The following is a 72089-nucleotide window of genomic DNA, read 5'->3' as shown; positions in this document are numbered from 1 at the left end:
CCTACAAAAACAAGAGCCTTCTATGGTGAAAGGTATTTCATAATTCTTGTTGATGTTTTTACTATGAGGATGTGGGTAGTATTTCTTAGAGAGAAATCTAAAGCATCTAAAAAGTTTTAGGTTTTTAAGAATAGATTTGAAAATGAATCTGGCTTGAGGATTAAATACTTGAGATCTAATGGAGGTGGATAGTCTACTTCAAATGAGTTTAACAATTTTTGTGAAGTGAATGTCATTGAAAGATAACTTTTAGCCCCTAAAATGCCTAAGCAGAATGGCATAGTAGAGCGGAGAAACAAACCAGTAATAGAGGAAACAAGAGCTATGATGTTTGAGAATAATTTTTCAAAGATATTATGGGGAGAATAAGTTAATACAATAGTGTACACCATAAACATAACACATATTAGATAAGGTACTAGTAAGACCCCTTACGAGCTTTGGTTTGGACATGCACTCCTAGTTAAGTATTTTAGAATCTATGGAAGTGTTACAATAAGTGAGAAGATGATATTGCTAAGTTTGATGCAAGAAGTGATGAAGGTATGTTTCTTGGTTATTCATTGAAAATAAAATCTTACAAATGTTTTAATCAGAGAACTAAGACTATTATTGAGAGTAAAAATGTTAAAGTTGATGAGAAGTTTGGACTTCAAGAAAGAATGCTTGATAATAATTATGATGAAGTGATTAATCCAAAGGCTAACCAGAGTTGTTTTTATGAGATTGACACATATTTGTAGAATGACATAAAAATTGTGGAACAGAGAGAAGAACCAAGGAGTGAACCTAGAGCTGAAGTTAGAGTTGAGATAGTGAGATCTAATAAGAATTTGATAAAGAATCATCTTGCTGATCAGATTAGTGGTAGCAAGGAAAAAGGAGTGATGACAAGGAATAAGGTACAACAAGAAGAAATATGTTTGATTTCACAAGTAGAACCTAAGAATTTTGATGAAGCTAGTAAAGATGACTTTTGTATTAAAGCTATGAGAGAAGAATTAGATCATATTGAGAAGAATGATACATGGGAATTGGTTCCTAGACCTAAGGACAAGAATGTTATTGGAACTAAGTGGGTTTTCAAAAATAAGATGAATGAACAAGGTGAGGTTGTGAAAAAAAAAAGCAAGATTGGTCTAGGAACCAATTCCTATACATGGGAATTGGTTCCTAGACCTAAGGACAATGAGTATGTCTAAGAATCTTGTGTTATATTTAGAGAAAAAACACATATCTATTAAGTATCATGTTTTGAGAGAAAAATTTATAGAGAAAGAGATTGAATTGGAGTATATCAATACAAAGGAGTGGATAGAAGACATATTTACCAAGCCTTTTCCAAATGATACATTTGAGTACTTGAGAGGTATGCTTAGGGTTATACCCCTACCTAGTTTTGAGTAGTTAATGCAGAGATTACATTAGTCTAGTGGTATAGAGCACTATTCTTTATCTAGACTAGATGCTTGATGCTTCCTCTATGGAGGAGTATCTTTGATTGAGCTAAGTCACAGAGGACTCTTGGTAAACTGGTATTTTATAGTGTCTTCAAACACTTGAGCTTATTAAAGATCTTATGTACTAGAATTGACATAATGATGTTTTTGGCATTGATGTCAATGGGGGAGAGTTGTACATGAAAAACATCGTATGGAGGAGATATTGGTACATGATGGGGAAGAGATTGTTCCTAAGATTTAGATTTGATTGATGAAGAGGATTTTAAAAGGAAGAAAATGGCTATAGTACAATGGAATAGTTGTAGCTAATATATACATTTGGTATTCATGGAACTTAGATGTTTTCATCTATGTTGCCATCAATGCCAAAGGGGGAGATTGTTAGCATGAATGTTGATGGTATTCCTATGGGGGAGTATCCTAACATTTATGGAGCATTAGATAGATTGTTAGCATGATTGTGTGTTGCATTCATGAATGTGTTTGTCATTGATGTCAACATACTAATGATTCTATGAAGATTGATAGAGCAACAGATAAATATTGAGGTCATGTAGTTTAAGGATTAATGATGAGGCTATGTGAAGTTGAGGATGTTCTCTATAGTACCTTGATTATGTGGTTAAGTGCATATACAAAAATATGAAGAAAATTAACAATTATTCGAGATTTATTGAAGACAATGTTTAGATAGAGTTCTTGAGAAGCAGTTACTTTTGTTTTGATTATATCTCCTAATAGAGTTAGAATATGGTAAAGCAAGGTTAGATATTGATAAAAGACATGCTAAAGTTGGCATGGTTGATCAATCTAAGTCAGAAGTTCGATGTGTTAAGGAATGTAAAGACTGCAAGCTGACACTATTATAAAATTATGAAATGATGTAAAGTTATAATTTCATGTATTGTATTATCTTAATGTGGTCCTATACCTTAATTGTAAATTGAGAAAGCCTCAAGGCCAACTCAATAATCAGTTTTAGGACTTGGTATAAAGGAAATTTATTTTTCCTTGTGGTAATGTGTAAGTTAGCAAAGTGTTAATTAAGTATATGATTATGTAATGCAAGTATATAAACTTGCATGTGAGATCTAGTGAATTTGATATTGAATATCTTGAGGTTAGAGAAGTGTTTGGTGTGGTTAAGGAGCGATGAGCTGACATAGAGACTGTATTTTGTAAAGAGGTTTTTATTAATATATTTTTATTGGTACTATTCTACGAAGAATATTACTAAGGCCAGTTGGACAGTGAGTTCAGTGATCTTGCCCTTGAAGTTGTTTTGATAGTGGGTCCTTTTGCCATCCACAACTCCTAATAGGGTTGGAATCTCCTCATAGAGAATCAAAGGCTTCTAACAGGGACTGATATGTACTAAATGTATTTCATTGACTCCTAATAGGGTCCATCCACTTACAAGGAACTTATATATTAGTACATCATTTTGTGGGTACCATCCCCATCAAGGTTTTCCATCTGATCAAGGGTTTCCCTAGTTAAAAAAATCTAGTGTTATTGTGTATGGTGATCTTGCTGTGGTTTTTGCATTTATTGATTATATGTTTTAGATTTAATAAGGTTGATAAAATTTGTTTTAATTGGATAATTGATTCAACCTTCACCCCTACCCCCACCCTCAGTTATGTTGGTGCACTTTACTTTCTAACAATAATGTATGAAACAAGAAACAAATACAACATATAAATGACACTAAACCTATAAAGAAATGGGATATAAATAAGGAGAGGGACGATGGGGGAGAGTGGAAGAAAGAGATCAAAGAAAATCAATAGAGGATAAAATACATACAATGAATTAAGGAGGTCAAAGAAGTAGAATAGTGTGGCATCTAATCAAGGAATAAGATTTTAGAAATGATTGTAATAAAGTAGACAATAGTTTAATCTTCATACCCCTAGCATAAAGCATACAAAAATGACATAAAACTATCTTATTTTAATTGAAGGGTGATCAGACAATGTGTAAATCATTTAAGGATTAATGATTGCAATAACAAAAATTAGACGATCCTCAAACATTATAAACAACGATTAGTGGAGGGAATAATAATAAAATAGTAGATACATATGCTATATATTTTAGAGAAGAAAACCATGTAATTTGCAAAGAATAGGTTGATTATAATTTAAACTAAAGTTAGATACCAAGGAAATTGAGATCACCATTATGTAATGAGAACATATAGCCACCTAACAAGTAAAATAATTAGGAATATCATGTTATGAAAAGAAGCATTGCCATTAATTGAGAAAAGAGAAAATGTACACTTGGGTGAGCTATTCATTGATTGGACCCCTCATAAATTGTCATGGTTGTAGAACATGCAAAGAAATGACAAAAGTGAGGAAGAGATGGATGTCAATAGTCAGTGGTTAGACATCATTGATCTCACCACCCATTTTGGGAAACTCCCACTTCTTTTGGCACACATCTCATTATCTACACTCTACATACATGCAAATATAGATGTCCAACTTAATTATACATAGTGATCAACACAAACAAGTTAAGTTTGAACAGATTAGGTTTTCTGATGAAGTAAACTACTATAAATTTTGAGTGCCATTTAGTATCTATCTCATAATGATTCCTTGACTTGTCAATCAAAATGATTTATAATCTTCCTATTTGGTAAACTTTTGTACATGATGCTGAGAGAAGGGATCAATAACAATAACTAGAATTGAAGTGAGTGAAGAGAAAATGCAAAACACTATAGGCTAGGGCAGGTATATATATATATATATATATATATATATATATATATATATATATATATATATATATATATATATATATATATATATATATATATATATATATATATATCTAGTGGAAGTACATGTTTACATGGCTACATGTGGGTACAAGTAGAGAATGAATATGGGTGTCCCTGTAGGGCCCGTTTGGTTGTAGGCATAGGAATTGGATATTAGAATTGACAATGGGAATGAGAATGGGGAATGGGAATGAGCAATGGAAATTCTAGTTGTGTTTGGTTCACTTGGAATTTGATGTGGAATATATTAATTCCTTGTTTGGTTTGGTTGTACAAAACTAGAATTGAAATAAGATTAAGTTTATATTTTTTTGAATTGGTCCCCTACTATCAATTTTCCTTAATTAATGGTTGCCTTCAACTTAACAAGTATCCATTACTTGTTCTTTAGAAGGCCCTCTTCTATCTCGAACCCATTCAGTGTGAGTGGCGTGAGTTTTTCTTGTCACTGGAGGTGAGCACTTGAATTGTGGGTATCTCTTCCCCGACTGGCAGTAATCTAAACCATGAGCATGATTGCAATCATGGGATTTTTTGCTCAAATTTGGGTTATAATAACACCTGCAGGTCCGTAGACCCAACAATTGTAATTCAAGACAATAACATTGCTTTATATTTAACAAATTTTAAGCTAAATCAATTGCTCTGTGGTTAGAAATAAGCACTGAAGGGAGTGTAAAGTCAAAATGCTAAAGACATACCATACAATCAACTCATACACTAATTTGAAACTCAAGAACACACTTTGTGTTATGAAAAAGATCCACTATAACAATGGGTGTTGATGGTATTAGAATACCAACCATCTTGTGTCCCTAATGCTAAAATCGAAAGAACATTTTCCAAATTCCATGAATAATAATCATGAGACTTATATGGTGGGCAATTTATTGATGATCCAAATAAAATCTTTGAAGGGCATGGGTCATGATTGCAATCCAAAACTTGAGCATGATTACAGGTTTAAATGATGCCAAGATTCCTGAAACATCACCGAGCCTACCACACTCCCCTATTGACGCACTCATCAACAATCTAAACCTTATGCGAGTTGTGAGCAGATGCCAAAACAATTTTTCCCTTACGTGAGTAACCATGAATCTTAAAAAATAGTATAATTTAGAAAAATGAAATTGGGAATAGGAATGGCCTATTCTAATAACAGGTATTTTTTGGCATGAACATATGGGAATATGTCTTCCTATTCTCAATTATGGTTTGGCACACCAAACAGAGAATATAAAACATATTCTAATTTTTTCTTCCTATTCCAGTTGTATACCAACAACCAAACTGACCCTTATTGCAGATGAATTAGGGAGGGGATTTCATACTTATTTTTTGGGTAATTTGAACATGGGCTCAAAGAATTTTGGTTTTAAAAGCTTCCCATCTTTCATTGATTCCTCTCCCAACCATAAGGGAGTCCAAACCAACTTCTATAGTGATACCCACCAAAATTTTATTCAAGCAACCATTGCCCATTGCAAGCAATATAATGGAATAATTGGTAATAACTCTAAATCTAATTATCTTTAAAAACTTGAAGTCATTGAATTTGATTCAAATATAATATTGTGTTAATTGGTCACTATAGCTCATTTGGCACGAGCATGAAAACTAATTCTTTTGAAACTATTATTCTAGACACAGGCTTTGAATGTTTCTTTTTATTTGTAAGCATTTGAAGGTCACAAAGTGAGTTTGAATAATATATGAAAAACTATCTATTGCAATCCTGATCAATCCCTTTTTCACCACCTATACATAATATGGGTTCTAAAGCATTTTGTGTACATTTAATATCATGGTCATGCCTTTTTGCTATTCATTATTGTCATATTAATTGGCTATCTACTCCTATCTCTATATATACATTTGTCATTTTGCATTATTTAGTCTTATTCATAGATGTTGCCCCATTTTTATCTTCTTAGAGATATAGAGTATTCCCGCATCTACAAGAGGTAGAATAGTGTAAGGTTGGGGTCCCATGAGCACTCGCTTCCTTAAAAGTAGAGCAGGTGATACTGATATTTTTTAGAAATATTTAGAGGGAAGTGGTCCCATGATTTGTTTCATTGAATCCTCTTTAAAAAATCATCTTGTAAAATAAATGAATCTAGTTGTCTCATCAATTTTTTAGTTAAAGAGATTAATTCATTTTGGTGGGAAGTTGAAGAGCTTTTTGACAAATGACAAAATCCTTCCCTAAGCTGGTGGGGCTAATTTCAACTCCACCCCATTTTCACCCCCTTAAACTGAGAGGGCTATAAAGTTGGGACTCCTATTTTATAGGAAAAGATTCTAAAAAAACATTTAGCCCCCCTTAAATGTTATCATAGGGTCACCCTCTCCACAAAAATAGGGCCCAAGCCCCTCCCATGGAACCCTTGCCTAAGTTAGAACTAAAATTTTGTCATAAGCTTTACTTTTTGTGTGTCATTTCCTGAAGCTTTTATATATCGCTATTTTATTACTAGTGGTGAGGATCCTTCCCACTTATTCCTTTACTAATTGGTTAATTTGGGATTCTTTCACAAGAGTGGAGTAATCTTTTCCACATCCTTCCTTTTTCTTTAATTATTTTAGTGGTGTGGGTGGGGAAGGAATGAGCAACAAAGCACAAATCATCATTATGATGATGCTCCACTTTTACAAGATAAATTCATTGATCACACTTCATTTTTCATCATTGTCATTCTAAATCAGAAGTCATATGAGTGAGTTTTTCCAGGACTACAACCTTGATGAGTTTCCCTTCTAGAAAGTTAGGTTGTGACTATGTCAATTCCTTAGGAGTTAAGACTGAGCCAAAACCTTGAGGCATCATAAAGCCAGTCTTAATTTCATACAAATTCTCAAAAAAAAATGCAATCTAGAATGCTCCATAGTTCAAATAAATTCATGTAAACGAAACCAAAATTGAAGACGAATGCAGACCACAATATTGTGAAGAAATATAAATCACAACCTTAAAAAATTTCTCGGCATGTGAAGGTGCCGAGTAGTAGTCTTGCTCAGCACCAGTGGATGTTGAGTGGCAGGAGGGTGTCGAGTGAACTCAGCACAAGAGGTAGCCAAGTGAACTCGACACAAGAGTTGTCGAGTGAGCTCAACAGTGCAAATGTCGAGTGAGCTCGATCACCACTGCAAGGGGGAGCTCAGCAATAGAAGATGTCGAGTGGAACTCAACTCAAACTAAAAAGTTATAACCAAAACAAAGACCAGACTAAGTGACCAGATTTACAACGTGAATGTTTCCACCATTAAAACTAGAGAGCCAAAGTATGAAGCATTCAACTAAACTTCTCAAATGCAATAAATAGAGGAAGAAAAAAAGACTCAAATATGCTTTCTTGCTGGTTATTCAACTTTGATTAAAACTATTACAAAATTTGGGAGCATTCGGCTTCAACCAAAAAACCCTAAAAACTTCAAACTTTAAACTTACAGATCTAATGGCTATATACAACAATGCCTAGAGAAATCACTACTTCAAAAGAAAAATTCAACAAAAAAAAAACTTATAGAATGACATAAGATCCAACACGTGAAACCCTTCTTCCTTCTGAACCCTTTTCTTCTAATTTGCTAATCGATTTTCTTCTCTACAACTGAATAGATCCTTGTCTCTGCTCTACAACTAATCCCTCTGCATCAACCTTTTGTCTTTGGTCGAATGGATCTAATCATTCCTTTTGTCTTACTAGCAAAGAAATTTTCCCTCATTTTCAAACTCACCTACCTGCATTAAGTTTTCTGACTATTTTGCAAGTTGTCAGGAGGTAGGTGGGTGTTTGGCTCCAAGGGAAATCGACTATAGCACTAAATATTTCAAAACTCCCCCTTTGTCCCGAGCCAAACAAAGAACAAATATCACTAGTGATTCAAATCAACTACACCAAGACTCTCTCTTAGGTGTACAAAGGTTTCAATGCCTAATGACTTTGTGAAAATGTTTGCTAGCTACTGCTCAGAATTACAAAATTCCATTTTGATATCCCCATTCTCCACCAACTCTCTGATAAAGTGATATCTGATCTCTATATGCTTGATTCTCCCATGGATGTCTGGATTCTTGGACAATGCAATTGATGAGATGTTGTCACAATAAATTGTGTTCCATCCTCTTGCCTTTCTTTCAAATCTATCAAGATCCTCCTTAACCAAATAGCTTGACATGTTGCTACATTTGCTGCTATATATTCAGCCTCTTCTATACATTGAGCAACAATAGGTTGCTTCTTGGATGCCCATGAAATTGCACCCGATCCCATATGAAACATGTATCTGGAAGTGTTCTTCCTATCATCTAGACTTCCATCCCAATCACTATCTGTGTAACCAACCAACTTGAAATCATTTTCTGCAGTGTACAAAATCCCAAATCCCTTGATACCATTCACATACCTTAGAATCCTCTTTCCCGCTTGCCAATGGGAATCTTTTGGTGTTTCCATAAATCTGAAAATCAAACTTACTCCATGCATTATTTCTGGCCGAATTGCAATCAAATACATCAAACTTCCAACCATACTATTGTATAGTGTTGGATTCACACTTTTGTTGCAATCATCCTTGCTCAATTTTAGACCTACTACTGTTGGTGTTGGGGATGCCTTACTTTTTTGCATTTTGAATCTCTCTAAGATTTGCCTTGCATATTTTTCTTGAGAGATGAAGATGCCATCATGCATTTGTTTTACTTCTATGCCTAGAAAATACTTCAAGAGACCTAGGTCTATCATTTCAAATTCATTCTTCATGGCCTCTTTGAACTCACCAATTAGGAAATTGTCATTTTTTATGAAGATTAAATCATCGACATACAAGACAACAATCAACACCTTACCATTTGCTGCCTTGATGTACAATGTGTTCTCAACATTGCTTTTGCTAAAGCCACTGCTCATCAAATATGAGTCTATCCTGCTATACCATGCTAGTGGAGCTTGCTTGAGCCCATAAAGAGCTCTCTTCAATCTGTATACCTTGTGTTCTTCACTTGCAACTTCACAACCAGGTGGCTGCTCCACATATACTTCTTCCTTCAATATACCATTTAGGAAGGTCAACTTCACATCCATTTGATACACCTTCTATTTGTGTTGGGCTGCAATTGCTATGACAGCACACACGGTTTCCTTCTTGCAACTGGGGCATATGTCTCGTCATAATCTCTGTCATATTGCTACTTGTACCTCTTGACCACTAAACATGCCTTATGCCTATCTATTTTTCCTTTAGCATTGCACTTGGCCTTGTAAACCCATTTCACTCCAATTCCTTGTTTCTTGGGAGGCAAAGTAGTTAACTCCCATGTCTCATTCCTTTCAATAGCATCTATCTCCTCATACATGGCATTACACCATTTCTCCTCTTTCACAGCTTCCTCAAAATATATTGGATCACTATGAGAAAATAATGCAAAGTTTACACTCTTATCATAATCTTCTTCATACCTTTCATCTTGGTATATCTCCCTTAGACTCTTGGTCTTTCTTGGCAATAGGGATGTGAGAGTGGGATTTGAATTTTTAGTATTTCTATTGCTATTGTTTTGCACACTAGCTTAGGGCTGTCTTGATGTGCTTGGAGCTAATGCTTGGCATGTTAGGGGTTGCTTGCCTTTTTGCCTTTGTCTGTAATCAATTTTTGTAGCTCCATCTTCTTGCTAATTACCAATGTCATCTTCTTCCTCTTTAATAGTAGGCACTTTACTTGAAGTGCTTGAGGATTCATCTACCGAGCCATCCCATGATTGATTTTCAAAAAACTCCACATCTCTTGAAATGATGATCTTCTTGTCAATTGGATCATATAGCCTATAGGCCTTTGATTCTGAGCTATACCCTATGAAGATGCACTTCACACCTTTGTCATCCAGCTTTTGTCTTTGTTCCTTAGGCACATGTGCATATGCTACACATCCGAACACTCTTAAGTGCTCAACTATCCATCTGCTCTTTGATCAAGCCTCAAGAAGTATCTTGTCACGAATGGACTTTATAGGACACCTATTGATCAAATATACTGCTATTGATACAACTTCTCCCTGGTATTTTTTTGGGAGTCCCTTTTCTTTCATCATGCTCCTTGCCATTTCAATAATGGTCCTATTTTTTCTCTCATCCACTCCATTTTGCTGCGGAGTATAACTAGTTGTCAACTCTTTTCTTATGCCATTTTTCTTGTAAAAATTTATAAACATATTGGAGGTATACTCCCCTCCTCTATCTGATCTAAGAACCTTAATATAATGTCCACATTCTTTTTTAGCCAGGGCTTTAAATTCTACAAATTTATCAAAAGCTTCAGATTTATTCTTCAAGAAATACACCCATGTCCTATGGCTGAAATCATCTATGAATGTCATAAAATAAGTACTCCCCCCAATAGAAGTAGTTTGCATAAGACCTACCAAATCAGAATGCACCAATTCTAATGGTGCTCTAGCCCTTCTAAAATTTCCAAAATTAAAGGGAAGCCTATGTTGCTTACCCAATATGCAAGCCTCACAATTGTCATGTGAATTTACAATGTTTGGCAAACCATCTACCATTCTTTTCTTGGACAACAAATTTAAACTAGCAATGCCAAGATGTCCATACCTGAGATGCCAAAGCTTGGAGGGGTCTTCAATCATGCTCCTAAGAGCTGATTACTAATGTACCATTGTACATGCATGCTTGGGAGGTGCAACACTAACTTGAGAAGAGAAACATGTTTCTATCCTCAAGGAGAACATCTGGTTCCTTGTTATTTGATTTGTTGCAAGTAATCTATGACTCCCATCCTTCTAATGAATGACATGCTTTTCATTTTCCATCGGCACTTTATATCCATTTTGAATGAGTTGTCCAACACTCATCAAGTTGTGCTTCATACCAGGGGCAAAATACACATTATGTTTTTTCCTTCTTCTCACCTTGCTTGGTGTGGACCATAATAGATCCTTTGCCCACTATGGGAATGGTTCCATTATTTCCCATTTTAATTTAAGACTTAAAAGTCTTATTAATGAAAGAAAATAAACTTTCTACATCCGTTGTTTTGGTACCATACCTCAAGGCTTCCTTCTTCACCAATGTTACACATGATGAAGGCTGTGCGATTGTTTGCATTTCCCATGTTCACATTAGCCACATTAGCATTCTACTTTGACTAATCACCCTACTTCTTCCAACATTCACTTGTATAATGCCCATACTTATGATAGTAGTAGCATTCAACATTACTCTTATTGAAGTTGTAATTCTTCTTATCTCCTCTAGAGTTGTTTTGAGAGGTGCTTGCTCCCTCTTGGTTGCTTGCTCATCCTAAGCTTTCTGCACCAGCATTCCTTTGACCATTCCTTTGATGACCTCTACTACTTGAGCCTCTACCAAAGCCATTTCTTCCTCTCCCCCTGCCTCTTGAATTCTCTTGAGTCTTAAAAGACTGCTCTTGGGAAGTAGTAGCTGACCTATTTATCCTTGAATGCTCATGGGTTTGAAGAGTTCCCATCAACTCATCCTTGGTCAATGTGGTGAGATCTTTTGCTTCCTCTACGGTCATCACAAGGTTGTCATATTTCTGAGGCAAACTCTTTAGGATCTTCTCTACAATCCTTTTCTCATCATACTCTTTTCCATTTGACTTGAGCTAGTTTATCAAAGTGGAGATTCATGAGCTAAACTCTGTAATAGGTTCATTATCCCTCATCTGAAGGTTCTCAAACTCTCTTTTGATCATTTGTAGCTTTACTACTCTAACCTTATCAGTTCCCTTGAAGTTTTTCTCAAGGATTTTGCATGCTTCCTTTGCATAATTTTTTACTGCAATCTTGGAAAAAACTATCTCTATCATTGCTACCTCAGTCAAACTTAATGCCTTTTCATCCTTTCTCCTTGACTCCTTCAATTGAGTCTTTTGATTATTAGTAAGGGCAGAATACTGGGTTGGGTCTGTCACATCATCGAACCCATTTATCACAAACTCCCATAAGTCATTCGCAACCATTATGGTTTTCATTTTCTTTGCCCATGTATCATAATTTTGTCCATTAAAGGACAGTGGCTGCTGCCATATCTTTCCTGCATCTCTTGCCATATCAAATATCCCAGAAGAAATGCCCTAACTCACCGTGGATGTGGGGCCTTAAGGCTCTGATACCATGTGAATAAATATAAATCACAACCTTAAAATTTTGCTCAACACATGAAGGTGTCGAGTGCCAGTTTTTCTTAGCACGTGAAGGTGTCGAGTAGTAGTCTTGCTTAGCACTAGTGGATACCAAGTGGCAGGAGGGTGCCGAGTGAACTTGGCACAAGAGGTAGCCAAGTGAACTCGGCACACAAAAGGGCAACTCGGCACAAGAGTTGCCAATTGAGCTCAGTAGTGTAGATGCTGAGTGAGCTTGGTCACCACTGCTACAGGGGGGAGCTCGATAATAGAAGATGTCGAGTGTAACTTGGCTCAAACTACAAAGTTATAGCCCAGATAAAGACCAGACTGAGTGACTAGATTTACAATGTGAATGTTTTCACCATTAAAACCAGAGAGCTGAAGTATGAAGCATTCAACTAAACTTCTCAAATGCAATAAATAGAGGAAGAACAATACATTCAAGTATTCTTGCTTGCTAGGTATTCAACTTTGATTAGAACTATTACAAAATCTAGGAGCATTCGGCTTCAACCAAAAAACCCTAAAAACTTCAAACTGGCAAAACTTCAAACTTAAAAATTTTAAACGTTAAACTTTAAATTTACAGCTCTAATGGCTATATATGACAATTCCTGGAGCAATCACTGCTTCACAGGATGAATTCAACAAACAACAAACTTACGGTATGACAAAAGATCCAACACGTGAAACCCTTCTGCCTTCTGAACTCTTTTCTTTTGATCTGCTAATCGATTTTCTTCTCTACAATTGAATAGATCCTTCTCTCTGCTCTGCAACTAATCCCTCTACATCAACCTTCTGTCTCTAGTCGAATGGATATGATCATTCCTTTTGTCTTACTAGCAAAGACGTTTTCCCTCTCATTTTCAAACTCACCTACTTGCATTAAGTTTTCTGATCGTTCTATAGGCCGTCAGGAGGTAGGTGGGTGTTTGGCTCTAGGGGCAACTAACTACAGCATTAAATATTTCAACAAATATTAGTTGCAAAATCAAAAAAATATAATCTTTTGAATTCAATGATGGATACTAACTTGTAAACTACTATTGTTATTGTGCTGCTTAACTATTCATATTAAAAATCAATCTTGCAGTCTCTCACCTTATACTCCAATAGATTCATCAATAGAGATATTGGAATGATCCATTTGCATTGGTGTCAATAGATTTGTACAATTTAAATTTCATTCTAAATACTTATATATTTCGCTGAGAAAGACAATGTCTATGCCAACATCAAAATAAAAAATTAATTGTTTTTAATAATTAAATTAAATATTATTTTAAAACTACATTTTAAATTTAAACTTAATTAGCAATTTTTGTTTTGATGCTAGCATAGACATCGCCTAATTCTGTCAAGCTATTAAACTTAATCCTATCATGTGGCAGTGGAGTTTTTCATTATTCTGCATGTTCCTTCCCTAGATGTTTCTTGCAATAATATAGAATGAGCTTGAGAATTCTTTGAAGCATTTTGGCTCTTTCAACATATATTTTCTAGGCTATTAAGGTATCATTGCACATGGTGATTGCAAAAAAAGAAAAAAAAGTATTTCCTACTCTCATTTTTTCTTCCGATAAGCTGTTATAATTTTCCACACAACATCTATATTGTTTCTTTTTCTAAATGTGACAAGCTTTCTCTTTTTTGTCTTTCTCTTTTATAGAAAATATTAAGGAACTTGAAGAGTGTTTTGGCAGAGACTTATTTTCACGCAAAAGAAGGTTAGTCATAATTTGTAACATGTCATCCATTTGTCCTAGTTTTTCTTCATCATAGTGTTGGAGTTAATGTTCCAACAATAGTTAATAATAATTGTTGTACATGTGGCAAACCTTGTCAAGTTGCTGACAGCACAAGTTTAGTTTAGGTACGAGTCAAAGAGTTCTAGTTTGAATCAAGTTCTTTTTGTAGATGTGTTGAGTTAGGTGTCCATAACTTTCAGTTAGCTCTCAAGTTTGTGTGTGTTGTCAATCATGAAGTAGTTTGTTGTCAATCTAATTAACAACAATTTAGGAATGTTGTTGGGTCAAGCTATTGTATAAAGTTGCACCTATTTTTCAATAACATCAAGTTGGAAGTTATTTCTTTCTCTATTTTTTTTTACTATTCTATTTTTCCAATATGGCATTAGAGCTATCTTCCTATTAAGTTTTTTCTATTAGAGAAGAAATTGTGAACCAGGAGAAGAACCACTGAATAATTATGTTTTCATTGAAAAATTTATTTGATTTTGAAGAGATCAATGCTTTGAAAAATAGGAAAGAATGTGGTAGATCTTAGATGGATGCTCAAATAGTTTGAGGTGCTATAGGATCGGAGAAGCTATACCTTTATGAGGGTTATGAGGCATTCTATGTGGAAATGGTGTGTCCAATAGTTCGGAGAGATTTGAAAGTTTAGAAGCTTGGCATCATACCTTTACGAGGGTTATGAGACATTTCATGTGGAGATGGTGTGTCCAATGGTGTTTCAAAACTAGATGATAGCTGAATAACTATGAGAAAGTCTTACTCCTTTATGACATATTTTCAAAGTATAATTTCTACATAATATTTCCTTTAATTGTCACATTAAGTGGGGTTTTTGGAGTTAGTGTTCCAACAATAGTCGATAATAATTGGTGCACATGTGGCAAACCTTGTTGATTTGTTGGCAACACAAGTTTAGTTTATGTGTGAGTCAAAGAGTAGTCAAAGAGTTTTAGTTTGAATCAAGTTCTTATTGTAGATGTGTTGAGTTAGGTGTCCATAAGTTTCAGTTAAGTGTCAAGTTTGTGTGTGTTGTCAATCTAATTAGCAGCCATTTAGAAATTTTGTTGGATCAAGCTATTGTATAAATTTGCACCTATTATTCAATAACATCAAGTTGAAAGTTCTTTTTTTCTCTATTATGTTTTTGTTGTTCTATTTTTCTAATACATAGTTCAGCTAAAATTGTATGATTTTTTACCTAGATATTTTTCTATTGACATTCTTAACTCATTTATGACTTTTTTTTTTCTTTTGATTCAGTTGTCTAGGTGTTGGAATTTTGTTAGCTCCATCCTATTGCTTGCCATTTGATCTCCTCTTTATCTCAGTTGAAGAGATATTGGAACATTTTTTTATGGCAATCAGTTCACATGGAAGCATTTTTTTTTTGAATTTATAGATCAGGGGTTACTGATTATGTTAATTTAAAAATTATTTTAATTTAATACCAATCAAAAATATATATATATAATTATTTTTTAATCAATTTTTTATTCTCCAAATTCAAGAATTCAAAGGAAACATAATAAAATATATTACACTAAATATCAAAAATTACCTCTCATATTTTGACTTGACATCTTTGATTTAATTTCTATACTTACCTACACTTGCATTTTACTCATTTTATATCATATACATTTATTTGCAATAATTATTCATAAAATTGAACTTTATGTATTACATATTTATTTTATATAAATAATATCTAATATTCTAAATTTATATAATAGATATTTAATCCTACACATATATAATCAATTTTAATATCTCCTATTCAATTATAATTTCAAGCTCCTAATTCCTTATCTATATCTCCTTAAACCTCTAGGCACATTATTATCCATTGTCTCCCTCTACCTTCATCCAAGTATCTATGTATATGCCTTTTTATACCTACATCTACATTTTCTTACTACCTAATCTTAACGTGCATAGCCTTTTAGGTGGGCTTATCTTTTAGTTTAATAGTAAGAAATTTATACACTTTTATTCTTTTCTATACCTTCAATAATATTTGTATGCATAGCATTTTTGGCAGACTTATCTTTTAGTTGAACAATATTAATTTTATTCTTTTTCTTCACTTCTCCAAATTTATTTTCCCTGCCTCATTTCAACTCTTTATTTTTTCAATCCACAACACTACAACCATTATACATATGAAAGGAATTATGATGCTTTGCCTCTCTTGTTTTAATTTTTACCTTTTAATCAAGATCTCCCATTTGCATTTACATTGATGCACTGTGCAACAATAGTCCATGTCACAATTTTACAAGTTTGATCTTTTCTTTTGTGGTGCTAATATCTAGAATCTCTTGCCAAATCCATTTAGTCATCCAACTCTACCCAAATCCACAATCATATCCATTTTTGTCCTTATAACTTATATTTGTTTCTTCAACTACTTTGTCTTCTATTTGTATGCATATTGTAACTATTAACAAAATATTTATTATGTACAAGGACTCCTTCCTTTTCCTTTGTTATTGTAAGAGATGCATCTCAATGTAGTAAAATAATTAATAAAATTAATTAGATTTATGATCAAATTGTAAATACATATATTTAAAAATTATACAAAAAAATTAATCAAATTATCATAGACATATAAACTTAATCTTATATAAATAATTTCTAGTATGTGTCTAAATGTATGTATATGAAATTGTATTTTCTAATTTCTATTCTTTCTTTATATTTTAGACTTAAGGGCATGAATATGTTTGATTTTAATCTTAGTTGTATTTTGGGGAAATCTTTTAAACAATATATTTTCCTTTTTAAAAAAATTCATGTTTTACTATTGGATAGTAGCTCTTACTAATCGTTTGTACCTTATTGATATGAATTAATTTTTTTAAGAATGAAAACTAAAAATAATATGGTGAAAGAGGCCATAATTATAGTAATATAAAAAAATTAAAATTAAAATGATAGCAAATAAAAAGATTTGAAAATAAGCATTGTTACTTTTTTTTATTGAGTTTTAGCTAGGAGATGCCAAGGGATCAAATCATTGGAAGCTAGATATTTTATGGTTAGTCACACTAGTGAGTGTCGTTGCCTCATCAATACAAGGCTCTATCACTATCATGGTCAAATTGCACACATTTTAACAATGCAACCTTCATTACACAATGCAAAAGTGCTCATGATTTCTCTCACCCAAGTAAACACATAAATCTAAAAATGATGAATGACGAGGATGTAACCATTGGAAATGTAATGAGTGGCTGAGAGGGGAGGGGTGAATTAGTTACCACAAAAACAATTCTAAGTCCCTTAGATATCAATACAAACTTTTCACTTAGTAAACCAAATCCTTGCTCTACTCGGTTAGAACTAGATATTCATTGTAACTCGATTAACAAAGCAATCTTAAGATATTAGTGTGTATTAATCTTTAGTAACTTAGTTGTAGAGACATACAACATTAAGAAAATAACATGAACACATTAGACACCAAGATTTAACTTGGAAACCCAATTTGGGAAAACCACCAATGCAACTAGTTATAACTTTTGACTCTTTTGAAGTGAGCACTGTTAGGAGCCAACCCTATTAAAGGTTACAAAACAAAAAGTTAAGTGTGGCCCTGTTAGAGCATTTGAATCACCCTGTTAGGAGTGGCCTTTTTAGAGGTCTTCAGACACTTCAATTAGAAATGCCACCTTGTTAGAGGATTTACAAAATGATTATTAAGCCAACTTTGTGAAGAGATTTCTTTACTGCTACAATTGCTAGAGAGTAACAATGATTGACTTGATTGTTGAAGCAACTAACTTTGCATATTCAAATCATTGTTCTAGTTTATCTTCTTGATCCTTCCCAATTAGAATATTCTTTGCAAATCCTCAGATATTCTATCTTTAATCAAATATCCTTCTTATTTCATATTTTTTTTCATTGTTCCTCAATTTGCTTCTCTTTAATCCACAACTTGACCTTTCATATATATGAAACTCAATGTCAGGTCAGCTTGAATATCCTTTCTTACAAACATTTAACATCCAATTAGTCATCTTGTATTAACCATTTAATTGAAAAAAGTAATTTTCTGATAGTCAGCTAACCCTATTAAAGGTTACAAAAAAAATGGTTAAGTGTGACCCTATTAGAGGATTTGAATCATCCTATTAGGAGTGGTCATGTTAGAAATCTTCAGACACTTGAATCAGAAATGCCACCTTGTTAGAAAATTTGCAAAATGACTGTTAAGCCAACTCTATTAAGAGATTTCTTCATTGCTACAATTGTTAGAGAGTAACAATGATTGACCTAATTGTTGAAGCAACTGACTTTGCACATTCAGATCATTGTTCTAGTTTATCCTCTTGATTCTTCTCGATTTGAATATTCTTTACAGCTCCTCAGATGTTCTTTCTTTAATCATAAGTCCTTCCTATTTCACATTTTTCTCATTGTTCTCCAATTTTCTTCTCTTTAATCCACAACTTGACCTTTCATATATATGAAACTCAATGACAAGCTAGCTTGAATATCCTTTCTTACAAACATTTAACATCCATTTAGTTAGCTTGTATTAACCATTTAATTGAAAAAATAAATATGCTAAAAGTTGACTAACACTAGATTGATCGCTCGATTAATACAAATTTTTCTTTGATAATTGACCAAACGCAATTAACACTAACTGATCTTCGTTGACCAAACTAACTCAGTTTACACTAACTTCCTTCAATGACCAACTGAACTCAATTCCTACTAAATTATTGATGCAGTGCAACGAAGGAGAATCCCTAAAGGAGATGTCATAGCCCCTAAGAAATAACCACACAACGAAAACACAATACAAGATACAAGATCTAATACCAAACACAACTCTTTATTCATAAAAATAATTGATTATATGTAATGTGTTGGGCTGTAAGACCTTCCTGATTATGGCCAAATACAAAGCAAGTAATAGTTTTGCAAGATCCCTCAAGATCTGATCCAAACCCTACCTAGTCCAGATCCACACTTTGGTAGAAACCTCCAGGGAAGGTCTAAACTTGTGCTCACAAGTCCACCAAGCAATCTCTTTGTTTCCCAAGCCTCAGCTACTAGCTCTTCTCAAAGTTTGATCCTCTACCACATCCTCTTCTCCAAGGTGGATGAATCATGAATAAAATCATATCAGTAAATCTTGATCTTATTTAATTAACTTATAATTAAATATATCAGTTGTTAACCCTAAATCCCATTCTTATAATATCCCTCCCATATACTAAGAAACCCTATCAATTCACGAAAGCATTTACTTAATTGCTTGAATCAAAGAAACAATGAATTGACATACAACCTACCCAAGCTGCATTAAAATGAAATAAACTTTTCTCACTCAATCTTAAAGTGACAAATGTATGAAAATGGAGACAAAATTTAAAGACATGAATATTAAGAAACTTCCTTTTGTATTAATCTTCTTGAGAACAACACACGTATCTGATACAAAACTCAAAATATAACTTAGAACTTGATAAATTTGTCATTCAATATCCAATATATTCTCAGAATACAAATTTGAAACAACACATATTTTACATAAATTTTGGACTGACTGTAAATAGCATAAGCACTCAAAGAAAAGAAAATCCAAACCTCAACTCCACATCTTGGAAATCCTTTTATAGACAAGGATTGCAACAAGCTGCAGATGGGAGGACACTTGTCAAAATTTGATTAAAAAATAAAATACAAAGACATTCCAGATATTTTCCTCTTGCAAAACATTCTCTGTACTTGGACAAAAGATTGGAAATAGTTCCAAAATTGGCAGGTGGCTACTTTCTTCGAGTGTCTCTAAGATGAGCATGTGTGCAACTTTAACAACTTGTCATAGTCACTGTCTTTTCTCTATTTTGTCTCTTCTACCATCCAACTATGCTTCCTAATTGCTTCCCATGGGAAAAGCTTTAATTTCTTCAATTGCTTCCCATACATAAATTCTCTTTTTGTTGGTCATTCAATGCCTCTAACCTCATCCAGGTCACTAACTACCTTATTTCACTTGGAATATGTTATGGCTCTTGGTTCGATTACAAACTGATTTATATCAATTTCTACTTTGAAAAGAGAATCAATTAAATCATTGAAAGCAACATTATTCTCATCATAAAAAATGGATGTTACTCCTCCTAGAGCTAGTATTGAGTCAAAAGAGTTTGACCATTCTTGCCACTCTTTCAACTTATTTTCAGCATCCAAAATTGGTGGGATGTAAGATTCAATCCCTCCTATCAAAATCTTTATTTTATTTTGCACAATCTGCAACATATCAGTATAGAAGCCAATAAATTCTCTCACTATCTCCAAGCCTTCCTTTATTGTGAAGATTTTATCAGGCAAGTATGGCTTCTTTGCAATTTAAAAAAAAAATCTTTCAAAGAATTGATTGTATGGCCCCCATTGATTAAAAATTGGTGACAACCATAATAGTGCTTCATTGCATACATGCTCACCACTTTGTAGAGAAATGAAAAGGCTATGTGCATGTTGAGAGATCTTCTTCAATATGTCTACCCTGTGGCCTATCAAACCCTATAGAACATTTGTTTTTATTTCACAACCTTGGTGTGGAGCTTCAACATTTATACTCATTCTCTATGGCTCAACATCACTCTGCACTTGCTCTATTCTCTGAGTTGATGTTTCTTGAGTGGTATTTGCTGGTTGCTCACTCTTAATCTCTACTTTGCTAGATCTATTCTGTTGCACTGAACTATTCTTTCAAGGATGCTACTTCGGCTTCTAGCTCCTTGGCCTTTAATTTCAACTCATTTATTTTTTGCCCATAAACATAGGTCTTTTTGAGCTCTTCCTCATACAGTTTTTCAATATCAATATAATCATGGAAGGTCCTAGCTAACCTGGTTTTAGTTTATTGAACCTTGGCCTCATTCATGAATGAAAAGTGTTTCAAGGCCTTTGAGATCCCCATACCAGAAGTATTTTTCATTTTCCATACTATCATCTTTCCCTAAATAGTGCTCTGAATGTCCATCAACTTTGGCTTATTTGTTTCAAGTGCCATGCTCCACACTACCAAGGACTTAGAATCTGTGTTAAAACCTAATCCTCTTTGGAAACCATCAGCACCAAATGCCTCATATGAAATTGAATTCTCTTGTTTCTTGATCTGATCAAGCATGAAAGCTTGCTCAAGATCCCATCCAGGCACTAGAAGCATTCCACTTCTTTGCACAAGGTCCCTAGCCTTTGTGGGAGTCATTTTCTCACTCTCGGGGTCATATGCATGTAGTTTTTCTACTAATTCATGAAACTTTTCCTCAGACTCACCTGGTTGAGCTTTAAGACCAACAAACTCTAGTTCACTCTATACAAGAAACTTTTAAATTCAACAGACTTCAAGAATTCATCATCTTCCATAAATTTTTTTGCTTGGATGATCCTGTCATCCAATTTTGTTGTTGTAAGTTGCAAGTTAGTCAGAGACTTCTCTGTTTTTGTCACTCTATCTTGTAAATAATTTTTCCTTAAATCAACAAAATATTAGTTCTTTCCAAGAATTAGTTGTAGTGTCCTCTATTTTACCTTATCAAGTATTTGGATCACCTTCTTCCTTTTATTGCCCTTGGTAACCCATGACATTGCTACTAGCTCCTCCTCTTCAACCTCTAGGACTACATCAGGCTTAGGGGACTCAAGGTTTACCCTCCCTTCTTCACCTATTGGCGCTTTAGGCATATGTGCTATTATATCATTATAATTGTCTACCATCTTTCTTAGCCTATATGGGTGTGGGACATCTAAGTAAAACCCCTTAAATTTGGGTCTATCCTCTTCAACTCGTTCACTACCCTCAAGATGTCATCAAATTTCCTTAATTTTTCAGTAACTTCCCCTTCAGCTTCAATATTTGTGATCAAATCCTCAAGGGGAAACTCCTTGGTAACAGACAACAAATAACCCTTGATCTCCTTCAAAGCATCTCTCATGAAGTTTTCTGGATCATACATTCTATATGGGGTGGTGGATAGGTTATAATGCCTAAGGAAAGCATGAATTTGGTTTGGAGATTCTTTTCCAATTGAAAAGTCTCCTATCTTGAAACATCTACACAAAAAGGTTCCTTTATGCATTCTTGGCTCTAAATACTCCTTATTTACCATGAATAGCTACCACATAAATTCAATAATTGTAAGCCTAGGAGGGATATACTTTGGCAATACATGAGGTGGTTGGGGACATAGAAAACTCTCATAAGAGAAAAGGTTTGGAACAAGAAGATATCACCCCAATTGTGATCTAATCTCTTCAGTTCAGGCAAGAAGGTTATTCTTAATAGACTTTTCAAAATTTCAAGGGCCCTAAAGAAGCTAGGGTCTAACATTTTCATTACTACTGCACTGAAATTATCGAAAAAAGAAATAGAATCAGAGTAATGGTAGTATCTATCCTATACTCGTGTCCATAGTTGTACTGACAGCTCTCCATTCTCATCAGATGTCTGACCAATAAAATCTAGATTGATGTATCCAACATTTTTGTATAAGATAAGATGCATCAACAATGACTAATGGTGGAATCTGAAATTCCCTAGTTCTCCTTTATGTGATGATTCAATGTGTCCTTGCATCTTCTCAATGATGTAGCCCACATAATCATAGAAAGAATCTATCACATCTTGGGCTATAATGTATATTGATCCATACATCATATCAGAGCCATCACTGTCCACCACTTTGTGGACCCCATACACATTTTTCTAAAAGTAATTTTTGAATTTTCCCACATGCATCATTTTATCTACTTTCTTAGGAAAATCCCCTACCTTTTTGAGGTCCATAGGGATATGATGTAGCACGGCTTTTCCAGTGTAAGCATTCATATTTTTTTCAAAATTTCCTTCAAGATCTTATATATCAATTTGGACACTCATTTGTCCTTCCAGTCGAAAAGCTTCAATGAATGAAGCATAGTCTTGTGTATACATAATATTCCCATCATGCCTGTGGAATGATTTGGTTGTTGGATTGTAATATTTGATTAGGGCTTTCCCCATTTGAATCAACATCCACACATACCTTTGGGAACAATAGCTTTGCCAGGTTTCTTCTCCACAAGTTGCAGATAAGGATCTTCTCAAACCCATTGTTGTAAAATTATTTGAATAACTCATATCCATTGACACTAGGGAAAATTGTATCCCTACATAACGTGTATGGGTCTCTGAAATCATGATCATTTGCAGAGATGGCATTCAATGACTCAAGGAATATCTTCATCCACTCATCTGTATATTTGTTCAGCTTTCTCTGTCGAGTTTTTCTTCCTTTAGAGGTTGATGTTTCTATAACCTCCATGTCTTTAGCTTGAATCTCTTCCACCCCCTTCTCTGACATTTTGACTACAAATAAAATCTAGATGCTCTGCAACTAGAAATTGAAAAACTCTATAACTTTAATCTGAAAGCTCTACAACTTCTCAAATTCCTTGCGCTTTGTAAATGGTAGCTTGTTTCAATCTAGTAACTTTCTTTTATGTCTTGCCTACTTCATCAACTGCTTTGTTGCATTGATTTCCTATATGTACGAGCGTTAATTATCATTTTTTTGTCACCTCATGGAGCGTCTACTTGATTACCCAACTAAACACTTTATTGTACCCTTTTAAAATCTCATTGGTCGAAACCTTTTTGTCATTTTCTAGCTCAGAGAAAACAAAAACACTTTTTCATTTTATATTTAGGGCTTGCAATCTTATACCTTCTATTTGAGATTCAAACCCTTCATAACCCCGTAGACAAGAATAATGACCTTTACGATCTTACGCTCAATCCCTTTTCATATCAACAGTGCCCTTTTATCTCACCTTACGGCTTTACGTTCACCAGTTTATCATAAGATTAGAAACATTATTTACAATTTTGTTTTCAAACTGCAAACTTACGCTTGGCAGTCTACAACCATCTTCGTAACATCGGCAATGTGTATTTGAACCTTTATGATCTTAACCTTCAATAGTACCCATAGCATCGGGGCTTCTTTCCTACTACCTTACGATCTCATGCTAATAGCTACACAAGTCTCCATCGTAACCTCGAGATCATTCTTCTAATTGTTTTCTTAACCTTCTGAAAATACGCTAATTATTATTTTTGTTTATCGTAACCTCAGAGGCTCTAACATTGGCTTTTCTTTAGTCTTACGACCATACGCTTGACTCTTCATTGTGGCATCGTGACCCCTCCACTTTTTTCCTTTGAACTTATGCTTTGCCTTATCTCGTAGCTACGAAAGTCTTTGTATCTTACCTTTACGATCTTATGATCTTCAATTTCTCGTATCCCTGGAAGACTTTATTGACATGTGTTCAATTTTGTTATGCTTATGCACTAGGCCCCACATCGTAAGATCGTAACACCATATAACTTTAAAACTTTACACCTTACGATCTCCCACTTCTGATCTTTGCATATGGTCAGGGGTCCATAGAAAAGTTTTTATGCTTCTACATTGCTCCCTTCATCGTAAGATCGTAACACCTGTTAACCTTCATAAGAACACTTAAGATGACCTACTGCCATCATGAGTATAAGATTAGAACCCATGTAGGATACTTCTACGCCTTTATGCTTGTGTTAGATATCATAACATCGGGAGACCCAATAGCTATCACTTACGATCCTATGCTAAACCTTGTTTCGTAACATTGGGAGATTGGAAACCCTAGACTTACAACTCCACACTAAAGACTTTGATCATAAGATCATAAAGAGAAAAAGAAAGCTTGAAAATCGAATGTGATCTCCCGCTAGACACAAAACCTAGGGTAAAAATCAACTCGATCATGGAATAAGAAAAGAGTCAGTGATAAGGTATAGGACACAATTCTTAGAGCAATTGCATGATCCTAGGTTAGGGATTTTTTTTTTAATGGACTAGGGCATAAACCTGACAAGTTAGGGTTTTTATGGAAAACTTGACAACAATATCTAAGAAACCCTAGTTGCACAAAACTCTTCATAACATTTTCACAATATACTTTCAAAAAATTTAGTGTAGTGAAAATATGGGCTAACAAAGAGGGTTTCCTATAAATTCAAGAATGTAATATGTATTCAAGGCCGATATTTTGATGCAATAAAGTATGTTATTGATGCTCTCATTCTATGTGTAGTGTTTCTCGCTATAGGGTGTCTTTCCTTTTTATATTATATGTTCATGAATAGTGATGGAGCCAATAGTCTTATTTTGTTTTAATGCTCATGTGATTATTTAGTTTTGGTGTTTGTCATATTTAGTAGCATAATTCCTCTATTGAAATGAATTAGAGAAAGGATCACTTTGTCGCTTTGCATAGCAATATGTCTTGTGTGTGTGCACTTTTTGTGGCTGCATGATTTGATGAATCGTGAAATACTATATGATTTTCATTAGTTCCCTCAATGATTGCATCGGTGGAGTTTAGGACGCATTGCTCCTAATTTCATTGGTTTCCTTCTTGATCCTTTTGAAAATTTAATTCACTGACGAATTGCTAGTATGACTTATGTCCTTTTAGGAATTTTATTTTTAGCAATTTATTTTAATTTCTTGTTGCCTCATCCTAGTAATTTTCCTTTTGAATGCTTGGTTAGAATAGGAATTCATTTAGTTGCATGGTTAGAAATTTTGCATTAATCATAAAATCTAAAAAATCAATGTGTGTGTGTGTGTGCGCGCACGTGTGTGTGAGTTGATTTGTGGTCACATTTTTTCTAAGTTTTACAGAGTTTACAAAACCAACAAAGGCCTCCTTGTGAACATAATTATCTTCAATTGCATTATCCAATTAGTTGAAAAATAATCATCTAGAACCTTGGATTTTGTTATTTGATCAACTTTTCAAGATAGAGATTCATAAGAATTTTTGTCGTTGTCATTGTGCAAAATGATTGCTCAACACTATCCAAGTTGCTCCTCCTTCTTGAAACCCCCCTAAGAGAAATACTATTGACTTCCCTAAGTTGAAGAAAGGGCAAAAAAGACCCAAGACAACTGATACCCCCCCTTGGATTCCCTGGTGTCTAGTTCTTAGTTGGATGTTGCTAAAAAGGTGAAATTTGAGAAAGGTGAACCTTCCAAAGCTACTTAAAAGCCTAAGTATGAACCCAAAGAGCACCTTGTGGACTCAAAGGTTGAAGAGGAAATGCCTCGTAGATCCTCTAGAATTGTTAATAAATCTAGGATGAATGAGAAAGCGGAGAGGGAAAATTATGGTTTGGAAAATGAAGCCACTAAGTTCCATGGCAAGACAAGTACTCATAATAGCAACACATCTACCCATATCTCTGCCAACATAAAAATCAAAGACATCATATAAACCCTTGAAATTCATGAAGTTTAAGGCAAGGAGGTATCTCCTTAAGATTTTCAATATAGAGTTCGTCAATAGATTTTCATCTATTTTTCTACTATTAATATGTTGTTGTTCTTGAACTATAATTTTGTTATAGTTAAATCAGCCACTTATGGAGTGCTTATAAAAACAACATTGAATTCTTATTATTCTCTAACGTCTAATCTTCTATTTTTCCTTCACCATTATATAACTCGTAATATTTGGGTCTTGAGTGAAATCGAATGGAAGATTATTCTCAAAGAGGGCATTATTCCGGAGGTATCCTACCCTTCCATGAACAAACGGGTTGATTGGTGCAAGTAAATAATACAAATATCTATGTTAAACAAAAACAAAAAGCAAGTTGTGGTTTCTGATCAAAGCCTGTAGGTAATCCCATATTCACACGAAAATGAGTTAAGTAGAGATGGCAACAAATTGGTACGGACTCCAGTCGCACTGTAAAGGGCGTCATTTTTCAGAATAACCTGAAATTGCGCAAGGCTCATGTGAGAAACGCTGAAACGCTGTAGTACGGGACGGTGCACATGCACTCCGAGCTCTATGGGATGCGCTCCTACGTCTGTGGAGTGGATCTCAGACTTTCACGTTTTGAAATCAGGTGCTGCAAATATACCTACTGCGACAAACACTGGGCAAGTTGCCATCCTACGGCTATGTACGTGAGCCTCCCTTCACTCTCCTCATTAATTGCTCGCCGCACTCATTGCATATTCTCTCTACATCCTCAGTATTAAATTCAATAGGCACCTATTATATGAATCTGCTTATATATAGCTTTAAAAACTTATGGTAGATTGTGAGGAACGATCCACAATGTTAACCAAATTATATTCAGTTTTTAAATTGGAAATTATTTTAATGGGTATTATTTGTAGTTTTGAATATCTATATGGATTATAGAATATGAATCACAATGTCAAGAGATCAAATTAAGATATTCTAAATTAGTCTTTTATATTGTAAAATATTATCTTTAATTTAAGGAGGTTCGACTATACAAAATTAGGAAATATTTTGATTATAGGATAGTTAAAGTGTTAATACTAAACTAATACTTGTAAAACATTCTTTTTTTATTTATAGAAGTAGCAAATATTTTCATATTGGCTGTTATTATATACAGAATTTTGATATTGACAATTGTTCAAATTTTATGATTCATCACCATTAAAAGAAATAGAAACTCTAAACTCATTATAATTTTTTTTTAAAAAGTTTTTAAGGGGTAAACGCTTTGCCCTGGAGCTATGAACCAATGAGGCCACAACCAGGACCTTGATGACAAGATAACAATTCAACATCTTAACCATCACAATATGCTGCTATTGGCTTAATTCATTATAATATTATTTGAATAAATACACTTCAATTTTTTAAAATAAAATTATAAAAATAATTGCCTTTAGTTTAACTATGTGAAATTTGTTTTGTATCGGTATTTTGAATCATAGATTGTCATTACTTATTAAAAAAAACAATGAAAATCAACTTTAAATATACAAATTTTCTTTTATATCAATATCAATATTTTACACTATCCCTCAATAATTTATTATAAAAAATAAGACATCCACTTAAATCTTGTATAAACAAAATATTTTAAAATAATAATAAATTTTGTCATTTACAAATCAGAAATAAACATACTCATTTAAATCGTCCATAAACAAACCATTTTCAAAAAGATAATCAGTTTACACATTACATATTTTTCCCATTCCTCTTAATTCTCTGTTTATTTATAGATCATAAACTATAAATTATTGATTAAAAGAAACATATTTTATCAAGCTATTGTTGCTTCACTTGAGCTGAAAACTCGGAGCATCCATTGAACATACTGACTGAAAACTTCTAATACTTCAAAAAAAAAAAAAAACTTGAATGACTTGCAAAAGAAAATGCGTCCTTGATAGATTAAGTCACCGTGCCATTTCCTTGACTAATACAAGCCACAGAGAAAAATAAACATCATCAGAAGGACTCATCCCATGCAATAATGGCGCTCATCACACACAAAATGCAATAGAATCTGATACAGTCATGAAAGAGATCAGATGATCTGAATATATCCGTGCATCCATTAATTCCTTGCAGAATGCTAGACTGCTTACATATAAGACATACTACAACAAATTTCAACCCATAACTACCATATTCTACACACACACATATATAATTTTACTCCTCCTTCTTATTCATCAAGACTGTCGCAACGACAGACAGACAAAAGAGGGTCGAAGCAGACGACGGCTGCCGGTAAAACCCAGAACGTCAGCCGGTCACTCAGCCTTGCCCTCGGGCAACTTCTCACACTCCCCGTCTTTCCTCTCCTCCTCGTCACCGGCAGCGCCGGTCTTAGCCGCCGGAGCCTCCTCGGCTTTTGGCGGCGGATGAGCTGCGCCGCCGCCGCCGAGGGAGCCGTCAATACAAGTGGAGCATTTATTCTCCACCCACCCTTCAAAATCGTATTCTCCGTCGCCAGTCATGTGCCTTCCGCCGCATATCCTCGCCACCGCCCCCGCCAACACGCCCAAAATAGTAATCGCCGCCAAAACCACCACCAGCATTCCAATGGAGCCGCCAGAATGCCCTCCGCCGCCGCCGCCGGCGGGCCTGGGATCGATTGTTGTTTGCTGCGGCACTGGCGGCGCCTCCATTGTCCACCATGGCCTTGACATTTCCCCCACCACACAAAAAAGTCCCCCACCGCAACAACTCCTAGTGCCGCCACCACCACCAACACCTTCTTATTAACATTCCCCCATATCTCTCATCTACCTTTCATGGATTCAAGAAGAAATGACACAAATGATGAAATGGGGGAGTTGCAAAACAAGAATATTAACACCTTATGATTAACACTCCCTCATCTGCCCTTCATATATTCAAGAACAAATGACTGAGTTATTGAAATGGGGGAGTAGAAAAACTGTAAATGTACCGTGATGGGAAGACTAAGAGAGTGTTTTGGGGCAGTTTACCAGGGAGTGAAGAAGAAAAAGGGGCAGTTTTGTTTTTCCCTTTGGGGCGGGGATATATATCGGTGGACGCCAATCATAATTATATTATTACCATCTTTATGACGTTCCTGATTCTTGCCATTGTGCCATGAACGGCGCGCGCCACTTTTTCGAGACTTTTTCATGGGTTTCGAGTGTGGTACGGCGGTGTGTCAAAAGTGGAATGAGCGGCCATGACTCGTGAGGTAATGTTATCCTTTGGGAAATTATTAAAATAGATTGAGCCATGCGGATTGGGGCTTAAAATGGGGTATGGGGGTTGTACAATAATAGAGTCCTACCTGGTTGTAAGGGTGAGGTTGGATGAGAGGTTTATGAAATAGGGGTGGATCTCTTTTGACGTTCTTAGAGTGTTGGTGGTGAAAGGGGGCTTTGTTTACTATGAATGACACTTAGATTGGTGTTTATCTATACAATGCCCCACCATGTGCAAACATGACCTAACAAGTTGAACTCCTTGTATGCTAAGAATTTTCACATTTTTGAAATCTGTATTTTTTATTTCATGTCTAAGTTAAATGTTTAGAAGTTATTTCGTTGTGCGAGAAGAGTTGTCTTTTTTTATGGATCATAAGGAAAAGGGATCAGTAGTGGCTATAGCTAACTTCGATCACTTAATTGAAGTAACAAGCTATATCGAGTAGTGATTATTTTCCTTAGTCTTAAAGCTACAGTTTTGGCTTCTAGACAATAACGATGCACTCTATAGGAGATGTTATATGCGGAAGTGTCGAAAAATTGTAAAAAAGTGATCACTAATACAAGATCCATATTGCACCAATAACTGCTCACTCAGATAATCACAAATCACCAATACTTGTGGACGAGTATCCCAGTAGTGATTCACAAATTTCCATTAGTGGTACACAAATGGGCTAATCATGAATCAATAAACCCAGAAAATGATCACTATTGGTATCTAAATGATCCACTACTAGTGATTTTGTCATGTGAAAATGAGTGAGTGGTAATTGGACCCCAAGCGATAATTAGACCCTTTCCCCTACTATGATTTGAAATGTTGATTTAGAAATCATCTTTGCTTCTTTAGTTCTATATTATTCTATGATAGATTATAGAGTATGATTCCATTATTTAAAAAAATGTTAATACAAAAGTCAAAACAATCTAATCTCAAAGTAGTCACAATCAATGTTATGAATAGTGGAGATGAAATATCATTAACTATTTATACAATTATACTTAAAAGGGAAAAGACTAGTGGGAAAAAAGAAGAAGATGACAAATAGTTGGTTTATTATCTTGATTCCAACTTTTTTTTATTTAACCTTATGATAAATTAAGGATCAAGTTTCATATAAATCACCTAATTACCATCAAATTATATTTTCCATAGATAGTTTCACTATTACAATGGCAACTTTAATTGTCTTGTGTTTTATAGTATATAAAGATTCTTATGATTTTTGAAGTGTCCTCATTCAATGTAAGAATGAGTGATTTTTAATTGAGATGTTTCAATTTAATCAGGAAATACTTTTAATTTTATTTTAATCAATCAAAAAATGAGAGTACCTCCCTCTCCCCAACCCTTCGCATATACATAGATTTAGTAAAAGTGTTGTATCCTAAAAGAGACGACAAATGCAAAAGGGTCAAAAAATGGTTTTAAAAAAGTGTCAACCAATACAAGATCTTTATTACACCAATAACCACTCACTCAAATCACCATAGATCACCAGTACCCATGGACGAATGTTGTAGCAGTGTTTCACAAATCTCTAGTAGCAGTGCACAAATGGGCCAATCATGAATAAAAAAAAGTTAAAATCTGATAAAGTATAATGGTATATAAATGATCCACTATTGGTGATTTTATTGTGTGAAAATAAGTGAATGGTTATTGGAGCTTGAACAATAAACCATTTCCCCTATTGCAATTTAGAATGTTGATGTAGAAATCATCTTCACTTCTTTAGTTCTATATTATTCTATGCTATACCATAAAGTGCAATTTCATAAAAATAAATTTTAAAAAAGCTATTTATATACAAGTATGCAAATAAGCTAATCTAAAATTGATAATGACCAATGTCATATATAATAGAAATCAAATATGGTTGATTATTTATACAATTATACTTCAAGAAAAATGGGTTGTCAAAAAAAAAAAAAAAATGGTATCTGATAAAGAGTTGTTTTCTTATCTTTATTCCAACATTGTCTTTTTTAGCCTTATAAGAAACTAAGGAACAAGTTTCATTCAAATCACCTAATTACCATCAAATTATATTTTGTTTGCATAGCATCACTGTAACAAAGGCAAGTTTCTAATTGTGCTTGAGTTTCATTATATAAATGGACACTTATGATTTTTAAAGAGTCCATATCTAATACAAGGATAAGTAATTTCCAATTGAGACATTTCAACTTAATCAAGATATAATTATTTTTTAAAATTTGAATCAATCAAAAGATGGGAGTATGTCACATACATATACATATAAATATACATTTACATGTACATGTAAGTGCACATGAACATGTACATACATAACTAATGCATAGATAAATATATGCATGTATTATATATAAATATTTACAGCCCACGTGTATGGAATAAAACATAAATGAAAACCTTTTCTCATAGATTAGCACAAATATGATAAAATGTCATGATAAGAGATGATAAGGTATCATTCTTATGGATCTTTTACAAGAGTACAAATTTGAACAACATAATATTACAAATATCCAAGGTGAATAAAAGTTTATGTCAAGACTACTTAATATAAAAATTTTGGTGTGATTGCATTGTCTTTTCAAAGACGTGTATAACTCTTTTCAGACCATCATTGTCTATTTGGATCAAAGATGCTTGACTAATTTATCTCAAAGGCATGAGAAATCAATAGAAATCAACCTTAAAACAAACATTTGGATATACCACTTCCAACTCCTCATTTTTTATTATAGTTTTTAATCTTACAGGTCTAATAGGGGAAGTACACCAACAACCATTATAGCTACAACAACCATTATAGCTACTTCGTGCACCCACAAAACCTAAACTATATATTGAATTTTGACATTTTCTTTGTTTATCTTCATATGCAACTTAACCACTCAAAAAAAAAAGTTCGTTGGTAGTAGTGATTCTCCTTATAAAATTTGTGGAAGGGCAAAAAATTGGTCATTTCAAAGTGTCACATGATACTTACTTAAAGATGCCCAATAACGATGCACTACAACCACCTCAAAAGTTGTCAATGCTTATACACAAATGTTTCAATAATCCTTTGAAAATTGCTAATACTAATACAAAAATGTTCTAGTGGTGGTTCAGAAACATCAATTACTCGAAGGTACAAGTAAATGAACATTGATACATGATATATTTATTAATAGACTTTTAGTTGTCACCATATTTTTAATTCCTTAAATTAGTAACTGAGAAGTGAGATGCAAGTAACATCAATACACTTGAAATATGAACATTTGTTCTTAGCTCACATTAATACCATTATCATCTCTCACACCATATTTGGAAAATACAAAAAACTCCCATAAGCAAATCTCATTGTTAACTTACATTCAAGCTTCTATTTCAGTAAACTAAGCACACTAGATTTTCAAACCCAAATACCAAATTAAAGTGAAGAAAAACAGATGAGCGTGCCCCAAAATGAGTGGTCGTCACAATGTGATAAGGCGATCTCTTTGATCTTTGAACAACTGGTGGGTGGCAGATTGCAGGGTTTTGTTTGTATTGAGGGCATCCAACATCCCTCCAGTCAAACAGTGGAATATAGGGATTAAAAATAAGTGTGCATTTGCATGGGCACTCAGGACGAGATTTCTGTCCTTTGTTTTACCTCATCAAAATATTCCATTTCTTTTGTCTCACAGGAATCCCTGCTTGTTTCACATTCCGATGCATTTTAATACACCGGTTAGGTGGGACATCTGCGAGTATATTAGGTGTGATCCCTATTTTAATTTAAGCCTTTATTCTTGGGTGAATGTCTGTACCCATCTTAATTCATATTCAAATCATCTCAACTTAACCTTATTCTCTTGGGTCAGATGGCTGCCATGGATTCCTGCCATGGGATGTTGATAGTGGAGATGGCTTTTGTCTTTTGTGTGCTTCATTTACTACAAGTCAAGAGGGATAAGAGGACCCTGGTTTTGTAATTATGCAATGGGGTTTTCAATAAATTGTCTAGGCCTAGTGCATTTGAAAAATGGTTTTGTATGCCAAATTAGGTAAAATGAAATATGGGAATGAATAGAAAAGGATAAAATATGATGTCAAAGTTACAAGGTTAAGAGTATGGTGATTATTTATTCACTTATTAGTTTGGCACTTTTGGTATTATCTAGTATTTTATCAATAAGTAGTTATTCTTTGAAGTGTTATAGCATCCTTAGTTTTGTTATAAGTTAACATGGGCAAAGCAAGTTGTGAAATTTTTTGACTAAGATAGTATTTGACCATAATCTATGTCGTTTAGAAGATACGTCAAAGGGAAGTCAACATACAAAGGTAGGGATTTATTAGTATGGCTTTTGAAATATTGCTATGAACTATTCTCATGTTTTCTTATTTAGTTGAATAGTATAAAACAAGCATAAGTCCAAGGATTTTTGCTAAGTAGTGTCATTACCACATTGTAAGGTGCATCACCCCCAATGAACAACATTTGCATATGAGTAGTTATGGGAGCTACTTTGTGTAGACACTAAAAAATGACCAATTATTCTAAATATGACAATTTTACTAGGGGCATTCGTGGTGCCAGCGTGGGCTTTCATATTCAATTGTAATACTTTACGAAGACTATTCTAACGTAGCACTTTGCGAAGACCCGGGATAAGATGACTCAACTTGATTATTTAATCAATTTGTGTCATTCTAATTATTCTAAATGAAAAAAACATTATTTCTCATTAATTTTATAATTAAATAACTTTAATTATTGAGCACCTAATCAATATTTTATCGATTATTCATATATAATACAATAGATGTTATTTAATTATTAACATTTAATACTTATTTAGTAAATAAGTATTAATAAAATTTAATTAAATATTAAATTAAATATTAAATTAAATATTAAAATTTAATAAAATTTAATTGAATATTAAATATTATTAAACATTAATATTTAATTATTAATGTTATTTACCCTGATGTGCTGGACCTATCACTATGGCAATATATGCATGTGGATTGGACTAATGTAGTGAGCTCTCGCTGCAACTATCAATAGAACCCCATGTGTTTGAATCTATTGAAGCACTATTGTTGGTGTCACTATCAGTTTCCACATGGTATAATACGAGGAGAGGATTAGAGGACAAGCTTGGTGAACTTTCCTCAAAGTGTACATCCTTCTCCACAAAGATCTGATGGGTCTCTGGATCCAATAGTCTGTATGCCTTCACACCATCTTCATAACCAATGAAAGTACAAGGCTGAGGTGACCGTGCCTTGCATCCCCTGGAAGATATCTTTGCCCATGCAGGACAACTAAAGACTCTGAAGTGTGTCACAATAGGTTTTCTACTGCACCATGCCTCAAAAGGAGTCTTGCCATCTAAGGCTAGATGAGGAGACCGATTAAGAATGTAAGTGGTGCTATTGATTGCTTCGACTTCAGGTGGTGGATCTAGAGACTTGGCTTTTATCATGCAGCTTACCATAGATTTGAGAGTGCGGATCCTCAATGCTGCAACATCTGTCTTATGTAGACTGAATGCTAGTGGATTTTGAAGATCAATTCCCTCAAGTTTGAAAAAGTCTTTTAGTCTTCTATTCACATACATGCTTCCATTGTCCATTCAGAGAACTTTGATGGCTTTCCTCAAATTCTGTTCAACATGAGTCTTGAAGGCTAGAAACTTGTCCAACACTTCATTCTTATGATGAAGAAAGTAGACCCAAGTGTATCTTGAAAAGTCATCAACGAAAGTAAGTATATAGTGACCCTGGCTAACTGGTGTCACTACAAAAGGTCTTGTTAATACCATGTGAACCATCTGTAGAACAACTGGTGCTCGTGAAGACTTCCCTTTCTGTAACTTCCACTCTAGATGCATATCCACTAAATCTGTTGAACATTCACCATGGGAAAAGTTGATTTGGGGTAGACCTTTGACCATTGTGTTTGTGCAAAGTTGTTGAAGGTAGTGGAAGGCAAGATGACCATATTGCTCATGCCATAATTGCATTATTGAATTGGATTGAGATAACAAGGCCTTTGAAGGAGAGTTGGGCACACAATGAGAGAAATAATACAACTTTTTTTCATGAGTCACTTTCCCCACTACAACCAAGGAGTCATCTTTAAGACTATGCACCTGTACTGAGTCTAGAAGGAACTCAACTCTATGTTCATCTTCGAGGTGAGTCATTTGGTAAATCAAGAGGAGATTAGAACTTAGGTTTGGAACATAGAGAACATCTTGAAACTCTCCATTTTCCATCTCCATGTTTCCTTTTCCTTCAACTTCCATTTGGGTATCATCTCCTATGAAGATGTGTCATACCTTTGACTACTTCATTGAAGAAAAATCCTCCTTTGAAGAACCCATGTGATAGGAGGCACTTGAGTCAAGTATCCATTCCTTTGAAGAGTTTGAATTTTCCATGAGTGCTTGCCCTTTGCCCTTTGAATATGAAGAAGACCCTTTATCCTTATAAGCATTAGGGAATGGAACATTATGTTTCTTCATGATAGAGGTCAAATCATCAATCTACTTATGATAAAACTGATGTTCTTCATGACCCATTTTCTTGCAATAAGCACACTTTTTCTTCTCCTTATTGTTGTTCACCTTCTTGTTGGAATTTGGGGAAGACTTGCCTTGTTGATTGGATTGTGGTGTTGTCTTTTCTGCATCCTCTGATTTTTTCTTCTTCCACTTCTTATTCTTACCCTTTCCTTTATTTGAAGACTATCTAGCTGAATTTTGAGAACCCTCATTGTTGGCTACTAAAGCTTTAGACTTAGGTGAATTGAGAATCCCCATTGATTTCAACTTCTTTTCTTCTATATCCAATAGATTAGCATATTCATCAAAAGAGACTTTCTTATAGGCAGACCCTAATGCACTCTTTGAGGTGTTATAAGAAGAAACAAATGTGGAATACTCTGATGACAGCTTGTTATGTATGAGATAGATCAATCTGTCATCTTTGATAGAATTTCCACAATCAGTAAACTTTGTCCTTAGTTCATTCACCTTGATGATGAAATCCTATATAGAATCAAATGACTTAGGATCTAAGAAGACAAGCTCATCTTCAATTTTGAAAACATCCTCTTTAGACACTTTACCATATAGGTTTTCGAGGGTATTCCAAGCTTCCTTGGATGTAAAAAACTTCTTAATTTGATACATGATCTTGTCATCAACCCCCAAACATATATCACCTAGGGCTTTCCTATCCATTGCTACCCAAGCTGAAATATCACTTGCTAATACATTATCACCTATAGGTTTAGGAAGGGTACCATCTACATATTGAGAAACTTCATTGTGCATTAAATGATATCACATTTTGATGGACCATGTAGCATAGTTATGTGGAGTTAATTTTGGAAACTTAATATTTTCCATAATGCAAAAAATGAAAGAAAATTGCAAAAAAGAGGGAACACAACACCAAGGACACCCCCCCTTTTCACTAAATCAAGAAACCCCCCCCCAAAATAGATGCTTTTTGGAACTTTATAATTAGTGTGATTACAATGGCCACTTGCCAATTTTGGCCTTCATGGACTTTTGATTTTTCTTGTTACAACCTCTTGATAGATTATAAATCTAGAACTTTACAATGTACAACAATTTGAAGTAATACAAAGAAAAGAAAGGCCCTATTTCTAAAAGTGACACTTTTGTCCATACAACCACAATTTGACTACAGATCTAGAAAGTAGGCAAAAAATATCACAATTTAAAAAAAAAAAATGGAACCTATTTTCGTCTCTAGATAAGCCTGTACAGAGCGTTTGAAGTTGTAAAATGTAGGATTGAATAGGTACAGTCACCAAAAGATGCAATTTCTAACAAATTTGTGCACCAAAACAAAAAAATAGTTGCACCACTAAAAAGTTTAGGAAATTCTACCCAATTTCAAAAAAATTGCACCTAATTTGGAATTCAGATGACTGAGATATGGCCTCCCAAAGTCAGACTGCAAAATCAAAAATCAATCTGAAGAGGGGTTACATCAGCAAAGGAGGAGATTAAATTTGATGGTCATATGGTCGTCACAACTATTCAAAATTTTCCTGAAATGATGGTTAGACAATCGTCAAATATAAGCTCAAGAACTAGATGACATCAGCGAAAACATGCCCTCTTGATGACATTAGCATGACATCAGCAGTACAGATGATGATGTCAGCATATGAATTGTACAAAAAATGCTAATGTGGCAAGGTATGACTATTGACTAGACTGTTGATGTAGGCACCATGTGTCGAGTGACGTGTCATAGAAGATGATTGGGTAGGTATGCCACGTGTAATTGATTTGGTAGGTACAAACACTAATTGTATGTACAGTTGGCACTGAGTAGGACACTGATTGGGTCTGATTCAGCTACTAACATGCTGATAGATGTGTCACTACAATGCATCACCACATGGGAAGATTAGAGTGGGCCTGTGTGTCCTACATGGTCAAATTATCAAATGTTGCGTGTCTCGAGGTCACTGTAGAGTAGATGATGTGGATGTCAGAGTTATGCATTGTGTATCCAAATCTGCTAAAGGCACGTGTCCTTAGGAAGGAGGCCAGAAAACTATGTGTGGCATGTTTTAATAATGTCATGTGGCAAGGGCTAGCGTAGACTTCGCCATCACTAGGAGATTACTCCGATCGCCACCGAGATGCCTCAAATCCACTAGAAGTGTGGGTTTTAATCCCACATTAGGTGGGATACCCACTGCGTTGTTGTTTAAAAATAATGTCGCGGGTTGTTTAACCAACCAAGCGCGCCAGAGGTTGTTTGAGCGCCAATTAAGGGGATGGGGCTGCCAGTTGGTGAAAATTTGTGGGTCATGAAAAATGTGTGTTCACCTGATTTGTTTGTGTCATCATAAATTTAGATAATGAGCCCACTAAATTAATAAGGTGCCTATGAAATTAATAAATAGTCTGCAGGGTCAAGGTGTGATTGCTTGGTTCTGCAAAACAATTTTCCCTAATAGCTTGACTGGGTAGAATGATTTTCTGAAAATGAAATTCAATTTTTTTTGTAGAGAACTAAAATTAAATCCAGATCTAAAATAAATGCGCAAATTGAATTAGATCATACCCAGTTTGCAAATCGGTGCTTTTGGGTGCTAGTTTGCAAAAAAAATTTGCCTTACAGTTGACTTTAGCCCAACATAGGCCAATTTATAGTCGATCTTCACTGAATCGACGTTCTAGACATAATGGCGAGGTTAGATTTGGCTCAAGACGCTTCCAATTTCTATAGATTCTCTAGATTTGGGTCTAGGTGTTGAAGCATGAACGGTCTCGAATGGCTCTGTGTAGAGAATTTCCCCAAGCTCTGATACTATGTAAGAATTTTCCTTAGGGCAGTATTCACCCAAGACCAAGGAACTCAAACATAAGCACAACAGTAGATCAAAGAGAGAGTATGATCAGAATGATGATATATTCATTCAATATGCCATGTCAAAGTACACGAGGAGTGCCTGTATATAAAGGCCTCTGGAGAGCTTCTAGAATGCATAGAAGTCAGCAACATGATAAGTCATACAACCAAGCACATGTCCACCAGATTTGGGTTATCCTCCATTAAGCACGGGAGTAAGTGCGATCATGAGAGGATAAGCCTACAATGGTGTAGCATGAAAATTTATGTTGTAGACAACATGTGCTAAAAAGGGAGTGCGAATAACTATGTTCTCTACATGACAACTCAGTGAATGATGTAAACTCTAGTGTTGTAGACACGATGTGTTGAATTAGAGTTGCGTACTTCTATGTTATCAACATGAAAACTCATGAGAGTACACAAACTCCTAATTGTCTCACCTAAATAAATAATAAAATAATACAATATAATAAAATAATGCATTAACCTAAGTAAATTTAAGTAAGTGTAAACAGTAAATACTTATTTACACCAACATATACCCTATCTCATTATAATTAATTAAATATTCATATTTATTTAATATTATTTCATCTTTCTTATTATTGGATTTTTGTAGTAACTAAACTGAACTCCAATTATAATTAAACAAATAATATTTATTTAGTTAAACTAATTATCCTTCTCTTATAAATAAATTAGCTACTATTTATATATATGTAAATGTGTTATTTCATCATATTTATTCTTCTAATTTTAGTTCATACTAGTTTTTTATTCACTTGTCAATCACAATCATTAACTAGTCAATCAACATTGTTAATTCCTCTCTTGACATTTAATTATATGATTGATTCATTTAGTCTTCTATTTCATCTAATAAGTTAACTCCCCAATCTGTAATGTTATCAATTCAATGCATTCAGTAAAATCTCCAATCAATTCAAGTTCACTTATTAATCCATTCTATTCATGAATCAATCGAACATGAACTCAATTAACTTAGCAATCAATCTAAAACTTATTAATCACAACAAATCAAACCCCTTAATCATGGAATTTTGATTGAAGCCCCTAATGTTCTTATAAATAGAGTTAATTCTCTTATTTTGGTAACCACAATTTCTATTTGTTGGCATAGTTTTGAGCTCAATATTGAGAGCCCAACATTGTGTGGAGAGGAAGAACAAGGAAGTGTTGCAATGTTTGCATATTCATTTGTTTGAAATGATTTCATATAATTGATCATTAATGCTTTCGTTTCCATTCCTTCTCTTGATATTGTCCCAATACTTATTACCGAAAAGACCCTTTTTTGGTTGAGATTGTATTATTAATAAAAGTTTAAGGCTACCAAATTACCCTAATTACAAAAGGTAAACTTGATAGAAAAACACCAAGCTTCATAATCTTTGATTTTATTTCATTTTTGTAGATATAGGACAAGGTAAATGCACAAAGATGGGGAACAAAAAAGATGACACCTTTTTATCTAATTCAATCCATATCAAGATCACACTATAGTGCATGCACATAATAGAGTGCATATGCTACAACTTGGGTTTCTCAACCCTAAGGCACAAATAATTCAAAACATAGCGCACATGCCCTTTAGTGCATGTGCACTAAAATAACAAAGAGAAAAAAAACACTGGCTAAAACCTATTTTTTTTCCACAATCTTGTAATTTTTGGTGGAGCTAAGAGCTCTCCAACAACAAATATGCCCCTTTAGTTTGCAAATTTTTGGCCAAATTAAACCAAAAATGCCTCCACAACAATGACAGATCCAACCCATTAGAAGTAAGTCATTTAACCTCTTGGTTGTCTTAAAATTTAAGTTGAATTTAAAATTCAATCAATTTTGTTGTCAACTTTTTTAATGTTTAATTAGGCATTTAAATTGGAATATTTTTAATTGCTAGGAGGAAAAAATCTTGTGCAGTAGGACAACCCTCCATAAAATCATCTAAATGAAGAAAAAATTCAAGAAAATGAAACTCAATTGCCTCCACCAATCCAAAGACCTCATAGAACACATCAAATTTTGTTAAATCAAATAGAAAAAGGGGGAAAAGATTATAAATTTTATTTAGGAGGCTAAAAGATTTAGTTTGAACAAAACTTGGCATGGCGTCACTTGCACATTCAATGGGATCAATCTTAACCCATGTAGGCATAGTTAGTGGGCAACTTAATTTATGACATACTAATAGAAAAGAACAAAAATATGGTTATGCATATAAACTATCATATGACGATTTAAAAAAGAAAAAAATTAACAAAAGATGACATTTAAAAATTATTTGAAAGGCCCAGGGGTAAATGACACACCTAGAACTACAACCAAAGAGGTTCCCAATTCATTGGTGCTTGAATGATGACATAAAAAAAAATTATGCAACAAATGATGGATGATCTTTGATTTTCCTCCATGTAACAATCATGAGGTTCTCATATATTTCTTAAGAAAACTCAATTGGGATTTTATCCTTAAGGAGGTTCCAAATTATTTTGACATTCTACAGCCTTAGGGTAGAGGTGGGAGTCATCATTTGATATGAAGGGGCATGTCATGACCCTAACACGCCTAGGGCACCTATTGGCAAGACACATGTGGATCATGAACTAGTGTTCCTTTTATTGTGAAGGAGCATGTAGAGTGGACACACTAGGCATGATTAGTGTTGTAACTCATATTCTCATATGTGTGTCACTCCTTTAGTTGAGAGTGACCATGGTCAATCTAGAAGGGGTCATATGTTCCACTCATATGGATCTCGGTGCTCATTTGGCATTGTTGGCATAGAGGAAGAGGATGTTGGATTGATGACTGATTATTATCTTAATATGATATTGGAATTAATAAAAAGGTAAATATTTACAATTTAATTAATGTTTTTATCACATTTCATATAAAATGAATGAATAATTAAATATGTATATATATTTATTATGTTCAAAATTCAAAGCAAGAGTGTTAGTGGTAGTGGAGATGATCCCTTGGCCCCACTGTACACTACGTCATTGATTCTACAACTATGTATCAAATAAATTATTTTAATTAATACATTTGATTATTATGTAATTATATGAATGGTTCACTCATAACTTATTGTGCATGTGCATTAGTTCATTTTTGGACCATCTACATTCACCTAGGACAGTGAACATCAACATCAGGTATCTTTATATGCATGCGTTAATTTGATTTACTTGATTTGATTTATTTAATAAATGAATGATTATCCAAATAGTTGGGAAGTTATGATCAATAGCCAGAGTCAAAGTGGTCATGGTAGTGATGACATTCTTTCACCTGGCTTTGTAACGATATCATTGATTCCAAAGGTATATATGTACGAATGTATTATAATTTACATGTAAATAGTACGCCCTTGTATGAATGGTTATCTTAGAAATTTACATACATGTACTCTAGTTAACTATTGGATCTTTGACATTAACACTGCATAGTGAATGAGGAGGTGACACCTTTATGAAGGTAACATTTATTCCTTGGTGGAGTTGTAAAAATTTATATGTATTCTTGATAACTATTTATAATACTCATGTTGTTTCATCTTCAATTATTGATATCAAATACCCGTCCTATTGTTTGTGAAACTGTGGATCATGGAGTTGATGTAGCTATAATTAGTTCTTGAGCATTGATAGCAGTATGAAAAAGTTTACTTAATTTTAATTTTTATTTCAGTAGTTTGAATTTAAGTTTGGAATTATATTCATGTATGTATTTTAATTATTATTTTGATAGTTATTTTAGGGAATTACTCTAGATCATCAATGTTCCTCTCTTATGGATGTACATAGTGACTATTTGGTAGCAGTAAGAAGATATTATATTTTATGAGTACGTTTAATTTAGATGTATATTAGTTACTGATGCATATAATTTTTATTGTATCATCTCAAGTTGAAAAAGAGTCTAGGCAAGAGGACTAGTGAGCATGTTCGAAAGACTACAACATCCATAACATTTCCATCAATGTGATGATCAAAGACAGGTCGTGATATGGTTTATTCCACACATAGGAAAGGAGTAGATTATGAATGTGCATATTACACCTATATGGAATCAACAAACATAATTTTTAATATATTGTACTCAATATAGTTGGTATATGTCATTATTAGATATATAATTGATGTATGACATTATTGAACATAGTCTTGATGTATGACATTATTGGATATAATTGATATATGTCATTCTTGGACATAATGTATTTTGTTCCATGTTATATATATATATATATATATAATAATTTAAGAACAGATGTGTTCAATTCACTTGTCATGTAGATCAATGTATTCAATTCTTGTTTCACGTGTATTGATGTATTTAGGAACATTTTCGTCAAATGCATTTGATAACCATCCTTAGAACTAGTAATTTCATCAAATGCTCTATATTTTCCTTTTTGGACTCTAAGTATTCAATATCTATGTCATAGTACAAAATGAGAACACATTGTTACTTATATATGTATAAGTTCGTCTTAATTAAGAACATATTGCATGCATGTCTTCAATCATTTCATTTCATATGGCGACATTCATGTTGTGTGTGTGAATATGTTTTCAAGTGTTTAACCTCCCACACCTCAATAAATCCTTACTTTGAAAGGACAAAATATGAAACAAACAAAGAAAATAACAAACCCTAGTAGAAAAAGATCTACTACTTTGTAGTTAAAGCAAGTAATGCTCTCATACTTGAGATGCAAGACCATTACTAGAAAACTTTGAAATGTAAGATTCAAGAAGGTAGGATGCAATGATTGCATTCTCTACTCAAGATCTTGTTTTATTAGTGAATTGAATCTAGCATGACAAAGAAACTAGATGCAAACTATGAAATAAGTACATATGCAAGTAAATGATATTAAGCTAATGATATGAATGTTATCTACCAAAATTCTCTAAGTACAACATGATATTATAGCTTTACAATGCAGCTATGGATCCCTTGAGCTAGGATACAACCTTATTTTATAGATTATCAATGGTTATGAGTGGCTAAGATGCACAGGATATGAAGGGTTGAGATTATCCTTCTCATGATCAATGTGATTTATCATACCACCCAACCCTGACATTTCCTTTATGTGTGTGTTGTAATTTAGAGAATATTATAGGGACTTGCATGCTTTTTTATAAGAGTATGATCCTTATTGAGGCATTTGCATAACCCATCCTTTTTCAACTATAATAACTTCACATTCTAGTTTGGAACAAATGAAACTTTTTAGGTAAATTTATTCATGAGTATTAATCTCTTCTTATATGTACCTTATGTTTTAGGATCTAGATTTTGGGGCCACCTAATAGATCTATATGTTACTATGTGAGACACTCCTTATCAAATAATTTAATATGATTACCTTAAAAAAATTACTTATAATGATAAAAGGGTTAATTGTGATAGCCACCTTGATGATACTACTTGCTATACTTGAGACTAGACAAGATTGTGATATTTTATCATGTGTGGTCTATGTATTTCTATTACTAGACTTATATGATGAGATGTTATCATATTATGTCTTGCCTTTGAAGAATATGTTCATTATCTTTATCTTTTGTATTTACTTACACATGATCATGGTTGTCTCTTTGGTTGATTGTAAGATTATTCTTGTTGAGAAATCATTCAAAAATATTACTTATATCTTTGATTATGTTTGCATGTCAATTTTTTATTATTAAATATGATGATATACCTTCTCTTATTGCATTTAAATGGTTATGATTATATACGTGCTAACAATATAATGAATCATGTTTTAGTGTGAATCCTATTTGATGTTCTTGTAGGATTAGTGTAGGTAGTCATAGTTGCTTCTATGGGATATTTACATGATTGCATATTCCCATCCTTGTCTACTACTATTTTCCTATAGGTGTGTATGTGCATGTGCATGTACATGTGTGTGTGTATGCACTCATGTGTGTGTTTTCTCATCTTGGTGATGCAATTTTGCATCTACCAGGCATCAAATCTATTTGGATACATAGGTTTGAGAATTCCTCTAAAATCCCCAAAATTTACTATTGTGGAGGTAGTGCCAAAGTCCCCATAAGTAACTCCTTTCGACATAGGTTTCTATAATTATATTGAGTTACATAATAATGCCTTTTAGTTAATATTTAGTTGGGGGTTGGTTACGTTTGAGAAATCTATTTATATGGATTTTCTTTTTCTTTTGACAAGAGATGGGCTAAAACCTTGAGAAGATCTTGGTTGTACTTTTCATGAATTTTTTTGGACAAAACATTGTGATTTTTGAGGGAAGCTTTGTGAGCATATTTCTTTAAGGATTTATATGTTTGTTTATGGTGGGGAGAGAGTCATATATGAGAGCTTAAAGGGTTTTGGAAGGGATTTATTTATTTGTAACTAGTACTAATTCTTTCATGGAGATTTCTATAAGTGGAGAGGGTTTGAATGATGCATATCAAGTTGGATTTATTTTCCTCTTTGTCTCTTTCCTCCTTTTTAAGGGAATCTTCACACAACTTGAGGTATGGATTGGATTTATTGATTAAATTATTTATCTAATAAAATATGTACTTATTTATATGTTATTATGATGTATTATATTTGTACTTTCCATTCTTAAAGTTATTAAAATGTTGACTTATTTTTTGTGAAATTTCCATGTATTTTCCTAGGAATTTTAGTAACCCATTTTTGGAGATCTCTTATTTGAATAATATAAATTGAGTTTAGGGTTCTTCTTGGTTGGAAATTTACACACCTCGTTTGGGTATCTCAATGTTTAGGGTCAAATTAATGCCCTGTTATGTACATTGTGTTAGACTAAATATGTCCATTTCAGGTTCTAACTTTATATGAAAGGTAGGGGTTATTAAATTTTTTGTACAAAAATAATTTTGAATTTGGAAAAACTTCTCTATCTTTTCTTTCATTTTCCACTAGTTTGATGGATTTTTGTAATTTTTTGTGAAAGTTATAACCATTTTAGTGAAGGTAGAACTAAATCCTAACAAATATTTTTTGTTTTAGAAAAGAAACCATAACTTTAACTCTCAATGTTGGATCTTCATATAAATTTTAGGGAAAGTATATAGGGATGTTTTATTGATTGATTCTAACTTAAGTTATTGTCTTAGTTACATTTTATTGAAATATCTAGGTTATCGTTCATTGATAGTTTTTCTTGGAATTTAATCATTATTTCAAATAAACCAATTTTTGGAGTTGTCATGTGCTAGAGGGTTTTAGGTTACCAAATGATTTTTAAGATATTATTTTTGAATTATTTAGAACATATTCATACTAAATATGATTTGGATTGTTGGAAATGTAGATGGCATAACTGAGAGAGGGGGGGGTGAATCAATTATAACCACAAAAAAAAATCCACAGATCCCTTAGATGTCTTAAATAACTCGTTACTGCTATTAGTCAGTAGCTACATAGAGAAATGTTGTAACTGGGTAGATTAACTTGTTATTGATCTTTAAGCATTCACAATTATTAACATACATGCAAAAGTAAATAACATGAACACAAGAGACGTCGAATTTAATATGGAAACCCAATATGGGAAAAACCACCAAGTAACTAGCTACCAATTTTCACTCTTCTGAAGTGAGCCTTGTTAAGAGCCAACCTTGTTAAAGGTTACAAAACACACTGTTAGGTGTGACCTGGTTAGAGGATTTAATCACCCTATTAGGAGTGGCCTTGTTAGAGGCCTTTAGAAAAATTCAATCAAACTATCACCTTGTTAGAGGATTTATAAAATGGTTGTTAAACCAACTCTGTTAAGAGATTTAGGAATTGTTACAATGATTAGAATGTAACAATGAAATGACCTGAAAAAGATGCAACTAAATTTGCTGATTATAGATCTCTATTTTGCACCATTAGATTCTTCTTGATCAAATATAGCTTTGTTTCTCCTTAATGATCTCTGATCATCCTTCAAAACTCACTGTCGCAATAATCAATCCACCTCCACATTCATAACACTTAAAATTTGCAACTTGACCTCTCATATATACCATTCAGATTATCAAGTCAGCTCAATTACAAGTTACAATCACCTATAATCATTACCATAGTTGGCTGGAAATAATACTTAAAACAATTAAGCATTAAATCATAACTTAACAAATTTCTTTACTGGTCGACCCTACTTGGTAAACACTACTTCAAAAATAATTTCCTGTGTTAACCATCTCAACTCAGTTAACATTGCAAATTCTGCGAAATCCTTTGGTTGCCAAGTGAACTCGATAAGAACTGAATTTCCTTTGCTGACCATGAGAGTTCGGTAAGAACTATATTCCTTTGCTGACCATGAGAGCTCAGTAAGAATTGTTTTCTACCACAATTTCCTTTGATGACCGAGTAGGCTTAGTAGACACTGAATTTCCTTTGCTAACCTTCAAAGCTAGGTAACAACTATCTACACAGGGTAAAGTCTAAGAATGCTCGGTAGACACTGTAAATCTTCTTGCAAACCAACTGAGCTCGGTAAGAGCTAACAAATGACTTGTATGACATTTGTGTAACATTAAAGACAACACACAATTGGATAATTGTATCCAAAAATCTCCCTCTTTGGCATTGATGGCAACACAACATGTCATAGCATAATGAAATTTGAGAACAAGACTTTCTCTAGTAGAAGGTTTTCTCCCTCTAGAGTTTTTACACGTCAAACTTTAGTTATTTGTAGAAAAACTCTCCCTCTTTCATAGTAATCTCTCCCTCTTGCATAAACTCTCTTTCTTACAAATTTCAGAAAGGTATGACAGTAAACTCTCCCTCTTTGAAAAGACATTCCAAAGAAAACACAACTCAAATGAATTTCAATGTACCTTAAGTATTGATTCATATGCAATGTTTTCATTACTTTGCTGCATCAACTGATAGATCTTCAACTCTATTCTTGTTGATGCATCACTAAAACTATATTTTAGTGAGCTTCAGATAGGGGAATGACCCATAACTTACCTCTTAGTTACAAGAATGCATCCTTAGGTAAAGGCTTTGTGAATATGTTAGCAATTTTTTCCTTTGTATGGACATATTCCAATCTGATCTACTTATCCTGCACCAATTCTCTCACAAAGTGATATTTTATAGCAATATGCTTGGTTTTGGAATGCATCACTAGATTCTTTGAAATGTAAATTGCACTTGTATTATCACAAAACATGACAACTGGTTCTTTAATCTCTACCTTCATGCCTTCCAATAATTGTTTAAACCAAACAATGTTTGAATAGTTTACTACTGTTGCAACATATTCTGCCTCTACTGTGGATTGGGATGTACAATTTTTCTTTTTACTTGTCCAAGAAACGAACCTCTTTCCAACAAAGAAAGCTCCTCCAGTTGTACTCTTTATGTCATCAATGTTTCCTGCCCAATCTGCATCACTAAACACTTTTAAATCTAGATTTCCTCCAAGTTTATACCATAATCCATAATCTTTAGTGCGTTTCAAATATCTCATGATCCTTTTGATTGCCATCATGTGATTTTCTATTGGTTTTGCTGAAAATATTGCTACAATACCAACTGCAAGGGCAATATCAGGTCTTGTATGTACTGCATACTGCAACTTTCCAATCATAGATCTATACAATGTTTGATCCCTTCTTTTGATTCATCATCCTTGGTAAGTTTCAATCTAGTACACATAGGAGTCCCAACTGGTTTATAGTCTTCCATACCAAACCTTTTTAGTATCTCCTTGATGTATTTTGATTGAGTGATGTAGATACCATTCTTATTCTACTGAATTTGAAGACCAACAAAGAATTTGATCTCACCAAACATTGACATTTCAAATTTCTTGTTCATTTTCTCTGAGAATTCTTTACATTGATCATCATTTCCTATAAACAAAGTATCATCCACAAATATTTCTACCAAAACAATCTTATTATCTGCTCCTTCCTCGATATACAAGCTATTGTTATCATTAGTTCTTTGAAAACAAATCTGAATAAGATAGTTATGCAATCTCTCATACCATGTTCTAGGGGCTTGCTTTAGACCGTACAATTCTTTATGTAATTTGCAGACCATGTCCTTCTTATCTGGATCAACAAAACCTTCAGGTTGTTCAATGTAAACCTCTTCATCCAGTATGCCATTGAGAAATGTTGACTTGGCATCCATCTGATAAACTTTGAATCATTTGTATGCAACATATGCAAGTAAGGTCTCGACACCTTCCAATCTTGCAACATGGGCAAAAGTTTCTCCATAGTCTATTCCTTCTTCTTGAGAGTATCCTTTGCATACCAGTCTAGCTTTGTTTCTTGACACCTTACTATCTTCATTTAACTTGTTTTTGAATACCCACTTAGTTCCAATCACATTTTTGTCTTTAGGATTGGGTACAAGAGTCCATGTTTCATTTTTCTCTATCTTCTCTATCTCTTCATTCATAGCTTCAATCCAACTTTTATTTTCTAATGCATCTTTGAAACTTCTAGGTTCAAAATTAGCAAGTAAACAAGTACCTTTCAACTTAATTCTTGTCATAGTTCCTTTAGATTTATCTCCAATGATATGATCTGGTGCATGATGCCTCTTGACATACTTAGCTAATATAGGTTCCTTTCCTTTTGAATGCTTTGCATTTTCATCCTCTTGCACTTCAGCTGTAGGCTATTCTATCTAATTCTCAGGTCCTTTAGACTCATTAGGCATTGGCTTGGTAGCTTCAGAATGTGACTTGGGTTTCTATAGCTCGGTTTGAACTTCCTGTAACTTGGTTACTGAGGACTTGGGAGTAGAAGATTCCTGATTGATAGGTGTATCTGGAACTGTATCAGGTTCAACAAAAACAAATCTCTTTTAGTCTTCCGGTTCCCTTTTGCTTTCTTCTTCAGTTCTTTTTGTAAACTCATCAACTTTCACATGTGCACTTTATATGACTTTGTGAGTAGACAAATTCAAACATCTATATGCTTTACTCTTGCAAGAATATCCCAAAAATATTCCTTCATCACCTTTCACATTGAACTTGCCTTTTCTAGATTCTTTCAAAATGTAACATTTACTTCCAAATACTTTAAAGTAGCTTACATTTGGTTTATAGCCATACCATACCTCATAGAGGGTTTTGAATGAGTCCTTCTTTAGTTGTACTCGGTTCAAGGTATGAACTACACTATTGATAGATTCCTTCTAGTATTTGATAGCAATGCTCTTTTCAATCATCAAAGTCCTTGCACAATCCATGATTGATTTGTTCCTCCTTTCAACTATTTCATTCTTCTTGGGAGTCCTAGGTGCTAAAACCTGCCTTTTGATTCCTCTTTCAATACAAAAGTTATTAAACTCATGTGAAATGAATTCACCACTTCTGTCTGACCTCAAACATTTCAATCTTTTGCTTGTTTCCTTTTCTACTCCAGCCAAATACCATTTGAACTTCTCAAATGCTTCTGATTTCTCTCTTCGGTACATTGCAGTCATCATTCTTGATTAATCATCAACAAAAATAATGAAGAATTTTTTCACCAGTATAGCTTTCAATTCCAATAGGTCCACACAAATTAGTATGCACAATTTCTAAAACTTCTTCAAACTGATAGTTCATACTTTTAAAACTAGTCTTTCCCATCTTGCCAATTTGACAATTCTTGCATAGACCAGGAATGCCTCTTACTTTTCTAAATTTACTTATTTTCACCAAGTTATCAAAGTTCACATGACACAACCTCCTATGACATAACCAACTTTCTTCAACTTGAGCAATGAAGCATGAACATTCACCAAGTTCAAGATAAAACAAGTTACCTTTTGTTTGAGTGCCTGATCCAATTAGCTTTCCTTCTCCATCTAGTAGTCTTGCTTTTCCATGCATGAATTCCACTATGAATCCATTATTGAGTAGTTGTGCCACACTCAACAGATTGTGTTTAAGTCCTTCTACCCAATATGCATTATCACATACAAGTTCTTTGGTTAGTGAGATTCTTCCTCTTCCTTTTATGCAACAAGGTTCATTATTACCAAACATCACACTACCACCATCATAGTCTTCAAAATGTTGAAACTTAGTTTTATCACTAGTCATGTGATGAGGACAACCACTATCGATAATTCACGAATCATTTTTGCTCACATGAGAAATAAGTGCCATTTCTTCATCAATCAGACTCATCCTTCACAGTAATATAAACAATTTCATATTCTTCTTCATCATCAGAATCATTAGAATCCTTAGCCATGAAGCATGTTTTCTTAACTTTGTCCTTGAATGATTTGAAGTCTTTCTTGCCATTGCACTTTTGACCTTTCTTCTCATCCTTGTTTTTCTTATTTGGACACCTAGCAGCAATATGTCCAATTTCTTCAAATAAAAAATAGATTAGAGGAACCTTACCTTTGTATTTTCCTTTTCCTCTTGAATATTTCCTTGCTAGTAGAGCTTCAACCACCTCAAGATCACTGTCTAAACTTTGTTCTAATTCTTCTTCACCATCTGACTAAGAATCCTTTATCTTCTTGCCTTTCTCCTAGAGTGAAAGCTTGGCTTCAAATGCTAATTCAATGTTCTTTGCAGCTGGAACATAATTATCATAGTTATCTAGCTCAAATGCAGTTAATCTTCCAACTATGGCCTCTAAATTTATTTTATGATTTGCTTCACATCTTCTTTCTTGAATTGCAAAAAATTTTATTGCATAAATGGGAAGTAACATTCTAAGAACTTTACTTATAACTGTTTCCTCCTTGATATCTCCTCTAGAACCTTTGATTGCTCTAACACTTGCTTTGACTCTTTCAACATATTTTGCAATGTTTTCATCTTCTCTCATCCTCATTTGATCAAATTGACCTCTTAAACTTTCTGCTTTGGCTCTTCTAACATTATCATCTCCTCCATAGATTTTCTTCAGCTTCTTACACATTTCAAAGGCAATTTTGCAATCCTTGATATCATCAAATTCTTTATAGCTTAGGGTAGATGCAATGTCTATCATCATGATGTTATGAGTCTTCTTTTCAACAATGTCATTTGCAGATAATGCACCAGAAGGAGTTACATATGCTTCATCTATATGTTTTAGTCTTGTATCTCCAATGGAAGCCAGATGGAGTCTTATGAGATCTTGCCATGCTGAAAATTTATCCCTGTTAAGCCTTGGAATTTCCCTCTTGTAAGACATCTTGATCTTTACCTTAGATCCTCGAAATCCTTCCTACAAGCACAAAAAGTTCTGATACCAATTGTTTGAAATGTAGATGGTGTAATTGAGAGGGAAGGAGGGGGTGTGAATCAATTATCACAAAAACAAATCCACAGATCCCTTAGATGTCTTAAATAACTCGTTACTGCTATTACTCGGTAGCCACATAGAGAAATTTTGTAACTCGGTAGATTAACTTGTTACTGATCTTTAACCATTCATAATTATTAACATGCATGCAAAAATAAATAACATGAACACAAGAGACATCATATTTAACGTGGAAACCCAATATGGGAAAAACCACCAAGTAACTAGCTACCAATTTTCACTCTTCTAAAGTGAGCCCTGTTAAGAGCCAACCCTATTAAAAGTTACAAAACACATTGTTAGGTGTGACCTAGTTAGAGGGTTTAATCACCCTATTGGGAGTGGCCTTGTCAGAGGTCTTTAGAAAAATTCAACTAAATTATCACCTTGTTAGAGGATTTACAAAATGGTTGTTAAACCAACTCTATTAAGAGATTTAGGAATTGTTACAATGGTTAGAAAGTTACAATGAAATGACCTGAATAAGATGCAACTAAATTTGCTGATTAAAAATCTCTATTCTACACCATTAGATCCTCCTTGATCAAATATATCTATTTTTCTCCTTAATGATCTTTGATCATCCTTCAAAACTCACTCTCACAATAATCAGTCCACCTCCACATTCATATCAGATCAAATTCATCATACTTAAAATTCGCAACTTGACCTCTCATATATACCATTCAGATTATCAAGTCAGCTCAATTACAAGTTACAATCACCTATAATCATGACCATAGTCGGCTGGAAATAATACTTAAAATAATTAAGCATTAAATCATAAATTAACAAATTTCTTTACTGGCTAATCCTGCTCGGTAAACACTGCTTCAGAAACAATTTTCTGCGTTAACCATCTCAACTCAATTAAAACAATAAATTGTATGAAATCCTTTGGCTACTAAGTGAACTCAGTAAGAATTGAATTTCCTTCACTGACCATGAGAGCTTTGTAAGAACTGTATTCCTTCGTTGACCATGAGAGCTCGGTAAGAACTATTTTTTTCCACATTTTCCTTTGATGACCAAGTGGGCTCGGTAGACACTAAATTTCCTTTGCTAACCTTCAAAGCTTGGTAACAACTTTCTACATAGGGTAAAGTTTAAGAACGCTCAGTAGAGACTGTAAAACTTCTTGCAAACCAACTGAGCTTGGCAAGAGCTAACAGTGACTTGTATGACATTTGTGTAACATCAAAAACAACACATAATTGGATTCACCTCAAACTTCTCCTCCAAATTTTTGATTCACCTAACCAAGTACAATAGACTTTCCTGGGGCATCACCTTAAAATTGCTTTCTTTTCTTTCTAGGGCCCCAAATTTTATATATAATATTTACACAGGCTCTAACTCCATGTCCCTTGAAACTGTGAATAACTCACAAGAAGAATTCATGGGAGAGCCATTATTGCTCAAAAACCCAAAACTTAAACAACATACTATCTAATTTAGAAAATAATTTCAAAACCTAATTAGATGGACACTTACAAGCTAGAAACTTGAAGAGAAAAGTATTTTAAAATTATCAACAAACTGTCTTAGTTTTAGCTGGAAAAATGTGCATTTACTTGCTCAGATTTGCTTACTACAATTCCCAACACTTGGGATGTGTTTGAATGGTGTTATTATAGGTTCTCAAATATTTTTAAGGTGGTTGGAATAACCATCAAGTTCTCCTTTGTGCTTTTCAATTTTACTACTAAAAAGTTGTCAAGCAACTTTTCAAAAAGTTGCACAATCTTGACAACTTTTGTCTTCTTTGAGAAACTTTGCTATCTCTCACTTGGGAACCTCCTGGCCTATCTAGATTGAACAAAAAATGATGTCTAAACATATTTGTGCACCTAGAACATCAATGTGCATGGTTTGGCCCATTTTTGCCTATTTGACAACTTTTACCAACTGTTGCTTAACTTGACATCTATTTTCTTCCTCCTTCCCAAATGACATGCTAGGAGTCCTTAGCCATACAAGAGAGTGAAATCACATTGATGGGGATCTTATTCAATTCAAAAATTTATTTCTCTTTCAAGGCTACTCCTAGCCTACTTAGGGTTATTATCCAAAACACCAACCCAAAGGACTCCTTCGCAATCCCCTTTCACCAAGAAATTCACCCAACAATTCAAGGTTTCACTCTCTACCTTTAGTTCACCAACTATGCACTATTTGTCCTAGAGTGCCAAAAATTCACCAAATACACAAAAAGGGAAAAAATCAAGTTTTAAACACCCATATGAGATTCTTTATGCATTTCCTACCATTTTGCATCATTCTTTTGAGTTTCACACACCCACACCTTCAAATTACCTTGTTTACCCTTGTAGCCCTAAGAGCCCCTATTAGCCCTCCTAAAAACACGTAACAAGATATAAATCCAAAAACCCTTAAAAATTCAACCTAGTTTCTTTAGGACTTTGATTCCTAATTACTTAATCTTGAATATTTTCCAGGTATTAGGCTCTTGTGATGATCATAGAGTACAACTTTAGAAAACCCTCATTTTAAGGGTTTCAAAGGCAATGACAATGAATCTTTCACCAATGGCTTCAAAGTCCACTTCCAACCTCCTCCTCTAATTTATGAACCCTTAAAAGCCTACTCCTTCATTTCGTAAACAATATTGGCATGTACCAATCCATTGTTATCACCAAAACTTCATTTCAAGCTTTTGTTGCACTTTGCCAAGCCTACACTGCTTGCCTAGGGCTCGCTAAAAAAATTAACTCCTTGAATTGCATAGACCCCAAAATCACTATATACATTATTTATAGTGGTTATTTCTTGATATCAAAGATCCATGGTATTTTGACCCCGTATGTTCAAGCCATAGCCATTTTAGTTCTGGTAACTCAAAACTAGACATTAGGAACACAAAATCTAACTAATTTTCTAAACCATGTAAAATGAATGCTATGAATAAAAAAAACTATGAAAAGATCCTTCACATGATCCAAAAACACTATTACATTAAAAATAGTAAGTTAATCAATCTAAAAATCTCATTCAATCCTTCAAAAGAATGTTTTCTGTCACACACAACTCTCCTTCAGAATGTGTTGTCCATATAACTTAGCATCCAACCCTTGGAAATGAGTTAAAAGGTGTTTGAGTAGAATCCCTCCTTAATCTTTTCCTTTAGTTCAATCCATAACTACCCATGTAGTTTGTTCATCAAAACTTTTCAAAAAGTTGCTATGCAATTTCACACAAATTGTAAAGTTGTCAATGCAACTTTTTGACAACTTTTGCAATTTTGAGAATTGAGCCTTCAAACTTGACTAGTTTGTTACCAATCCCTAAAAAATGAACCTACAACACCTATGTGCCACTTTTTAACATCTCTTCCCCACTTTAGGCCTTTTTCCAAATTTTTCCTTATTGAGCAATTCTAAGCATTTTTTGCCTATGAGGACATAATTGACAAAACTTGACTCACATTCCAAATCCTACCTATTTAAACCTCCTAAAATCACCTTGGGACTTTATTCCTAGTCTTTATTTCATCAATTGTTGGTTAGACCATTTAAAAACAAAAAATTCATTAGGGTTTCAGGTGCTCCTACACCATTCTCCCTCTACAAGGAGAAGTCTAAGGTACTGGTGGAGACAGGAAATGTTTGATGATGCCATGCTTCGTGAAATCACTCTTAGAAATCCAAGTTACCTCAACTTCAAGTGTATCCAACCATTTCACTATATTTTCCTTATAAACCTTGTTCCTTTTACTCTTCTTCACCCTGGAATCTAAAATCCTCTCCACCTGTGGTTACTTCTTTTCAGGTACTTGCAAGTCTGAGACATCCTTGCTTAGGTCTTCTTGATACTTTACTTCATCCATCTTAAGATCCTTATAAGGTATTAGTTCATTGAAATTGAAAATGAGAGAGATAGCCATGTCCTTGGGTAATTCTACTTGGTAGGGATTGGGTCCATACTTCTCAAATATCTTGCATGGCCCAATCCTCCTCATTTGCAACTTACTTGGGATGCCCTTTTGCAAATTGGCTTTATTTAGATACAACATCACCAAATCTTCCACTTGAAACTGTAACTCTCTTCTCCCTTCATCCTTCTTGTCTTTCAATTTTTGATTTGCTTCCATCAAGGTTTGTTTCACCTGATCAGGCACCTCCTTCATAGATTGAAAAAAGTTATCAACATGCATATTGATGTTGGCTTGGACTGGTAAGTCTCTTAGCTCCATGATGCCCCTTGGATGAGTCTCATACACTATTTAGAAAGGACTTAACCCTATTGTCTTGTTCCTACTATCATTGTAGGAAAATTTAGCTTGAGGGATGACTTGCTCCCAGCTTGGCCCATACTCCTTGGTAAGGCACCTTAATAGGTTACCTAGGACCCTTTTGATGATCTCTTCTTGTCCATTTTTTTGAGGATGGTAAGAAGAACTATGAGCTGGATTTGTTCCAAGCCTCTTCCATAGGGCCTTCCAAAAGTGGCCCATAAATTTGACATCTCTATCAATAACTATGCTCCCTTGTAGGCCATGTATCCTAACCACCTCCTTGAAGAATACATTGGCAATATTGTTTGCATCATGTGTTGTCTTACATGGGATGAAATGGCTCATTTTGCTGAACCTATCCACCACCACAAATACACTATTTAATCTTGTCCTAGTCTTTAGCAATCCCACTATGAAATCCATGCTGATGTATTCCCAAGGCCTACTAGGAATGGGTGGGGGTTGGTAGAGTCCTACATTTGATGAAGTACCCTTTTTCCTCTTGACATATGCTATACTGCTCTACATACCTCCTTACATCCCTTTGCATTTTGGGCCAGTAATAGAACCTCCCTAGAAGGTCTAAAGTCTTTTTAAAATAAAAGTGCCCACTCATGCTCCCATTTTGCTTCTCTTGTATGAGATTTTCCCTCATAGATCCCCTTGGGATGCACAACTATTGACCCTTGAACAATAACCCGTTCTGCAAGGTGTATTCAATAAAGTCACTATGAAAATGATTAACAAAGTCAATACATACCTTGTAGGCCTTTGATAAGTCAGTGTCCTCCTCATATAAGTCCTTGATTCCATCCAATCCTATGCTTTGCAACTTGACCTCCTGTACTATCAACAACCTCCTACTCAAAGCATCTACAACCTTTTTGTTTGTCCCCTTTTTGTGCTTGATAGTGAAAGTGTAGGACTACAAGAAATCCATCCATTTGATGTGCCTCAAACTTAGCTTCTCCTGTGAGTTGATAAAGCTTAGTTCTTGGTTATCTATGAAGACCACAAACTCCTTGGGAAATAGGTCATGCCTCCACTTCTTGAGGGCTTGGACAAGTGCATAGAGCTCCAAGTCATATGTTGAATACCTTGTCTTAGCTTCATTCAGCCTCTCACCAAATAAATTTACTGTTCTCCCTTCTTCTCTCAAAACTACCCTAACTACTATGTTGCTAGTATCACACTCCACCAAAAATGGCTTCTCAAAACTAGGCAAAGCCAATTTTGGTTGTCTTGCCACTTCTTTCTTTAACCTCTCAAAACTTGCATCTCTTGCCTTGGTCCATGTGAACTTGGTATTCATGCCTCCTTTGATGGTGTCATTCATTGGTGCACAAATTATCACTAAACCTTCTCAAAAAATTCCTATAGAACTATGCTAGACCATGGAAGCTTTTGACCTCAGTAGCAGATCTAGGGGTAGGCCAACTCAAGATTGCCTCCACCTTGTCCTTGTCCATCTTCAGATTCCCTTGGGATACTACAAACCTTAAATACACTAGCTCCTCCTTCATGAACTCACTCTTCTCTAGGTTTACTACCAACTTTTCCTCTTGAAGTTTCCTCAACACCATTATTAGGTGTTTCATATGCTCCTTCTTTGTCTTACTGTAGATGAGGATGTCATCTAGGTACACAACCACAAATACTCCTATGTAGTCTTTGAAAACCTCATTCATGACTCTCATGAAGGTACTTGGTGCATTGATAAGACTAAATGCATTACTAACCACTCATAGAGACCCTCAATAGTCCTAAATGCATACTTTCACTCATCACCCTCTTTCATCCTAATTTGATAATATCCAATTTTGAGATTAATTTTCGAAAAGTACCTAGTCCCACCTAGACATTCCATTAAATCATCTATCCTAGTAATAGGATATATGTACCTAATTATGATTCTATTGATTTCTCTAGAATCAATGAAAATTATTCACTTACCTTCCTTTTTGGATGCTAGGAAAAATAGTATGGCACATGGACTGATGCTCTTCCTAATCAGCCTCTGATCAAGAAACTCTTGGACTTGCCTTGCAATCTCCTTGTTTTTCTTTGGATTCATCTTGTATGTAGCTTCATTTGGCAATGATGCTCCTGGTATGAAGTCAATTTGATGACTTATGACTCTCTTTGGAGGTAATGTTGGTGGTGCTCCATCACAAATTATATCTTTGAACTGATCAAATAGGTGTTGTACCTCTATCAGTATAATTGCTTGTGAAGATGGCTTCTCTTCCTTGGGCTTCACCATGATGTCATACCCTAATCCTTTACTTTCCTTCAAGTATTTGAGGAACTCTCTCCTAATCATCAACAATATCTTGGTAGCAGCCTTCTCCACCTTATCTTCTTCCACTATGGAGTGTATCCTATAGGTGACCCCATCCTTCTTGAAAGAGTACTTATTTCCCTTCCCATGATGTACTGCCAAGGCCTTCCTAATAGCATGTGTCAAGCATCCATGGGAATCACATCACATAGGATCTTGTCTTGATACTTGACAATAGTGATGTTTTCCCAAAATTTCTCATTTACTAATATGTTATGCCACTTGTTCAACCAAGTCACCTTATAAGGATACACATGGGGAATATTTATTAGTCCAAGCTTTTATACTACTTCCTTTGATAACACATTATCAGTAGATCTTGAGTCTATGATCACTTTGCATACCTTACCCAATATCTTGCAATTAGTTCTAAATAGTGCTCTCCTCTACTTGTGTTCCTCCTTTCTTGGTTCCTTAACCAAGACTCTCCTCAACATGAGGTTTTCACCCTTCTCTATGTCAAGGTCCACTTCACCTACCTTCTGATTATCTTCCTCTTGGATGTATGTGATTTTCTTCTCTCCATAGGATGATGTTTCCTTCTCTAGACACCTATAGGAAGGGTGCCCCAACTTGCCACAATTATAACATTTTATATTGATAAAGTGTGAGCCTTTGTTGTTGTTCCCATATCTGCCTCTGCTACCATTGTTGGATCCTCTTCCTCTACTAGAGCCTCCCCTTTGACTGGTCTTACTAGCCTACTCATTCCATTTGAAATCCCCATAATTCTCTACTCATTAGTCCTTCCATTACATCCTCCTCTAGAGCCACCTCTAAAGTCTTTACCTCTACCTTTTTTCTTGGAACTTGAGTCCCCTTTCTTCCTCAACTTGTCTTCCACTTTCCTAGCCATTTGAAAATAGCTTTGTAATGTAGTGAGACTAAACAAACTCAACTCATTTTGAATAGACCACTTAAGTCCATGTAGATACCTAACCACCTTGATTTTTTTTGCCCCTTGTACCCTTGATGTTAGAGCCAATTTTTGAAACTCTTCAGTATAAGTAGCACATTAAGATCCTTATGCTTTAGATTTTGCCTCTACTTGTGAATCTGAATCTCGTAGTCTTCTAGCAAATAGGTTTCTTTCATCTTTTCCATTGTATCCTTACAATTAGCTATAGGTCTCTTCCCTTCACTCTCTCTTTCCTCTTGCACAAACTTCCACCATGTCAAGGCTTGACCTTTCAATCTGGATTTTGAAAATCTCTCCTTTTGAGCCTCTATTGTCCCCTCACACTCAAAGTAGTTTTCAATACTTTTGATCCATTCTAGGACCAATTCTAAATCCATCTTGCCATGGAAAATTGAGACATTTTGTAGGCTCTTTCCTCCAAATTCCTTGAGTTATTTGAGGAATGGTTCTTGTTCACCAAGTGGAGGATCTGGTTTAGGTATCTCATCCTCCAAAGTCACCTTCTCTTTACCCTTGTTGAAGTCTTCATCTTTCTTATCTTGGGCTACATCTTCTATCTCCTTTATCTTATCTTTTACCTCCTCTAGGAACTCATCAAGAAGCTTGGTATTCTATTCTATGAATTTCTTTTTCTCATCTGCCTCCTTTTCCAACACTGCATTGGTAACCATCCTTGAAGATCCACTTTACTCAATGGAATACAACATACCACCACAAGCCACAATCTTATCGCTTTGATACCATTTTGATAAGGAGATTCTTCACGTCTAATATTTCTTGCTCTTCCAAGGCTAATCCTAGCCTACTTATGGTTATTATCCCAAACCCCAACCTAGAGGACTCCTTCACAATTCCCTTTCACTAAGAAACTCACCCAACAATTTAAGGTTCCATCCTCTTCCTTCAATTCACCAACTATGCATTATTTGGCCTAGAGTGCCAAAACTTCACCAAATACACAAAAAGGGCCATAATCAAGTTTGAACCACACAGTTGAGGTTTTTGATACATTTCCTACCATTTTACATCATTCTTTTGAGTTTCACACACCCACACCTCCAAATTGCTCTAGTTGCCCTTGTAGCCCTAAGAGCCTCTATTAGCCCTCCTAAAAACAAGGAAAAAGCCTTAACTCCCAAAAACCCTTAACAAGGCCACCTAATGTCTTTAGGAATTTTATTCCTAATGACCTAATCTTGAAGATTTTACAAATCTTAGCTTCTTGTGATGATCGTACAATACAACTTCAGAAAACCCTCATTTTAAGGGTTTCAAAGGCAATGACAATGAATCTTTCACCAATGACTTAAAACTCCACTTCCAACCTCCTCCTCTGAGTTATGAACCCTTAACTACCTAATCCTTCATTTCTTAAATAATATTGGCACATGCCAATCCACTAGTATAGCCAAAACTTCATTTCAAGATTTCATTGCACCTTGCCAAGCCTACACTACTTGCCTAAGGTTTGCTTGAAAAATTAACTTCTTGACTTGCACAAACCCCAAAATCACTATATAAATTATTTATAGGGGCTACTTGTTTATTTTGAAGAGCCCTGGTGTTTTGACCAAGGAAGTCCAAGCCATAGTCATTTTAGTGCTAGTAACTCAAAACTAGACACCATGAACACAAAATCTAGCTAATTTTCTAAACCTTGTAAAATAAATGCTTTGAAAAAAAAAAACTATGCACATATCCTTTACATGATCCAAAGACACTATTCCATTAAAAATAAATTTAATCAATCCAAAGATCTCGTTAATCCTTCAAAAGTATGTTTTCTGTCACACACAACTCTCCTTCAGAATGTGTTGTTTGTAAAACTTAGCATCCAACCCTTGGAAATGAGTTGAAATGTGTTTAAGCAGGCTCCCTCCATATTTTCCTTTGGTTCAATCCATGACTACCCCTGTATTTTGTTCCTCAAAACTGTGCAAAAAGTTGCTATGCAATTTTGCAAAAAATTCAAAGTTGTCAATGCAACTTTTTGACAACTTTTGCAATTTTGCAAATTGAGCCTTCAAACTTGACCAGTTTGTTACCAAACCCTAAAAAATGAACCTACAACACATAATTTCCACTTTTTAACATCTCTTTCCCCCCTTTAGGCTATTTTTCCACATTTTACCTTATTGAGCAATCCTAAGCAATTTTTGCCTATCAGGACCTAATTGACAAAACTTGACTCATATTCCAAATCCTACCTATTTAGATCTCCTAAAATCACCTTAGGATGTTATTACTATTCCTTTTTTCCTTAATGGTTGTTTAGACCATTTACAAACCAAAAATGCATTAGGGTTTCACATTTACCCCTAGGTGCTCTTGCACCACACACCATAGATGATAAGGTGGGTTAAAGGCACACCTTCAAAACTTCTCAAGGTACTAGACCTATGACCCTTGACACATATTAAAACTCATCAGCACACCAAAAAAATTTACTTAACAACTCCTAACTCACTCACACCCCTAACTTGGCTAGAGTCAATACAAGCCCAAAATCTATACCAACTATGAAACCACAAATAAAAACTTGGGCTAGGAGCTCCTGCACCATAGTGACTAGCTTATGTTTAGTTAATGCATTTAAAATGAGTATAGGGTAACAAGAGAATGTGTTCCCTAATGATTTTTTTCTCTCTATCTTAATTTCTAAACAAAATTAATATTAAGCTAGACGTACTAGTAGGGATTATGAATTTGATGCCTATTTTTGAAGTAATGAATTGAGTTGAGAATTCAAATAATGATAGTTGACTAACTTGCCTTACTAATATATGAACATTAAAATTATCATAGACTAATAAAAATCAAAATTCAATGCATATATTTATGAATATAAATATGTTTTATGATGTTTCTTTAGTAGAAATGTTAGGGAACTTGTGAGGACTTAGGTTGGTTAGTAATCTCAAATTTGAGTTTTGTAAGCAAGTTCTTTTTTATGTAAATTATGCATATCTTGTCAATAAAAAAACTACTTGTATTTTTTCTAGTTACTTAGTTTGTTCTCTCAGGTTCTTGATAAGGTATTACATCTAGTATTATACCCCTAGGTTGCCACATTGGGAAATCTAGGACTCATAGTTGGTCTATACATAACACTTAGTATTTTGTGTTGTTTCCTTTTGATGTTATCTTTATGTTAGAAAACCTAAATCCTAGTCCTGAATACTATGTTTTCTATTTTCATGCTATATTACTTTACAAGAGCATACTTGTTCTTTAAGGAACAATTTTCCTTATATCAATTACTTATGTATTTACATAACGGGATCCATGTGGTTCAAATATATGTCTTTCTAAAGTGGTAATGAATTTATGATAACTGGGAGTCACCTTCATACTATTATATGTAATTATATTTCTATAAAATCTCAAAAGTATTAGGGCAAGTTGTTTCACATTAAAATCATATTATTAGTTAATCAAATATCTTGATCCTATCATGTTATCATAATTTTTTGTTGAAATTCTTTTCCAAGTCAATTAATTTTTTTCTACACTTTAGTTTCTTATAAATTCTAAGTGGACTACATGATTTGTTATGTATGACTAATTATATTACTAAATGTGACCTTACAAGTTAGAATTGAAGTGTTTTTGTGTTTCTAATAGAAATAAAGAAATTACTATAGTAGTGCTAACATTTATAGGGTTGAAAGGATGATAGTGGTGCATGGTTATAAAATATGTTTAGTAAGTTCATATAAGAGTTGAAATCTTTTATCTATTTTCCAAGAAATTAGGAACTATGTAAATATAGTTTCTTTTAAAATGGTATAACATGTTTGAAATTAGGTAATTTCTAATATTCATAGATTGGGTAAGAGTAAGAAGTATCCCCTTCTTATATACCATCTTGAAGTAGGAGTGTAGTTACCTTGTTGTCCAATTCCTCTATCTTGCACTACATGTATATATTTATATCTTGAGTGAGAAGAATATTTCCTGGAATAGACTATATGGCGCAAGACATATTATTTACATCCACCCTCAATGGAATAATTTCATACGCATGATGCTTCCTCACTTTCCTATCTACTAGCACAATCTCTTGGTTTTCTTTTTCCATGTTTAATTTTAACTAGTAATCAAAACTTCTCCATTTAATCATAATCTTTGATAGTACAATGCTCAAATAACCTTTCTCTCCTACAAAAATTAATACAACAATCACTTAATAATCATACTATGAATGCTAGGGTTTACAAATTAGAAATCTCAAACATATTTTGAATTTGCAAAGTGATAAAAGACTCAACATGAGTCCATTTATACTGGGAAATTGTAATGTTAGGCTTATAATGGTAAATAAATTGCTTATGTACCTCTCAACTTGAGTAATTAATGCTCATACCTTTTCACCAATGGTCATTTTGTATCCACTTTCAAGTCATGCAAAATGTGAAAGTTTTTTTATTTTAGTCTTACCAACACTTAGTAGTCTTAGTGTTATAACAAGTGGCTTATTGATTTTGATGTAGGGACTAGTGCATAATTTTCCTTTTTGTATGCAAACCCTTATGCTAGAGTTAACTTAACTTATCATCATTACTAACTAGTGAGGTTATGACCTCTAGAGGCTTAGAAACCTCTACATCATCACTATTCTTGCTCTAGATATTTTCTTGAAGTCCTTCCTAACTTCCTCTCTATCCATTGTCTTCTTCCCTTTCTTGTCAAGGAACTGAGTAGCAGACCCATTTCTTATTCTATATTCTCTAGCAAGGTGTCCAAATTTGTGATAATTGAGACATGCCATTCTTGTAGCTCTCCAAGATCCTGCATTTCTCCTTTGACTTGTCCTCATCTTACAATATGCAAGAAGATAACCATTATTTCATAGGTTGAGAAAATCTATGTAGAAAACTTGTCCCTTCTAGTAGGACTTACTAATTTTGGAGAATAATAGTTTGATTATGCCTTAGATCTACAATCGTTGACTTTGTTCCCATACTTTTTATAATGGTAACAATACCCATAAGTTATTTTCTGATTGAAATGAAACTTGTAGTCACATGCAATATGACAATATTGGTAATAATTATGACAATACCCATAAAAAGGATATGGAATTCCAAGGATGGTCTATTTGTGCCAACATACATTTGAGGTATGACCTACTTTACCACAACAATAATGGGTAGGTTTTTTGAGTTTCATACCTTTTGTGACAATCTACCTTGCTTGTTGTCATCCAAGTCTTTTTCTTTAGAAGATTTATGCTTTCAGTATTTTTCTTTCCTACATATCCTAGGCCATTTGTACTATTGGTTATTATCTCAAATTTATGATGCTCATATATATTTTTATTACTTTCATTGAACTTATTCAATTTTCCATTCCTCTCATTTGCCCTCTTCAACTCATTAGTTAGTTGGTGCACTTGCTCTCCTAGTTTCCTGTTTTCCTAGGTCAGTAGTGCAATCTATTCCTTTTTATTTTTTCCATACTCATGAAATACATTGTTCCCAAGTCTTGTATGATAGTGCATTTTTCTTCTATTTACACCATTTGTGTATCTATTTTCCTTACATCTTTCTCAACTATTAGTTTAGCCTCTAGGTCTCTTTTTAGTATTTCCTCTACTTCATCTATGGCTAGATTGCTAGTGCCTCTCTCATCTAATGCTTGACCCATTCTTATTGTTGCTTTCTCCAACTACATTTTCAACAACACAGATTCTCATTTTCATCCATGAGATTTTTTATGGCCTCTTTAGATTCATTTGACCCACATTGGTCTTCAAGATGATTTATAAGATCTTGACTTTCACTTATTATTTGCATTAGTTTCTTTCTCTTGTTCAAGGATGTCCTTATTTTAACCTTTAGGGTCTCAATAGTAGTGAGAGCTTTATCTTGTTTGTTTTGAATTCTAAATGCCATCTTCCCTCAAGATGTTAGGCTTTTTTCTCTCATGGCCCAAGCTTTGATACCAATTGATGTACAAAAACAATACTTAGAGAAGGGGGGGGGGGGTGGGGGGCGGCGGGGTGGGTTTGAATAAATTCAATATTTAAAACTAGTTATCTTTTGTAATACTTAAAATAACTTATATAATAGTTTCATTAACAAAAATTAATGATAAATGCAATAAAGTAAAACCATGCAAGCTCACACAAGAAAACTGTTGGTGTAAATATGTATTCACTATTACACTTACTTAAGTTTACTTAGGTTAATGCATCATTTTATTAGTTTATTTTGTGAGACACTTAGGAGTTTGTGCACCTTTTTGAGTTGTCATATGGACAACACAGGAGTATGCAACTCTATTTTAGCACATGGCATCTACAACATTGATTTGTATGTCACACCCTTGTAGGCTTATCCTCTCATCATCACACATACTTTCATGCTTAATGGAGGATAACCCATATCTAGTGGACATGTGCTTGGTTGTATGAAATATCATGGTGTTGATTATGAGTAATTCTAGATGTATCTTAGAGGCCTTTATATATAGGCACTCCTAGTGTACTCGAATCATGGCATATTGAGTATATCATCATTCTGATCATACTCGTTCTCTTGGTCTATAGTTGTTCTTGTGTTTGAGTTCTTAGTTCCTTGGTGAATTTTTCCCTTAGGCAAATTCTTACATGGTATTAGAGCTTGGAGACTTTCTCATCACATAGCCATTTCGAGACCACACTTGCTTCAACACCTCAGCCCAAATTTGGAGTACTATAGAAATTGGGAGTGTCTAGAGCCAGATCTGACCTTGCCATTGCGTTTGAAACACTGAATTGGTGAAAATCAACTATAAATTTGGCTACCTTGACCCAAAGTCAACCATGAGGCAATTTTTTTTTGCAAATCGACACCCGAAGGCTCTAATTTGCAGTTCGGGTATGGTCATTATTTTCAGATCTATAATTTAATTTTAATTTGGATCTGTATTTTCTTTGTATTTCCATCATATTTTTTTATGCAAATTTTTGGAAATATTTTTAGCCCTATGGGCTGGCAATAGAGAAATTTTTTTTTCAGACCCGGGCCTGGCCCTACAGTGTAGAGGGTTTAGTATTTGTTTGCAGGAATTGATTATTTAATTCTGTGAGCAATTTTATTTCTACCATTTTCGGCTCATGCAGGTCATATCACATTTAATTCATAGCGGGTACTCTCTGCAAATTTTGGCAATAGTTCACATAAATCAGACGTCGACAAAAATTTTGGTACCATAGTGCAAACTTGGCCCAACCTCCCTGCGGCTCACTTCATTTTAAAGTCCACAAGGGTTTCCTTTTATTCCCCACAGACTGCTCCATCCCCTTGAATGTGGGATAAATCAAACTTGAATCCAACGGTTATTAAATTTTCCATGAGCACAATTTGGTTTTTGATAGCTTGCATAAGCTTTTCTAGCCACGACAGGTGATTTTGACGGCTGCACAATCAATATCAACAATTATTGTTCTGGCACCTGTGACTGTTGGGTTTCTCAGCGAATGTGTTGGGAATTTGGCAAAGATCTCTAGCTACTTAGCATATTCTAGTAGTGGTTTCTGAACACTGGTGAGCAATATGCATTTCGATGACTATTCCTTTTTTCGGCAACAAATTAAGGTTTTTCGACACCATTTGCAATATTTGATGCCACACTGTCATTCCAACAGCGTTGAAATATTTTAGATATTTGGCCAGCGATCGTGTTTGAAAACTCCCGCTCATAGCCTCTTATAGAGCCACATGTATGCCTATCCTTGGTCCACATAGGACACCCAGTCTACATAGTTGAGTGCCCCGTTAGCAAAATAACCTCAGCCATGTATACAAGAAGCAACCAATAAACTGTTGCCACGTGTCCTACATTGGACACCTGTATATTACCAACTCAGCCGCATAGTCAGCTTGAAACTACCACATGCCATGTGGAATCTAATTTTTTTTTCTAACACATGTCATTCCATATGCCACATCATCAAGTCTATATAGTACTAACATTCTTGTCAGCTTGACAAATCAGCCCAAGGTGCTGATTTATTGCTGACATCAATAGAACACTAAGTTAAATTTGAGGACCATCTGACCATCATACACAAGCATTTTACAACTACAGTGATGGCCATTTGACCATCAAATTTAGAGTTGATATTTTTGCTCTAGACCCCTCTCCATATTGTTTTTCAGTTTGGCAGCTTGACTTTGCGAGCTCATATCTTAAACATTCGGACTCCAATTCAAGTGCAATTTTTTTTGAAATTGGGTGGAATTTCTTGAGTTTTCTAGTGGTAGTTTTTTTTTTGGTTTTGGTGCATAGGTTTTGTAGAAATTTCTTTTTTTGGTGATTGTACTTGCATAATCCTACATTTTGAAACTTCAAACACTTTGTACGGGCACATCTGATCACTTTTTTAGGTTCCATTTTTTATGAAAGTGTGTATTTTTTTGTCTACTTTCCAAATCTAAAGTCATATTCTAGCGTTGTGTGGACCAATTTCTCACTTTTAGAATTAGGCCTTTTTCAACATTGTAAAGCTTTAATTCTTTTTTAGAATTGTTGTAAATCTGAGCTACATTGCTTAAGTGACAGATTTAAGCCTCATAAGGTAGTTGTAAAAGAAACATTAGAAATTACTCTTTTTTTATTTCAACAGGTGGCCCATTGTACACACACTACTTATAAAGTGCCAAACACATATTTTTTGGGGGCTCTTTTGTTTGAGTAAAAAGGGGGGTGTGTACTATGGTTTTTGTGTCTCTCTATTGTGCTCTTTTCATTTTTTGCATCACGGGTTTAAATTTCCTCCTCTAACTTCGTGCAACTATTCTACATGGAAAGATATTGCATGGAGTAGATTAATGGATATAGTCTTTATGTTGATGGTACAATTACCAAACCTACTGATGCTAAAGAACTCATTGATTGGAAAAATCAAGATCGACAAGCTTTAGGAGTTATCAGGAGTTGTGTACATGGGGATCGTCTATTTCACATTAAAAATTGTTCAGAATCCAAAGAAGCTTGGGATAAACTTGAATAGTTGTATGGTAAGGTGGATGAAGAAAAGGGATTTCAGATTGAGGATGGTCTACTTCTCTTGGATCCAAAGAATTTTGACACAATTTAGGATTACATCACCAAAGCCAATGAGTATAGGGCACTTCTTAAAGATTATGGAAATCCCATGAAGGATGACAGGTTGATTCATAACATTCTGAAGAGGCTACCTTCTAAGTACGCTAACTTTGTTTCGAGTTTTAACACTCACAGGTTGACCATGGGATCTGCTTACCACAAGCCTTGCTTTGATGCATTTACTGAGATGTTGATTATTGAACAATCTCACTTGATGGATTTAGGACTTCTCAAGTCATCAAAGACCAAAGCTTTGGTGGCTAGTGATGAACACAAATCAAGTCAAGGAGGGAAAAACAACAAGAAGAAGAAGCAGTGAAAGTAGAAAACATAATCTGAGGCACAACAATCCTCCTCTCAACAAGCCGGTTCTTCTTCAAACAAGAAGGGAAGTAATGAAAAGAAGGACAAACTATTTTGTGCATACTGCAAAAATCCAAATCACGACGAGCATCATTGCAAGACAAGAAGAATCAATGCGTTAGAGAATCTACTCAGGAAGAACCAGATTCAAGTGCCAGGTACTTCCAAGGATTCAACTCCAACCTCTTCAAAGGGTAAAGGGAAAGCACTTATGGAAAACACAAGTTCTTCTTCAAAATGGATACTCGACTTAGGTGCCTCTTACCACGTGGGTTCTTCAAAGGAAGACTTTTCTTCATTGAAGCAATCAAAGGTACCACACGTCTTCGTGGGAGATGATACTGAAATGGAAGTTGAAGGGAAAGGACATGTGGAAATGGAAAATGGGGAATTCAAAGATGTTCTCTACATTCCAAACCTTATCTCCAATCTCCTACTAGTTTACCAAATCACTCACCTAGGAGATGGTCACAAAGTTGAGTTCCTTCTAGACTTAGTGATGGTGTGAAGTCTATGAGATGATTCATTGGTTGCAATGGGAAAAGTCAATGGTGATAAAAGGCTTTATTCCTTCTCCCACTTTGTGCCTAAGAGTCTTTCTCAAGCCTTGTTGATTCACTCACATTCACACATCAACCTATGGCATGAGCGGTTTGGTCACCTTGACTTCTGCTCTCTTCAGTGACTTTTCTCAAAACATATGGTCAAAGGTCTACCTAATATCAAATTTTCTAAGGGAGAGTGTTCATCTTTCTTAGTGGATATGAATCTCAAGGAGAAGTATGATAAAAGAAAGTCTTCTTAAGCTCCTATTGTTCTTCAGCTAGTTCACATGGTTTTAGTAGGACCCTTTGCAGTGACTTCAGTCAGCCAAGGCCGCTATATACCCACATTTGTTGATGTCTTTTTGAGATTCACTTGGGTCTTCTTCCTTCATCATAAAAATGAATTGGTTCGTAAGCTTCAAGACTTTAAGACTTGTTTTGAACATAAGTCAAGGAAATTCATCAAGGTACTAAGGGTGGACAATGAGAAGATATATGTAGATAGAAGACTTAAGAACTTTTGGAGAATTGAGGGGATTGATCTTTAGAACCCACTAACATTCAGTTCACGCAAGACATATGTTGCAGCTATGAGGATTAGGACTCTCAAGATCATGGAAAGTTGCATGATAAAGGCCAAGTCTCTTGATCCTACACTAGAAGTTGAAGCCATTAGTAGTGCTACTCACATACTTAACAGGTCTCCTCATAATGCCTTAGATAGGAAGACTCCTTTTGAGGCATGGTGTGGCAGAAAACTAGTTGTGAGTCACCTTAGAGTCTTTGGTTGTCCAGCATGGGAAAACCTATCTTCCAGGAGTTGCAAGGCACCACAACCTAGGCCTTGTACCTTCATCAAATATGAAGATAAAGCTAAAGCTTATAGACTTATGGATCTTGAGACTCATGAGATCTTTGTGAAGAAGGATGTTCATTTTGAGGAAAGTTTACCTAGCTTATCCTCTACTCCTCTCCACACATCATACAAAGAGAAAATTGATAGTAACACCAGTGATAGTACTTCAATAGGTTCAGACACGTGGGGTTCTATCAACAATTACAGTGAGAGTTCACATCAGTCCAGTCCACATGCTTACATTGCCATAGTGAAAGGTCCATCACAAGATGGTACATCTCATCTTCTAGCTCTAACTTCAGTTGACTTGGGAGCTAGTCTTAAGGACTTACAACTTCTCATTGATGAAGGTAATCCTTCTATATTTTTTGCAAGGGCTAACTCTGACCCTCATGTCCATTCTCTACATGATCAATCTTCATAAGTTGGCATGATTGTGGATCCTTATGAATAGAAATTAGTGGATATCTCTTTGTCAGTTGAGGAGATAGATGGTTCAGTGGAACAATTTCAATAGACATCCTTGACCAATCTACATTCATTCTTTTCAGCACAGTTGGATGGGGCAAGCATCAACATTAGTACAGGGATACTTGAGCAGGTTTTAGGTCTAGCATACATCTTCAGGAGTGTACCTTTGCCATTGTTTCTTCCTAAGGGGAGGAACACCATTCTGCATTCTTGGACCAACTTCTTCATTCGAGCGACTTTCACTTGTCGACATTCTTCTTTTGGGGGGGAGCCTATTCTATCTCTCTTCCTTCTCTCATTCTCTTTTGTATATACTGGATGTATTTCATAATGGGGGGGTCTTGATTCCTCCATCCATCCATGCATCCCTATTTATCTCTCTTTTTGGGGGAGGGTTTTTCCCATGAGGTTTTTCCTCTTTCTCCGCTTTACGAGAGATTGCATCTTCATTATGTATATGGGCCCCTAATATGGCCTAGTAGCTGGGACCCATTATGCACCTTAGTTTTGTAAGCTTAAGGGCATTCTCCTAAGTTGCACTTAAGGGGGGTGTTGGTGTAAATACATATTCACTATTTACACTTACTTAAGTTTACTTAGGTTAATGCATTATTTTATTATTTTGCATTATTTTATTAGTTTATTTTGTGAGACACTTAGGAGTTTGTGTACCTTTTTTAGTTGTCATGTAGAGAACATAGGAGTACGCAACTCCATTTTAGCACATGGTGTCTACAACACCGATTTGCAC

At 34.5% G+C, this 72089-nt stretch overlaps 1 protein-coding gene across 1 annotated transcript; it reads right to left on the bottom strand.

Moving 5' to 3' along the window:
• Positions 1–28628: 28628 nt before the first annotated feature.
• Positions 28629–29790, bottom strand: LOC149562644 (uncharacterized). Its single transcript, XM_089823904.1, has one exon. The coding sequence runs from the start codon at positions 29249–29251 to the stop codon at positions 28853–28855; it is 399 nt and encodes a 132-aa protein (XP_089680030.1). The 5' UTR covers positions 29252–29790; the 3' UTR covers positions 28629–28852.
• Between the last annotated feature and the right edge of the window lie 42299 nt (positions 29791–72089).

Source organism: Cupressus sempervirens, chromosome 4 (assembly GCF_028749045.1).
Source record: "Cupressus sempervirens isolate cs-2001-9-10 chromosome 4, ASM2874904v1, whole genome shotgun sequence".
NCBI classification, from domain to species: Eukaryota; Viridiplantae; Streptophyta; class Pinopsida; order Cupressales; family Cupressaceae; genus Cupressus; species Cupressus sempervirens.
Note: the sequence above shows the minus strand (reverse complement) of the source record. Positions and strands in the feature narration are given on the sequence as shown.

Excerpts from the sequence above, each read along its gene's own strand:
- LOC149562644 (XM_089823904.1), bottom strand. The coding sequence starts at position 29,251 with ATGTCAAGGCCATGGTGGACAATGGAGGCGCCGCCAGTGCCGCAGCAA.